At 45.4% G+C, this 60,948-nt stretch overlaps 5 protein-coding genes across 7 annotated transcripts; 2 read left to right on the top strand and 3 right to left on the bottom strand.

The window, feature by feature from the left end:
* The first annotated feature begins 607 nt into the window (after positions 1-607).
* On the top strand, positions 608-3,895 carry LOC139664215 (protocadherin-8-like). Its single transcript, XM_071542963.1, has 3 exons — positions 608-3,058; positions 3,199-3,424; positions 3,531-3,895. The coding sequence occupies exons 1-3, from the start codon at positions 608-610 to the stop codon at positions 3,893-3,895; spliced, it is 3,042 nt and encodes a 1,013-aa protein (XP_071399064.1).
* A 1,984-nt stretch (positions 3,896-5,879) lies between these two features.
* LOC139664243 (leukocyte cell-derived chemotaxin 1-like) lies at positions 5,880-14,413 on the top strand. Its single transcript, XM_071543015.1, has 7 exons — positions 5,880-6,037; positions 6,806-6,946; positions 7,994-8,134; positions 9,522-9,635; positions 11,612-11,765; positions 12,455-12,561; positions 13,369-14,413. The coding sequence occupies exons 1-7, from the start codon at positions 5,966-5,968 to the stop codon at positions 13,591-13,593; spliced, it is 954 nt and encodes a 317-aa protein (XP_071399116.1). The 5' UTR covers positions 5,880-5,965; the 3' UTR covers positions 13,594-14,413.
* A 1,032-nt stretch (positions 14,414-15,445) lies between these two features.
* On the bottom strand, positions 15,446-32,328 carry sugt1 (SGT1 homolog, MIS12 kinetochore complex assembly cochaperone). 2 transcript variants are annotated; one of them, XM_071542965.1, is made up of 13 exons: positions 32,221-32,328; positions 32,084-32,132; positions 31,179-31,269; positions 30,664-30,733; positions 30,111-30,181; positions 28,808-28,861; positions 27,286-27,314; positions 27,003-27,025; positions 26,474-26,570; positions 24,962-25,069; positions 18,544-18,634; positions 17,201-17,373; positions 15,446-16,275 (listed from the first exon to the last, which is right to left on the bottom strand). In XM_071542965.1, the coding sequence occupies exons 1-13, from the start codon at positions 32,232-32,234 to the stop codon at positions 16,174-16,176; spliced, it is 972 nt and encodes a 323-aa protein (XP_071399066.1). In that variant the 5' UTR covers positions 32,235-32,328; the 3' UTR covers positions 15,446-16,173. The 2 variants fall into 2 exon arrangements, with proteins under 2 accessions (XP_071399066.1, XP_071399067.1); XM_071542966.1 differs by having other exon boundaries at positions 32,084-32,129; positions 32,221-32,321.
* A 305-nt stretch (positions 32,329-32,633) lies between these two features.
* On the bottom strand, positions 32,634-40,596 carry LOC139664210 (ETS-related transcription factor Elf-1-like). 2 transcript variants are annotated; one of them, XM_071542959.1, is made up of 8 exons: positions 40,419-40,596; positions 37,370-37,804; positions 37,165-37,288; positions 36,079-36,189; positions 35,738-35,893; positions 35,534-35,608; positions 35,010-35,205; positions 32,634-34,759 (listed from the first exon to the last, which is right to left on the bottom strand). In XM_071542959.1, the coding sequence occupies exons 2-8, from the start codon at positions 37,430-37,432 to the stop codon at positions 34,123-34,125; spliced, it is 1,362 nt and encodes a 453-aa protein (XP_071399060.1). In that variant the 5' UTR covers positions 37,433-37,804; positions 40,419-40,596; the 3' UTR covers positions 32,634-34,122. The 2 variants fall into 2 exon arrangements, with proteins under 2 accessions (XP_071399060.1, XP_071399061.1); XM_071542960.1 differs by lacking the exons at positions 37,165-37,288; positions 37,370-37,804; positions 40,419-40,596 and adding an exon at positions 36,773-36,913.
* Positions 40,597-46,215: 5,619 nt separating this feature from the next.
* Positions 46,216-50,341, bottom strand: ednrba (endothelin receptor Ba). Its single transcript, XM_071542934.1, has 7 exons — positions 49,928-50,341; positions 48,736-48,848; positions 48,027-48,231; positions 47,318-47,467; positions 46,729-46,862; positions 46,503-46,611; positions 46,216-46,350 (listed from the first exon to the last, which is right to left on the bottom strand). Exons 1-7 carry the CDS (start codon positions 50,339-50,341, stop codon positions 46,216-46,218), a joined length of 1,260 nt encoding a protein of 419 aa, XP_071399035.1.
* Positions 50,342-60,948: the final 10,607 nt, after the last annotated feature.

The following is a 60,948-nucleotide window of genomic DNA, read 5'->3' as shown; positions in this document are numbered from 1 at the left end:
TCTCTTTACACTGAATCTAGACCTATGGGTATAGCATCCTGAACAGACACTCCTATTCAAATGCTTTGTCCTCTAGCTCAGGGACACTGCGCATCTCTGTGCTCCCCCCATGTGTCGGTGCGCAGACTCATTTAACAGCCCGAGGAACATAAACAAGCAACGGAAACTATAGCTGTATTAAATCAAGCCCCGCGTTTAGCCCACATATTGGGTGCCAAGTTTCTCCGCACAGTCCAGGAATCTCTAAACAGGGTTTAGAGGTCTTTCAGAAGTCCCCCTTTTTTTCCCCTTTCAAAGCCCGGATTGGTCACAGTGCGGCTCATTTGCATGCCTCGCCGTATAAACCCTCCTGCAGACACTGCAGCCCTCTTGCGCTGAGAGAGCAGCACACCTCCAATAGAGAGAGAGCGGAGCGCATCCAGAGTGCGCATCGAAAGACCTATGGAATATTTATTATAGGCTTTATAATATAAAAAAGAGCTGTGTAGAGTCGAAAAGAAAGGGGGAGGAATTTCGTTTTTTCAGGTGCGTTTTGTTTAAACTGCAACTTGGGTTCAGTGCGGACAGTTTGCTGAATTTCAGATTATTTTGGAGTGAAGGTGTCAGGATGGGAGAAATAGGGTGGAACGGGCTGCTGGTGCTACTGTGCATCTCCTTGGCAAGCCTGACCGCTCTCACACAGGCAAAGACGGTGAAATATCAGACATTTGAGGAAGACGCACCGGGGACAGTGATCGGAAACTTGGCCAAGGACATATCCTCCACTCCCTCCTCCTCCTCGGGGGGCTCCAGGACCAATTTCAGGATGATGAAACAGTTCAACTCCTCTTTTATCCGTCTGAGGGAGAGCGACGGGCAGCTGACCATAGGAGAGAGGATAGACAGGGAGAGGATCTGCAAACACACCCTGCACTGCCTCATCGCTTTCGACGTGGTCAGCTTCTCCAAAGAGCAGTTCAAACTCATCCACGTCGAGGTGGAGGTCAAGGACATCAACGACAACTCCCCCGAGTTCCCCCGGAAAGAGTCGAGTCTGGAGATCTCCGAGAACACGGCGGTGGGCACGAGGATCCCGTTGGACTTCGCCGTGGACGAGGACGTGGGGATGAACTACATCCAAAGCTACCAGATCTCCGTGAACAGTCACTTTTCCATCGACGTGCTCAGCAGGGCCGACGGGGTTAAATATGCGGAGCTGGTGCTCATGAAGGAGCTGGACCGGGAGACGCAGGCTACTTACGCGCTGGAGCTGGTTGCTATGGACGGTGGCAACCCGTCCCGCACAGGGACGACGCGCATCAACGTCAAGGTGAAAGACTACAACGACAACAGCCCGGTGTTCGACAGGAACAGTTTCTCCGTGGACCTGCCCGAGGACGCGCCGGTTGGCTTCCTCCTGCTGGACCTGAACGCAGAGGACCCGGACGAGGGGCTGAACGGTGAGGTGGTGTACGGGTTCGGTAACCAGGTGCCCCCCGAGATACGGCAACTCTTCAGAGTGGACCGGAAGACCGGACGGCTCACCCTCGAGAGCCCCATCGACTTCGAGAGCAAAAACACGTACGAGTTCGACGTCCAGGCTACCGACCTGGGTCCCAACCCGAGTCCGGCCATCTGTAAAATTGTAGTGCAGGTGCAGGACGTTAACGACAACGCACCGGAGATCTCCATCACCCCCATGACGTCCATCACGGCGGGGATAGCGTACATCACCGAGGCGGCGGCCAGAGAGAGTTTCGTTGCTCTGGTCAGCACCTCGGACAGAGACTCCGGTGCTAACGGACAGGTGCACTGCACCCTCTACGGACACGACCACTTCAGACTGCAGCAAGCGTACGAGGACAGCTTCATGATCGTGAGTACCAGCCCGTTAGACCGGGAAAAGATCCCCGAGTATAACCTAACAGTGGTGGCGGAGGATTTGGGCTCCCCTCCGTTCAGGACCATCACTCAGTACACCATCCGGCTGACGGACGAGAACGATAACGCTCCCGTGTTCAGTAAGCCGGTGTATGAAGTGGCCGTGGTGGAGAACAACGCACCGGGCGCATACATCACCACGGTCGTCGCGAGGGACATGGACATGGGGTCAAACGGGAAGGTCAGCTATAAACTGGCCGACACGTACTTCATGGGCTCCCCCATCTCCACCTTCGTGTCCCTGGACCCCGCCAGCGGCTCGCTGTACGCGCTCCGGAGCTTCAACTATGAGGTGATGAAACAGCTGGAGCTCCGCATCACGGCCAGCGACGGCGGCTCCCCGCCTCTGTCCGGTAGCGCTAATGTCTATGTGAGGATAGTGGATCAGAATGACAACGCACCGGTCATCACGCAGCCGGCCCTCAACAACGGCTCCGCTGAGGTGCTCCTGCCCCGGGACGCACCGACGGGCTACGTCATCACCCGAGTGGAGGCACGGGATGCGGATGAGGGCGTGAACTCGGAGCTGTCCTACGGGCTGGCCACCGGGGAGCCATCCGTGTTCTCCGTTAACAAAGCCACCGGGGAGATCTACCTCAACCAGGTGCTCAGCCACGAAGTGGACGAAACCCTGAGCGTGACCGTCACGGTGAGCGACAACGGGAGACCCGCGCTCACCTCCACCGCCACGCTCCACTTCCTTATCATCGCGGGCTCCCCGCCGAGCGACAGGACCGTGTACCAGTCAGGCAGCGGAGACGAGGTACACGCGCAGTGGGACCTGTCGGTGGTGATTATCGTTGTCCTCGCGGGGAGCTGCACGCTCCTGCTGCTCGCCATCATCCTCATCGCCACCACCTGCAACCGGCGCAAGCGGGACAAGAGCGGAGAGGACAGCGACTCGTACGGGGAGAAGGGCACGCTGGAGCGCAGCAGAAACCACGCGGACAACCCGCTGCTGCCTCTCCACGGGGCCGGGGGAGGGGGAGGCTTCGACGGCCACTCCTACAGCAGCCAGTCCGGGGGATTCACCTCGACTCACCCCGGGGGCAGCGACATGTGCTCGGCCTCAGAGGACGGCAGCGAGGTGCCGTGTGTGTATGAGTCAGAGAGCAAGCTGCGAGGGAATAAACATGAGGTGAGATGCTCATATGGGACTGTGTGTGCATGAGGGATGGGGGGGGGGGTTAGTAAACAACAAAGACAAATCTCCAGTGTCTTCTTTCCAGTATCCAACAGATACTAACCTCAGTTTTGCCTCTCTCTCCTCTCCTGCAGGGCTACTCCACTCTGCCTGGCTATGGGAACGGTAAGGAGGCTGTGAGGCCCATCACCATCTGGAAGGGGAACTCTTACACCACCATCTCTGCCAGGGACCCGGCCTTCAGCGGCAAAGACAGTGGCAAGGGGGACAGTGACTTCAACGACAGTGACAGCGATGTCAGTGGAGACACCGGCCTGAAGAAAGACGGGGTCGTGGTTCCTCCCATGGGCGGCCAAAGTGGTAAGGGATAAATTACTATGGAAAACTTGTTAGGGGATGGGATGGGATGTCAAGGCTGAGGGACCTGAGATCTAACAGCCCCCCTCTTTCTCCCCCCCTCTCTCAGGTCTGTGGGCGTGCACCAGTGAGTGTAAGGTCCTGGGACACTCGGACCGCTGCTGGAGCCCCTCGGCCATCCGAGCCAACGCCGGGCCCTCGCCGGGCGTCTCCCCCGCTCCGACCCTCTCCTCCTTCAGCAGCCTGTCCAAGACGGCCTCGCTGCCCCGGGACCCCCACCGCAGGGACAACTACTACCAGGCCCACATCCCCAAGACAGTGGGGCTGCAGAGCGTGTACGAGAAGGTGCTGCACAGAGAGTACGACTACGTCCTGGTCACCCCTCCCCGGCCCGTACGGGTCCAGGAGATCAGCGACATCACCATCCCCGTTTACACCCCCACCCCAACACGCTGTCCCACCAATGAAGTCTAAAGACACACACTTAAACACACACATACACTCACTCTCAAAGAACTGTGCACTGTGTTGAACTTTTTAATTTATGAATCATTGACAATGAGAATCATGTAAAGAAAAACAATGTTTGAGATTATCTGTTGCTGTGGAGAGTGTATATATAAGTTTATATCCTAATATTTGTGTATTTTGCATTTTTAAATGTTTCAGTGTAAAAGCTACATTTGGAGTCCATTCAGTCACTTTGAGGAATTTGTTGGACATGAAGTGTATCATATGCAAGGTTTTGTACATACAGAGAATTTATTTTTTATAAAAGTAATAATTAAAAAGTGAAGATATGTAAATATGAATTGTAATTATTGATCTTTAAGCATGCTTACTATTTAAAATGGCCCCCGAAACTGTTCAGTTTGAGGCCGGTGACCCACAATGTATCAAGTTGATAACAGTGTATGAAATTATTTGAATGCAATAATGTAATTGTATAGGTTTTTTATTATCACAATATTCTAAGAGAAAATAAAATTTGAAATATTGTTCTGAAATGTATTTTGTCTCTAACTTTTTGTGACCTTGGTTCTAAAATGCGATACATCCAGATACATTGTGAGCAGGATATTACTGAGTGTGCACAGGCTTAGTCAGGTCAGTCACTATAAAAGCCAACAGGCGTCGCTGTTATTGCAGCAGTGAGCCTCTGTCCTTGCAGCCGACAGAAGAAGGTCAATTTGGACTTTTCTCTTTTGTGAATAGGATTTTGTTGGTTAGATGCCAGAGCAGATGCCAAGGTTTTGTAGCAAATGTTCTGGAAATATTAAGAAGAAATCCCAACCCAACCATGTTTAGCCCATTCCTCTTATAATGTGTTTAATGAACTTGACAGCTGGAGTTTCTCAAGATTTCTTCGTGTACAAAAACAACTCAACAGTTATGCTAAGGCTGCATCTATGCATAGAGGACCATTGCGTAAAGCGCCCGACTATGCGTAAAGGTGAATATACCTTAAAATGCGTAAAATGTAGGACGATTGTTTGATTATTTGTCTCTTCTAAAAAACTTTAAAGCACATAAGACGGAGACTAATACATTACACATAATCTAAATGTGCAACTGCACGTATACAGTTCCAAATACACAGCCGCTTTTTGTCAAAGGACATGAAGTCCGTGTGAGCAAATTTTCCTGCAGAATGTTTTTTGTCTACCTGCCAAATGCGCACGGTGCGCCCTTACGTAATCCCCCATTATCATTCATGGATTCAGGACAATTTTAATAACGGTAAAGGAGACCTGGACTTAGATAGAGGAGATAGGGAATTCGTTTCGGGGTCTATCCAAGCTGTCGTTTGCCCACCGCACTGTAATGTAAGGACTGTCTCTGAGCTTGAGAAAACATGACACATTCCACCGGAGTCACCTTTGACCTCTAGCGCAGTTTGCAGAGAGGGAGGGGGGGGGAGGGCAAGGTGATTTGAGGAGACAGCCTGCCTTCCTCGCATCTCATGTGAGCATGGCAAATATTAGCCTACTCATATCAGTTATGAGAGGATCTTTTAAGAGAAAAACGATAATGCTTTTGTGAAAGTATAACTTCTTGCTTATAGCCTATTGGTGGTTGCTTACTTTGTGTGATGATCACCGACTGGAGGTCACAGCTTACCCACAGTTGTATTTAGCCCTAGCCTAACTGAAAATGAACATGCACAGAATAAACCTGTATCTGATTACTATTAACCCATTAGTCACAGAGGGAAAGGATTTAATATTTGTCCTGCCGAGAGTTCAAGCTTAGTTGGCATCATTAGAGTCCCGAGTTCTACAAGCCTTCCGCGCGCGCCCGCTGTCCCGGTAGAGGGCAGGGGGGCCAGCGGAGTGACTGTTCGAAAACAGGGCCGGCGAGGCGCGCGCACACCTCGCACCCGGTCACTTCCTAAGCTGGTAATAAAACACGACTTGTATGAAAGAGCAAGTCTGTTCCTCTGAGAGAGAGAGAGAGAGAGAGAGAGAGAGAGAGAGAGAGAGAGAGAGCGAGCGAGCTTGCTGAGTTAGTGGACTGGGTTTCCTCAGGTGTTTGGCTCCAGTCATGGCCGGGAGCTCAGAGAAAGTACCGATCGCCTCAGCGGGGCCCGAGGACCTGCAGCAGTTCATGCCACCGGTGAGTGTTTCCAGGTCTTTATATAACTTACCGTGGGCTATCCCGGGATACATGCCTATTGCCTATTACATGCTTGGTGTGAGTATATGCCAGGGGCCAAAGCCAAATAGGGGACAACAACCTACCCAATACATGCGGGATCTGTTCAATGCCCCCCTTAGCCTACTGCTGCTGGAGCCATGGGTGACCAAGCTGCTCTATAACTTATTACTGTTGGGTGGTAAGGTGTTACATTTTTCCTAATTAGTACGCAGGTGTAACGGAATAATAGGCTATCTCAATTTCAGTAATTGCAATTACCAGTCAAAGACTAAACGTAAGCCGTTACTTTCGTCATTGCCACTCTGTAAATATCAGACTGAAGTTGTATTATCAAAAAAACAATTGTTTTCCCCTCATAGCCCAAGTCGTAGCCGTGTTCTCACACTGAACGAGTTTAGATGAGGAAACTGGCAGAAAAGTTTATTTTCTCAGGTGGAAATACTACTGAGTCTACATTGATTGTGTCGAACAAAAGAGCAAAAAAAAAAAAAACATGGGGCATCTTTGATTTGGCCCTAATTATTCACAGGAGAGATTTGCAGGTGTAACGGAAAGTAGTGTAACGACCTTAAGTAACGAGTAGACATAACTGATTACTTTTTTGAGCCCAACACTGCTTGCCATAACCCTTCATTTACTTCTTCAGTGGAAATGCGTGTCGTATGTGTCGATGGGTAGCCTATGTGAATATTTTGTTTGTTTGTTTTGTTTTTGTTATTACCGTAGGCCTACTCCGCCGTGGCCGTGAAGCCCGCCGCAACCGGCCGCCTGCTGAAAGCCGGGATCGCGGTGCTCATCGCCGGGGCCCTCCTGCTGCTGCTGGGGGCCATCGGGGCTTTCTACTTCTGGAATAACAACGAAAAGCATGTAAGATTTGGTGTTTTACCTGCATGTGTGTATGTGTGTGTGTGGTTTTCCTATTGACTGAGTTGCGGGCTTTTACACTGCAAAAAATCTCAAATTTTCAAGTAATTTCAAGTAGGCTAAGTAATTTCATCTCATATTCAGTCTTCAAATCTCCTTTCCCTTAAAACAAGTGAAGTGGGAGAGACATAATTCCACTTGTTTCCAATGCAGTTTCACCTCTTTTCATATTGTTCCTGAAACAAGTGGCAATAGCTTGAAATGAGGCGCACTCCATTTAAAGATAATGTCACTTGATTCAAGGCAATTCTTGAAACAAGCTGATTTACATTGGAAACAAGTGAAATGATCAAACCTCAGTGGTAGATTTGTCACCTTTTTGTAGTAAAATGAATTAAGATTCAATATGAGACTAAATGACTTGTCAAGATTGATTTTTTTGCAGTGTAGGCTATGCAAATTGTAAAATGTAAAATTAAACACTCCAGTTCCACTACAGTTCCATGGTACAGTCTAAGGCAAAGCTTGGTGAATGGGGGCCTTGTGTGTGTGTGTGTGTGTGTGTGTGTGTGTGTGTAAGTGCTGGGGGATCCTCGCAGGGCGGGGAGTGGTGGGGGGCCCTCTCCGGTCCGGCTGATGCCCCGGGGGTGAGAGGTGCGAGAGATGGGAGGAAAAATGCTGCTTTCTGACTTATTTCTTTTTTTTCCCCCATTGAAGTTGCTGTATGTTATTAAGGCTGCAAAGGCATGATGAAAAAAGCTCTGCAGAAGGGTCATCATCACCGAGGACCCTGAGGATTGTATTTTTCTGAACAACTCTGAGTGAATGTGTGTGTCAGATAGAGAGAGAGAGAGAGAGAGAGAGAGAGAGAGAGAGAAGAGGTATGTGTGAGGGGAAAGTCATGGGATAACAGGATAACACAGAAAGAGGAGGGTGAGGGAGAGTGGCTGCTGAACAGAGAGAGGGGTGGGGGCTGGGAACTCGAGAACTCATACCTTACATGCCAGTCTGAAACCTTGTGTGTGTGTGTGTGTGTGTGTGTGTGTGCAGGTATACAATGTCCACTACAGCATGAGCATCAATGGCAAAGTGGAGGAGGGCTCTATGGAGATCGATGCCGCGAACAACGTGGAGAGGTTCCGCACCGGCAGCGGTACCGACGAGGCCGTGGAGGTCCACGACTTCCAGATTGTGAGTCGGACCTGAAATAATCAGTCCAGAAACTCCAGGAGGCTCGGGTCTGCTTTTGCCAATAAGGATTAACCTCACACCACCGCGGCCACAGCAGCAGCAGGAGTGGAAACTAGAAAAGCAGTCCCAGAGTTAGATTTATCAACACACTGATGCAGCGCTCTCAGAGCAACTCGGAGCGTCAGAGAGTTAGATGGGATTCGATGAAACTTTAAAGATCCCTGTTGGGGGGGAATTGGGTCATTGCAGCAGCAGAGAATTAAGATACAGATAAGAACAAGTAAACATGTCGTCCCGCAGGAATGATGCAGGCGCCCCGTGGGCCAGTCAGTGACAAGATGCATCGTCCCGTCGAGTTTCATCAAAGTCGGACTGGTGGTGTCGTTTTTGACCTTTAATTACAGCGCCTCCATCAGGCCAATCAGTACATTTATAACACCAGAACACGGTGCCCGAATGTATCATCCCGCCAAGTTTAATCAAAATTGGAGCAATGTGTCTGAGATATCACATTTGAGTTTAAAATTTGGATTTTTAATTACAGCGCCCCCATTAGACCAATCAGTGTAATTTGTAAGGATAGCTGGTAGCCAATTTCATGTCAGTTGGACTTGTGGTACAAAAGTCTGAAATTTTGACCTTTAAAGAGTACCTAAACCATAAATCCAAATCTTCGGTGAAGCCTGACACCTAATGGTGAAAACTACTGAACTGGCCATCTGCTATTGGCTGGTCTTTGGTGCCATGCGATGTCACCACCTGCTGTACTCGATAGAAGGTGAGATCACCTGGCTCAAAGACCAGCCAATAGCAGATGGCCCTACTTTTCACCATTAGGTGTCAGTCTTCACCACAGATTTGGGTGGGGTTTAGTTACTCTTTAATTATCAGGCCAATCAGTCATTTTTTAAAGATGCATCTTCCCTCCAAGTTTCGTCGATATCGGACAAAAACAGTCCAATCCATGGTCGCCCAACGCTCTGTTTCATCGCATAGGGGACAAAAAGACAGTGCTGAAGATAATACAACTAGCAATTCCAACAGTCAGACATATTGAGAATAATGCAACAGATAAACAATGATACAGCGTCTTCACTGACAGATTTACAGGATTGAAGTGCATGTGTCAGTGTGTATCACAAGCTATTCACATTATCAGGTGTACAGATGGAAGAACATACAGAAATGTGTCAGGATGTTAAAGTAAGCTGTAGGTTAATCAGTGTGCTGTGGGAGTCAGTCCAGTTGAAACGACCACATAGCAGAGGCGGAAAGAGAACTGAAACATTGTCATTCAGTGTACTGTTTAGTTACATTTGACTGAATTTCACCTCAGCCAAATTCCAGCTTGTTTGTCCCCTCTTTTCGTCCTCCCTGACCTCTCTAGGGGATCACAGGGATCCGGTTTTCAGGAGGAGAGAAGTGCTACATTAAGACCCAGGTCAAGGCTCGCCTGCCTGATGTGGAGGCTCTCAAGAAGGACTCTCTGACGCTGGACCTGGTGGGTTTGCCTGTCTGTTTTAATCGGTCTGAGAAAACATGATCATTTTAAGCTGTTGTCTGTCTTGAAAGGAAAACACCAAGTATTGGTAGATTGGCCCGTTGGTCATCTCACCTGTTAAGTGATGAGAAGATAGACACCAATATCATCCATGTGCCTGTGGTTGAGTGACAGTAGGGGACAAGCCTTATCCAAAGTAAGAAGACTGACCTTTTAATAATAAAAAGTTGTTGTTATTTTTATTATATTGGCTGTAGTTTTATAAATAAAAAAAAAATGAAATAATCATTTACTCAATATAGCTGATGTAGACAGGTTTGTTTTTGGAACTATGACAGTCTCCCATCGCCCACCACATTCACTTCCTATGGAAACATGGAAACAGGGACAGTAGACCCTGGTAGTTCAAAACAGTACTTTATTTTTCTATCATATTTCGTGTAAATTTGACCAATCTCCTACACAAAACTGCCAGACGCGGTCACATATCATATTAAGATTACTTAGAATTTAGCTCATTTTCTCACTTTTGAGATAATGCTAGTCGCCTACTATCACTCAACACAGTGCACGCTAAAGTGTTAGCATGGAGCACCAGACCCGATGATCCACCGGGGACACATGGATGATTTTGGTGTCCATGTTCTCATCACTTAACAGGTAAGATGACCAACAGGCCAATCTCCCTAAAACCTGGCGTGTTCCATTAAGATAAAGAGAGCACAGTAAGAGGTCTACTTGAATATATTCTATAATATTACTGAAATATCATGAAAACAACCCCCCCCCCCCACCACCACCACCACCACACACACTCACCGCTGCCTGTGATTGTTGAATTGAGGCCGTCTGATAATTAAAATAATTTAGTTCTGCATAAGCCTCACATCCACATAAATCCACATCACCCAGAATTGCCCTCATGAACGCGAGTGTGCTCAAACACACATGCAAGCGCACAATTAATTATCAGGCAGGGCTGCTCTTATTGCCTCTCTCTGCCTCATAAATGATCATTTATTTCACGTTTGTGCGCTTGCGTGTGTGTGTGTGTGTGTATTTGTGTTATTGCCTCCCTCTGCCTCATAAATGATCGTTTATTTCACGTTGGTGCGTTGCGTGTGTGTGTGTGTGCGAGCGAGTGTGTGCGTGTGTGGAGATAGGGAGATGTAGTTATAATAGCTGCTGCAGGCTGGTCATTTGCTATAATTTAGAGTGATGGCAAATATGGGTTAGATAAGCACACGCACACGCACACACACACGCACACACACACACACACACACACACTCCCATCCAGGGAGAATGGGTCAGATAAACTCTTATCAGTCGTGCAGTGGAGGAGGACCCCCGCTTTTATTTGTCCCTCCAGCGAATCATTTGAGCTGAAAAAAAAAAAAAAAAACAGCAGCAGAGCATTTCTGGAAGGTTAGGGGATAACATTCCCCAAACATCGTTGTGGCTAGTGTTCTGCAGGCCTTAGGAACAAGTGCCTCTGGGCAAAAGCATCCCAACAGACTTCCCCTGTTACCTGCGGGCTGTGGATACACAGAATGTATGTTTACAGAGTCTCTCCTCCTGGAAATCTCATTAGTTTATCTGCTGCTGTTTTTTCAAAAACTCGTGAATTTAGGCCATCCAACGTTTCCTTCACTCAGATCTTAATGAGTCCTGACGTTGTGTAGATAGCTAAATGTAAGGGCAGAGGAGAACAGAGGAGGATCTGTATACTAAAGCCTCGGGGGCTTCCCTTTTATTATGTGATTCCATTTTGTTATAAGGAGCATTAACAACACAGCATTAATGTGGATTAGACTGGGGCAGAACGGAAAAACATCAAGTGTGGGCTATTTAAAGGGGAAGGCTAGTTACAGGCTGCGTGAAACAAGTGTGATATTCCGCCTTTAGCAGCCGTACAGATCTTCAGATACTGTGGTGTGTAATCTGTTTTCTCCTCACTGTCTTTCCTTCTGAAGGAGGACGAGGTGATGCCGGCCAAGTTTGAGGAGGACTCCCTGATCTGGGTGGCGGCCGACACGCCCCTCTCTGACTCCGCCTTCCTCAGCAACAAGATCAAGGACTTGTGCGGCGACCTGCCAATCTTCTGGCTCCGTCCCACCTATCCTACAGGTAGGCAATCACACAGCTCAGGGCAAAGATTAGACAAGTGTCAATCTATACGCAGCATAAATATATGAGGCTCCCACACACCGTCTACTTGCAAATCTCAATTTATTGCACAAAGACCAGCCAATAGCAGATAGATGTCAGACTTCACCACAGATTTGGGTGGGGTTTAGTTACTCTTGAAAGTTTAAACCTCCATCGATACAAAACGGCCTTCATTGAGCAGATACATGTCATCTTGACATTTGCAAGTAGATGGTGTGTGGGAGCTTCATATATTTATGTTGCTCATTTTTCTCCCAGCACCCGTGACTGAAATTGTCAGGTGTGCAAACTTAACTTTATTATAATCTATGTATAAGTAACACAAAGCAAAACAAACACCTTATAGTAGTTCTGACAGAGGATATAGATCTGGTCTCAGGTGTTTTTTTCATTATGGCAGTTGTTAGAGCCCCAAAATAAAAATACAAGTCCTTTTGAAGTTTTCAGATGAGTGCTGTTTCCAAGTAAACACTTTTTCGGCTCGTCAAAAAAAAAAAAAAATGTTCAGAACAGAATTTTGCGGCGCTTCATCTGAGGACTTCAAAAAGAAAGTCACGGGAATGATTGCGCAATCAGAAGCCAGCGCGCCACGTGCGGGCGCCCCGCGTCCCGTCCGCTGCCAGATACTGAGACTATGATGTGTGCAGGCGGACAGAGGAAGAGGAGGGCCGTCCCCCGCCAGCGCCGCCAGGCACCCGGGGCCCAGGAGGAAGAGGACGTAGAGGCGGAATTCAACCCGGAGAACCCGTACCAGGTGAGTCACACACACACACACACGCTCACACGTTCCCCTCGTGTTCGGCCCGCCCGCGTCCGACTAGAGGATTCACAGCTGTCCGCTCGGATCGCGGCGCTACCTGAGGAGACTTTTCGCCGAGGAGAGTTTCTCACAGCTGTGCGGAGCGGCAGCAGATGCCGGGGTCACGGTGGAGGGGCCAGGACTGTCACTGCAAATCTGAGTGTGTGTGGGTGTGTGTGTTTTTTGTGTGTGTGTGTTTGTGTTTTTGTATGTGTGGCTGTCTGGTCTGACGAAGTCCTTTTAGAATAGCCCGTCTAAAGCTTTCCTTTCAGCCATTGAAGCTGTGTGAATAATTCCACTCAAGACCCCCCCCCCCGTCATGCCCCCCTTGCCCTGACTCCCATACACACACATCTCTAGTCCCCCCCCCCCCCCCCCCTTCCTCGTCCCTTATGTTGGGCCCCACTTCCCTAATCCCTCTCTCTTCTCTACCCCCTGAGAGAATGAAGCATCCCCCAACCCCCGCAACACACTCTTGACAGCCTCAGAGGGGGGAAAATAGCAAGCAGTACGAGCCGTACGCGTTGAAAAAGAAAATATTTGACAACAAAACCCACATCTGACAACATCCCCTCCTCCCCATCCCGCCTGTCGGAAATCCATTTTTAATTGGTTTGAAACGAGCTTTCTCCGCCACTAAAGCTCCACTAAAACATCACAGCGCAGAACGCGACGCAAAACGCCGTAAATAAAAAACAGAAACGCCTGTGCTCTGACCGCTGACGTCCTCTCTCTCTCTCTCTCTCTCTCTCTCTCTCTCAGAGGGGTCTTGAGGGCGAGGAGGGCACCATGACCTTTGACCCCATGCTGGACCACCAGGGCGTGTGCTGCACCGAGTGTCGCCGCGGCTACACCCAGTGCCAGAGGATCTGCGAGCCGCTGGGAGGGTACCACCCGTGGCCCTACCACTACCGCGGCTGCAGGGTGGCCTGCAGGGTCATCATGCCCTGCCGCTGGTGGGTGGGACGCATCCTGGGTATCCTGTAAACCCCCCCCACCCACCCACCTAGGAAATGGTAGAGCCCAGGGGAAAAGTTGAAGAAAGGGAGATGTTGGTTTCCTACCTGTTGGTCTGAGCGTATAGTGTAGAGTGGTGCGAGGGTGAGACAGTGATCAAAATGAGCAATATCAGTAACCGTGTTCAGCATTGCACATTATAAATGCATGATGCAGAATCTAGGCCACACACATGATATCACATGTAAAGGTATGCTACACTGGCTATACCTCATACTGTGCCTGCACACTGTATAGCTTGTCTAATTAAAAAAACATACCTATAGATTGAGATCTCACTGCACTACAGAACAACGTAGGCTACTATATCACAAGATGGAAAATATAAAGGTATGAACGTCTCAAACCAATCAAGTTTCCAATCAAGTGCATTAACATCTAGAATCCAAACATGCATCACACCAGCCATCTGTCTATATGGAAAGCAGTGGTCATATGTAAACTTGTATTTATAGAGCTGATAATCCTGGAAGTCCTTTTACTTTTCTGTCATTCTTTGCTTTCTGATGTAAATAAATGTATAAGGCGCAAAGTATTCCAACGGCAGAGTAGCAGTAAAGTTAGCTGGCTCAGATGGAGGCTGGTGTGTGTGTGTTTAACTTTTTTTCATGCTAGTGAGAAATTTTTTGGCTTCTCTGTTTTAACTCTTTTCCTCCCCCATTCTCCTCCTAAGTAGCTCACACATTAAAAAAATAAATAAATGTACTGCCTGCTTTGTCTTGGAAGCTCCTTTCAAATGAGTGTATTTTCATCTGCATTAAAGAAGCAATTTAAGTGCAATGTCAATGAATAAACCTTTTTTAAGTAAACTTTGAATCACCACCCCTCTTTTCCATTATTGACCATGTCTTTATGACTTATTTATAAATACATCTTGCACCAGATTATTGAGTTAATTTCCACTCAATTCTGGGACCCCACCCCACTCCTTCACACTCACAACCTCTTAAGACACTTTTCACTTTTGAGATCTGTCACATCTGGTAGCGGCTGCAAAGGGATGAGCAGCAAGAAGTTTCCAGAGTTCTTTAATGTGAAGAGTTGCAGCTCTAGAACTCTTTAATGAGACTAAAGACTCTGTAGCCGTCACGCTCCCAGATCTTACCCACGATGCAAAGCGCTTAGCTCCTTTTGATGTCATGGAGCTGCTTCAGGCGGGGGTAGGGGGGTAAGGGTGGGGGCGGTGTGTGTGTGTGTGTCAGGGAGAGTGGAGGAGTGTGTGTTTGTGTGTGTGTGTGCGAGAGAGAGAGAGGGAGAGAGAGAGTTAGTTATGTGGTGACTGGGAAGCTAAGAGTTCCATCCGGAGCCACAAATGGGCGTTTGATCGTCACGAGAGATGAAACGATGTGTGATGAATTTAACACTTAACTCGGTGTGAGAGGCTTGATGATGCGGTTAGGAGGCTGATCCATATTAATGCTCTCGTGCCTCGGCAGGACGCCCCCTCACAGCTACAGCGACGGCACACATGCGGTTGAAGAACAGGAGGGGAGCCCGCTTCCCCAGATCTCCCACTGTAAATCACTTCTCTACCTTCGCCTAGATCCTCCGCTCCTGGCCAAACAACTCCGGGCTCTCCGACTTGATACCAATCGAGCCATGATGGGTAAACCATATCCTCGAGCTGTCAAACTCATCTGAATGGACTGGACTGGTATCAGCAATGCCACATCCCATCCCCCCCCCCAGCACATAATCATAATATATTGGTATTTTTTTTGCATGTGATGGATCCCTTCCTAGAGTATTCCACCATCTTGACCTGTCCAAAGCGGTTTCTCGAAACAACAAAATCATAAAAACGCAGACAAGGTTTGTGAGCCAAACAACAAATCTTTTATTTACATTGAAGCTTGAATCACACTGAGGGAAACGGCCCGGTGCTAAGCCATCGGCTGACGTGTCACACAGACTCCGGACAGGTCAGTTCGCTGTGTATTGCTGTCGACTTATTATCGAGTGTACAGAAAGAAAAAGAAAAAAAAGAGAGCCCAGAAACACATTCGTAGTAATCATTTAAACATCTCATATGGTTCCTATTTTGAACAGCTTTACATTTTTATACAAGTGGTGAGAAAGGGACGTCCTAAGCGGCTCCCTAATAGAAAGGCTCTGGGCGGTGGGGAAAGCGAGGAGGGAGAGGGTGGAGAAAACAAGAAGAACGACCATCTAAAACCAGATCCGCAAGTTGAATTGGAGCACTTTAGGTCTGCTTAAGGTCTTAGGACTCTCAGCCGGACTTCAGCTCAGACCTTCGTTCCCTTTTGAACCGATCGCCCCCTTAACGATCGGGTGATATCAACCAATCCGTTCAACAGATGATTCAAATGACTTGACGCCCTCTGGTCATGTGGTTTGGTCTAGTGCTAAGAGGGTTGGGACTGTCGCGCCGAGTGACACCGGAGCAACAGAACAACTGTGGGGGAAAAGGGGGGGGCGACTTCCGTTGGAGGCGAGATGGAAAAGGATGGAGGGAGATAAGGTCAGAAAACAAAGAGAGAGAGAGAGAGAGAGAGGGAGAGCGAGAGGGAGAGAGAGAGATGGAGGCGTTCAGTACTTCTTCAACTCGACATCGTCGGGCGGGCTCACGTCCACTTTTCTCTTGCCCACGTCTTTCCAGTTGGTGCTCAGGACCGTACCACCTGACTCCGTCTGCACAGGGAGGAGAGACCCGGGGTGAGACGTCACCAGAGTGAAACAGTTCATTTCATTAGTGCAGTTACACAACATATCGTCTATGTAAAAAAACAACAAAAGAAACTTAAGAGTGAGATGTTGACTGCAGCATCATCAGTTCCATTCTGATGAAAACAGTCACTACTTGTACTAGAAGGATCTTTTGACTAGTAACCAATTTTAGATAACGTCAATTCATTATTTTTCATTTTCTTCTTTTTTTTTGTGGTAAATTTACACAACTGAAACTTTCAAAACACTGATTCCCAAATATGCCGTTTTATTCTAACAGTCTTCTGCTCTGACAACTTGATGACAACTTGCCATGAATGCAAAAACAATGTCAAAGTTTAAGGCTGTGTGTTGGAAATGTTTTTTTAGTGCTGGCATTCAAAGTAAATCCAAAAGTGTGCTATTATGGGATAATATTGTTAGTAATGCGATACGATAATTTCCCCCATTCATCAGGCTGATACACATACAGTTGCGATGATGCATCCTTACCCCTCAATCACACTTTGTCGCTCTCTGATTGAAGTTCATTAATCTCAAATGAGGAATCCATTACCGCTGCATCATTCCATGTTGCATGTGTTGGAGTTCTTCTACTTATGTGCTAATTATGCATGCGTAAATCAAAACTAATGTTGCTTTACCCTTGTTTCGGCAGCTCAGTGTGAGGTTTTTTCATGATGAAAACCTTTCATCCGTGAATCGAGAAAAGATCAGATGAAAATGTATGTTGTACTGCGATCGATAAACACGCCTGTCAGTTTCATCTCAGTTTATTTAAGCCGGTGGAGCCTTGCGTAAAGCTCTACACAGTTCACAGCAAAGTGAATGCACTGTGGATTAAGTGTGATGGCAGCCTTAGCCAGGAAGATGTGCAGTGCAAACTCACAAAGGACTTGTTCATGGCTCGCTTGACCTCGTCGGAGCCGTCGGTGTAGATCTGCTGGAAGAGCTTGTTGAGCGCCGCGTCTCCCTCCAGCTTCTCCTTCTTCTCCTCCTCGCTGATGTCGACCACCACCTTGTCCCAGTTGCGGGTGTAGTGGGACGATGACGGGTACTGGTCTGTTGCGGAAGGGAAGCGGGGTTTAACAAGGCTACGGTGGCGCTTGTCGTTTCAATTGAGCTACAAGTCACGAGAGGCCGTGCTTTAGAGTGATTTTAGAGCAGCTAAGAGGTGTGAAGGCCAAAACACACTGGCACCGCGGCACGTCATATGACGCGCGTCACACAAATATTCGATAAATCCTTTATTTTTAACTGATAATCAACTTCAATAATATATAAATGCTCATCTTCTGCAAAGAAATATAGAAACTGGATACTAAGTGGCACAAAAAGTACTGGTATGACTTGATTTGCAATTGGCACATTAAAATTTAAATTTATTTATGCGGTCACATGTGAGTGTTTATCAGGGATTTGACATTGGCTTCCAATGTGATTCAGCCAATCAGAACTAAGGACCAGAATCATCTGTTTTATACTGCAATTTTTATACTCCCATCATGCCAGGACGCATTGAGTGACAGGTCTGAACACAAACAAATTTGCTCATGTTGCTATTGGACCCGATATCCGGATACGGAAGTGCTCAGGATCATATCGTCATCTGTGTTCTGTTTTCTGGATGCAATACGGTCTCAACAGTCCCCATGTGGGAGAGCGGGAAAACTAACTTCAGATGCAGATGTAAATAAATACAGCACCAGGAGATGCAAAACCGCTATTTCAGGACCAAGTGTGGATATACAGCGATGTAATCTCATAAAAATCTGTACATCTTTGGAATCAGATGTCATGACAAGTGTTTCTGTAGCCCAAGTTACAAAAAGGCACGCGACGTGGCATCCTAGAGGTTGATCCGGTTGCCTGACGGTCTGACTGCCCACTTACCTTTTAAAACCAACACCCCCTCCAAAAAAAAAACAACGCACACTTACGTAAGTAATTAATCCCGACAGTAATGGGAACGTGTGGGCTCAAATCCTGACTCATACTTTGCTGTCACACTTCTCCCTTCCCTGCCTACCTTCGCCGTCAAACTAATGAAAGACTGAAGCGGGGCTCGACTGCCCACTCTCGTTTTAGTGCAGAACAGATGAACGCGGGAGCCTATATTGATCTTCACAGAGAGAGAGAAATGAGAGGAGGCTGATAGAGAGAGAGAGAGATGAGAAGGGAGACAAAGAGAAAGTTGAGGAAGGAGTATAAACGGTGAGGATGTGCACTGACTGGGAGTGAAGTGTTTGATGTTGGACTCCTGTCCTTCTCCCTCCAGCGTCTCCCACCTGATGGCTTCTGTCTTCTTCATCTTAATCTCCACCTGATAGAGGGGAGGGAGGAGGAGGGAGGAGGGGAGAGAAAGATGGGGAACAAGAGACATAACAACGTTTAACAAAATGCTATTCTTTGTTGCACAGGACAAAAATAACACTCCCATTAGAGTGACATCTGAAACGTACAGGACATCACATCATTATTGGGGCCAGAGAAAGCCGCTGTCTGTTCGGAGCCGTCATCGGCTCAGCCTGCAAGAGTGTGTGTGTGTGTGTGTGTGTGTGTGTGTGTGTGTGTGTGTGTGTGAGAGACATCAGGGATATGCGGGGGCACAGCTCAATCTCAAACCTCACTGACAGACATACTGCACTAACGAGATGTCTGTCAGCCAGAGGGCCAGTGCGAGAGACGGAGAGAGAGAGCGAGGGATAGAGAGAGAGAAAGAGAGAGAGAGAGGGTGAGAGAGGGAGGGAGGGAGGGAGATCCTAACTCCACACAGTGGCATCTGATCCAAATCATTACACCAGGAGAACATGGGAGAGGGAGAAAACAACGAGAGGGGAGAGAGGACATGGACACACGCTCTTAACGCTGAACCGCATTGACAGGGCACATGCCAGCGAGACACGCAAGCTGCAATGCCATGCCCCCCCCCCCCCCCGCTCCCCCCCACACACACAATAGCACGGTGTGTGTTTAATATGTGTGTGTGTGTGTGTGTGTGTGTGTGTGTGTGTGTGTGTGTGTGTGTGTGTGAGAGAGCTTGCGCGCGCGTGAGAGAGAGAGACAGCGCCAGTTATGTCGGTGCAATTAAAGAACATTTCTGCTCTGTTGGGCGATGAGATGATTCATTTATGAGGGTGTCAGGACAGAAGAGGGAACCAGAGATAGAGAGAGAGAGAGCGAGAGAGACGGAGACAGAGAGACGGACTGGCACAGGGCGAGGAACGGAGCGAAAAAGGGCAGATTGAGTGGGGGAAATAAGAACGGCGCGATCGCTGCTACCTTCTCCGCCGAGGTGATGAGCTAGTGCGAGCGGCAGCACAGTGATAGATCGCTTCGGTGTGTGTCAGCGGTTTCTGTCGGCGAGGCATCTGTGGCCGTGGCCGAAATTCACTTTTAGGCTCAGCTGCCAAGGGCCGGTAAACTAAAAAATACAAACGTCCCTGCCGAGAATACTTTTTACTGGCCAAACAATTAATATTCTTCATAGAAAATGTGTCACCGCACCTGTTTTCGACGCTATTTGGCGTACAGGAATCAGGCGCCGTTATAAAATGGATCGAGTTTGTAATTCAACACGAAGTGCAGCAGAATTCAAATTATGTTTCCGAGCGTACGCCACCTCCTCATCCCGCCCAAACACACACACACACACACAGACAGACATAGAGTCGAAGCTAGAATTTAGTTCCACATTTTGATATTAATCCTCAAGGGACGTTAGGCCAGTTATCCATCCAGCCAGCACAGAAATTGGCCGAAATGTGTGCGTAAGTTTGATGCTACCGCTTTGTGTAGAGCAGCCAACTGACAGCCTGTTTGATACAGAGCCATTGTTGTCCTTTGATTTGTTCATAGTCAGGAGAGTGTGTACGGTGGCCAGCAGGGACAAAATGTGAGAACAGGAAAGCACCAAAGACTATATAACGGAGGCATTCAAATGTTACTGTCTGTGAACAGCCAGTGTGGCAGGTGACCCTTACCGATTTATCCGCCAAATTGTACTGGCATTTGGCGCTTGGCGGGTGTTAATTTCAGACCGTGTGTCTTTGTTTTTGGTGCTGCGCCTTGTGAATGTGTTTATGTAGTGATAACTGGTGCAGACCTCGTGCCCATGCTCTGTGTGTGTGTGTGTGTGTGTGTGTGGGGGGGGGGGGGGGGGGGTGCGTGTGTGCCTATATGCATGCTCCCGGGCCATACAACATTAATCTGCTGCCACATCTGTGTCTCCCAGCTTTTAAGGGACGTGGCAGGCTGGGCACCCAGTGTGTGTGTGTCTCTGTGTGTGTTTCTGTGTGTGTGACAGGCGAGGCGACGGGTCGTAAAGGGATGTGACAGCAGAGCCACATACAGGGGCCACCACCCACAGGACCCCAGGGGCTGGACTATACAATACTGCACTACACACGCACACACACACGCACGCTATTTAGAGAGGGGGACTGGGGTCCCGTGTCGCTTGTCACACGTGTTTGTAGCCACCACCCCCCTCCACCCCGCCGCCACTCCTCGCCCAGCGTTCTTCTCCCTCTTTTTCCAGATCCCCGCAGATTTCAAAACAAACTCGGCTAAACAGACGCATAAATGAAATAAATATAAACATTCTCAGACGTTGACAGGCATGCAAATTAAAGAGGGGAGACGCCACTTTAGTTATTTGCCGAAAGGAGATGAGTTTGGAACCGAATGAACGAGCGAATGTGTATTCAAGATTGTGTGCGCGCGCGTGAGTGTGTGTTGGCGCGCGTGTGTACGTGTGTGCGTCTACCCGTCTGTTCTGATCAAACACACTGGTGTGTAATTGGCTCCCCGTTGTCGCGGTGACCCCTGGGGTTGGAATGTCTGTCGTGGCGGAGGACAGGAGGAGGTCGCACTGACGATAATGTGCTAGGGAGGACACACACACACACACTGCAAATACTATGTGTAAATGGCACAAGTGTGTCGAAAGATTATAGTGTTCAGCCACTGTGTGTGTGTGTGTGTGTGTGCTGGTGCGTGTGCACGGCCATGCCCGGCTTAGTCTCCCCCTGCTAAGTTGTCTTTAAAGACAGCGAGGAGATGAAGCGTAAACATTGTGGAGCGAGGAGTGCAGGGCAGCCTATTACAGAGACAGACAGACCGACATTGGTGGGGAATCAACAGCTCCGAGGGCACTGCGTGTTTTTTTTTTTTTTTTTTAAACGCTCATTAGGGATGCATGCCAATCTGGAGAAACTTGATTTGCTGATGCCGTTGTTCATTTGGATGTCCCCCCCCCCCACAGCGGCTCGTTGGCTTCAGCAAAATCAAACGGCTCCCAAAAAACAAATCAAGAAATCAGACAAGCGGCGAGAAAACCGCTCGGTTTGCCTGGGTCTTTCACGTACGCGTTCACCTGTAGAGTTTAACAGGAGACACAAGCTTTTACGGTGTCTTGAGCTCGGTGGTGTGTGTGTGTGTGTGTGTGTGTGTCTAAGGGCCATGTGTACCCATGGAGCCCAGTGGACCAGGGAACAGTCAGGGCTTTGTGGGAGAGGAGGAGGAGGGCTTGAGCTCTCCTCTCCAGCCCTCTCTCTCTTTCTTAAATGACTGAGCTCTTGTGGGAGTGTGTGTGTGTGTTTTCCTAGAGGTAGGTGTATGTGTGTGTGTGTGTGTATAAGAGAGAGACACAGAGGGGGGGGGGGGGGGAGCAAGAGAGCGATTGAGAAAGCAGAAAAGACAAAGCAGGTAACTGAGGAAGAAGAGGCAGCTAGAGAGAGAGAGATAACAGTAAACAACAGAGAGAAAGACATACAGGAGAAGCAGTGAGAGACATATAAGAGAGAGAGAGAGAGAGAGAGAGAAAGTCTGTGTCCATCTCAGGCCGTCTCCACCCCCGGTCTCTCCAAGACTGAGCCTTGTTTAAGCTGCAACCCACGTGCACCTCTGGTATGCAGTGTCCGCTGTTGCCATGGAAAAGTGAGCGAGTGTGTATGTGTGTGTAAATGACCACTGTTTGTTTGTGTGTGTGTAGAAAAGGGGGGGGGGGGCATTACTTTTTTTTCTTGCTGTGGAACGTGGAGGCTTTAGATGGAGAGGCTGGCAGGTTTCTGCTTCTAAACTGCTGATGTGAACAGAAACAGCCAGTTTCTCTGTGCAGGTCAACCTCTACTCTACCCAGCACATGTGGCCGGTGAACATGACTTCTACAATACAGACGGCAGGCTACATAATGCACCACATCCACTGTCCCAACTTCTTTTTTTTGCAACCCGGGTGCCATATGCGACTGCATCTGTGATCATGTACTGTACCTTTTACATGATCACAGATTTACCACCTTTCACAGCTTGTGTAAATGAAAGCACTTCAACCATTTAGTTTTCCTTAAAGTCAGCCATTTGCCTCTGTCCTCAGGAAATTATTTATTACCCGTTTACCACCGCTGTGTAACATGTAGTTAATGTGGTAGTGACTAGTTTACCAGCTAATGAATTGATCTGTCTTTGTAAGCTGTACTGGGATGTAGCTTAGGATGCTTGGGGAGACGTTCCTGGATCCAATAGCACCGGAAAGGTCATCCACCACCTTCACAGCAATAGCTGCCAGGGGTAAACAGGATCCCAAGGGAGAGAGAAGAGGAGGCTAGTGTCAGTAGCAGGGGCTAAGGAAGCTTAAAATACAACGATCGTGTTGCATCTGCTAGCACTTTCTTAGTTAACGCTGAGTTAAAGTGAAGGGAAACGGTGTGGGGAAAGTGTCTGGCTACATGAGACTAAGCTTGTTATCCAAATAGGGGTTAGCTAAGAACGTTGGTACCATCTGGAGCCAGCTTGTAGTAACAAGACAGCGAGTCATTCCATCTTCACATCCCAACAGCGGCAGGAACAGTCACATGGCCGCTGCCGACTGTGTCTGAGTTGGATTCTTTGAATATTGCATTACCCTGCTTGCATTTCACTTAGCTGCAGTCTTCTGTTATTAAGTATAACCTCATCCTAAAGCTGAATGCAACAACACTGATCGTGACTGGCTGTGAAAAGAAAGCAGATTTGTCTAATGAAATATTTATTTACTGAAGATTTAAGTGTAGAAAGTTTGAACTGAACATTCTAACACTGTTGGTGATTAGTAGCAGATCGGTACCCAAAAAATCAATATCCAGCTCTCCTTGTCAAGTTCCCTTAAAGATGAAAAAACAAACCACCAACCAAAAAAACAAAATAAATAAAAAAATAACAAAAAAATGTTCGCCTCTCTCCTGCCAAATTCCACCAGTCTCTGTCTCCCTCCACAGCCACAGTCCTAGGACCTGACAGTGGTCTAAACCCTGAGCCAGCACACACTCAGCCAACACACTCATTAGCCCACATCCTCTATAATACACACTAATTAGTCTATACTAAAAAGTTCCCTTCCTACTCATTAGACCCATAATCACCTTAAACAGTACTGAGGAACTCTCAGTGGGAACGGCCCTAATACATGTGTGTGTGTGTGTGTGTGTGTGTGTGCTGTGTGTGTAGGAGTGAGGATTTGTGCATGTGTGTGAATCTCCCGTTAGCTCCAGAGATGAACCGGGCGAGCGTCTCCACAGGAGCCGCACTGTATAGAGTCAGACTGGATTTTCCCATTTCTACTCCAGCTACAGTAAGCTTTAACAGCATTAAGGAATTACAGTTAGTGACAGCCTACTTTATACTGCTTTACACTATTGAAGAGATTAAGATCTTAATCTCAGTGTGGTAACCTGAACGCAGTCAGTGTCCTGCTAAAAATCTCCAAGGTTTTCTTTTTTCCCTTTCCTTACTGTAATCTGACATTTGACACATTCTTCTTTTAAAACAAAAAACAGAGTTAGCAAACTACTAATGTTCATCTATAAAAGACAATAAAAGCCCAAATGCAATGAGTAACTGATATGTCATCTGAAGCATCAACAGCACTGGTACCTGCATTTCTATACTGTGATGATTAACGTTACTGCCACATTTTATTTACAGTGACAAAAATGGTTCATGGCTTGCTTTACAGTCTGCTTCTTTAATGTGGAGACTAACTACTAGACCAGCAACGCTACATACAGGTTTCCCTCTGTGGCCCAGATGTAAAATTCTGACTTTTCCATAACTTGTTCCATAACTTATTTGGAGTGCTTCTGTGACCTAAAAATGTTATTCCTTCTTGGTTTGTTAATGTTTTTCGGCTCATAAAAGTTGTAAAGTGGTAAACAGTCTGCTTTCTGCTACAGTTGGACTTGCTGTGGAGAAAAAACATCTGAAAACCACTATCTAATATATGTGTGAAACAAGTTATACAATACATTCTGTAAAATGACCCATTTGTAATATTCCCTAGAGAATTCGTCAAATTCTCTAATGTTCCCCGTCCACACACCTCTATAAATTCCATGATATTCCAGAAATTCCCATGACCAGTGGGAAACCTGTATATAGTGTTCAAAATGTGTCCATATATTTGACATATAAACAATTGTATGCTACTAGTTAAATTATCTGCCTAGTTTGCAGTCATTATATCACCTTTTTTTTTTAAAGTCATTTTGCTCAATGGTCCCTGTGGCTCCATAGATCACATTAATCAGCTGTTTTTGTCTTGTGTTGATCCTCCAAAAAAAGGTGACTGACTGACTGATAGGTCGACTGATTGTCTGGGGTGTGTGTGGTACCTTGGTGGCGAGGACCTTGAAGGTGCTCTGTTGAGGGACGATGGAGTAGAGGAGGTGGAGGTTGAGGCAGTAGTCCTCCAGCGACGCCAGCTGCACTGTGGCGGACAGCTGGAGACAGAAGACAGACAGCGGACGTTAGACGATACCCCAGATAGACACATTCCTACATGGCTTCATTGACATCCTATGGGTTCCATACAGGTCAACACTAAGGAAGCACACACAAATATGGGAACAGTGCAGTGCTTCTAACACAGGACATAAAAGACGAAGAAGAATAGGGGGGGGGTGCTGAAGGTGTTGGCGTGTCCATGTGAATAATCATCTGGCTGGTGTGACGGCGAGGAGATTCCTGGCGCTGTCCCCTTCAGCCAGAGAGTGACCAGTGATGAGGGAGGGGTCAGACAGCTCCTAACAGCCTGTCACTCACTGGGATTGGGTGAGGGTGGGTGGGGTGGGGTGGGGCGGAGGGTGTACTGAGGGACGTGGCCTCGGCTGTGGCCCAATTCCTCACACTCCTTATAAACTCTTCACTTGTCAGACGCTGCCCTCGGACAGGAAAGCGCTAGATGCCAGACTTTAAGAGTAACCCACCTGGGTACTTTCCTATATGATATCATTGCGCTAATAGTGTATTCTCGGAGACGATTTCTAGTGACATTTATCACGCGTCGCCTACCAATCCACCAAAAGGGGATTTTTCAGATTTTGTGGAGAACTGAGCTCCTGAACTCCTGATTACCGGGGATTCAGAAAGTTAGGCAAAGTTTAAGGCAATTGCAAGAAAAAAAAAAAAGTACCAAACCTTTAATATTCATTTCCAATTGAATTCATGCGATGACTGTAAGTATACAACTGCTGCATACTCAGTCACCGGGGAAAATAATTGGAACCACTGCCTTTCATCTTTAATTTCTCTTATATATACAGACCTAGTAAAAGATATATGAACTTATCTGTACTTCACACCGCTGCTTTCAAAGGGAGCATAACAACCTGACTAAGTGTGATTTTGAGCGAGTGAACCAGTTCTTTTGAAATGGGGGTAAACTCAGTTTGTTATTCTATTAGGAAAGACAAAGCCGTTCCCTGGGGTGCCCTCCAGTTACCCCTCTGAGAGAGGGAAAGAGAAGTGGAAAGAGAGACGGAGAGAGGGAAAGGGTTTTCTCCCTGGAGGGCTCCGCAGCTGATCCTAGATCAGTTATGCTTTCTATCTACAGACAATTAGGAGGTTGGAGAATCAGGGGAGGGTAAATTGTTCTTAGATCTGTACTTTGGGGGCAATGTTAACAAGGCATCACTGGAGGCATAGTTGGGTCCGTGGGGAGTGTATGTGGGTGTATGTGTGTGTGTGTGTATATGAGACCCATCTAATGGTTCCCCCTGAGGAAACACCCAAGAGCTATCCCATCTCTCTTTCACACACACTTACAGAAAACACCCACTCCCTTATTTCCATCTCACACAAAGCCCAAGTTCTTCGATACTGTACTTTTAAGTGTGTGTTCATACCTCTCTCTCCATGAAGTTGACACACACCCCGTCCTTGGGTACGTTTTTTGCCATGATTGTGACAATGACTTGAGATTCTGTTTGGTACCAGTCATGTCTGCAGAAACACACACGCACACACACACACACACACACACACAGAACTGATTAAGCAGTTTGAATAATAGCTGACTAATGACAAAGACAGTCACATGAGAAGGCCTATTCCACCATGACTGCCCATCTGCTACAGTGGCGCATATATATATATTTATAGTGATACTTATGCATCCCAGAAACTTAAATACAAAGTAAATTAGTCGAATGCTCATAGCCTTTACGCTCATATGTATGTTCTATGTATGTACATTTCATTTGCTCAGTTATACTTTCATCAATTTCATAGAAATAGAATGAGGCTGCTTCTGAGCACCGAGGCTTAGTTAAAACATTCAGCTGGTATGATCACATGAATTTGAACCTGTTCACACACACAAACTAGGGATCTCAAGGTAATAAGGTGTCTATTAATGTTCATGTGTGCACTTACTTCACAGGTGGAGCCGCCGGTGTCTGCTGGGTCATTCAGCCCCCGAGACGCGGCGACAATTAGAGAGGAAGACGTGGTGATGGGCAGAGGGATGATGGGAGGAGGGAACACAAGCAGCGCACAGAGAAGACAAGTGAGAAAAACAAAGAGGGGGAAAAAAAACACACAAAGAAGCTTAGTAAGGGCTCCTTCTCCGGAGCGGTAGCATACATACACAAGGCTGACGCCAGCTACAGATGCTGAGAACAACAGTGCCCCCAGGTGGCCAGGCAGAGAAACTCACCCTGTTGTTGCTGCCGTTCTGATCCTCCTCTGGAGAGAGAAGAAGAAAGATTTGTGATGTGGGGGTTGGGGGGTGGGGAGGGTGACAAAACACCTCATTTAGACCGGGTTAAACCTGGCTCTTCTTTTTGAAATGAGATGATTAAATAGCTGTAAATACACAACTTTCACGCAAATGCGCAGTTGTTTAAAGATCAATAATAAACGCACACATACACACACACACACAGAAAGACAGACAGACACACACATACGCCTCTCTCCAAAGGCTCGCAGCCAGCTTGTTTACTGGTCCATCCACGCCCATTAAAAGCCCTGTGAGCCCAAGCAAGCCTGATCACCGTTTACCAGCATGCTATCATACATTATTCACTGACTTCATTAGAGAGAGAGAGAAGAGAGATAGAGAGAGAGAAGAGAGATAGAGAGAGAGAAGAAGAGAGAGAGAGAGAGAGAGAGAGAGAGAGAGAGAGAGACGGGATGATAGGAGGCGTGTTAATGTTGTCTTAATGAGGTCGCGTTTGAAATGGGGAGGCGGGGGGGCTGTTAGGAAAAGAAGGCTGTGTGTGTGTGTGTGTGTGTGCGCATTTTGACGCGAGTGGGGGCGTCAGACAGGAGCGGGGATAACCAGGTAACACACTGTCACCAGCAGCACATAAAAGAGAAGTGAAGATAACCAGCGTTGAACTGAAACAAGGACCACTCCTGGTGTGAGCATGAGCAAGCGCAAGTTGGGTACTTTCAAGTTTTGGGGGTTGCGATTTGCATCCTGGTGCACATATGACTGTGTGTGTGTAGTGTGTGTAGTGTGTGTGTGTGAGTGTGTACATGTCGTCTGCGAGCAGGCGCGCGAAGGGGGGCGGTCTCATCGGGGGCTTTCAAACATCAGTAATGTTAACTCTGATGAATCATAACGCTTCTGGGAGTATGTGTGCACGCGGGTGTGAAGCGTGTTTGTCAAAACTCATGCGCTTGTTTACTTGAGATGATCCAGAGGGCCCGGGCATCACCAGCAAACACACACACATTATCCAGACATGGCATGCATCTTTTATTGGACTAAGCAGCTCTGCTTAAACCCTCCAAGACCGCAAACACACAAACGCATGGATGCATGCTCATTTGTCTGATTGGGTTGATCAGTGACTGTGGCACTTAGCTCAGTGTTTGATAGCAGAAAAAAAAAAATGGTATATAGAAATTAAGGCTTGACAGATAATGGATTATCAAGTCCGATACTGATATACAATATTTTTGTACTCACAATGCCTATAGCCAATGTTTTGTGGCAATAAAAAAATTATAAAAGTATTGAATGTTTGCCCTAGAATTTCATTGCATTAGAATCAATCAAAAATTGCAGTATTGATCAAATTATAGAATATACATATACCACATCATATCACTGGTGGCCAACACTGACTGTCCAATATCACTTTAATATATATATATCATCAACCTGATATACTGGTCTAATGCTAATGCAAATACCGGCTTGATAGAAGTTTCAGTTAGCTACTTACTCCCCATCATCTCCTCACAGCGCTTGATCCAGATCTCAAAAGATTTGTCAGAACCTGTGGAAACCACAAAAAAGAACAGAGATGCAGATGTTATTACTCCTTCCTTACAGAGTAACAACACCTGACCAGGTATGGAAAACATCTGAAAAGCTGCTCATTTAGGGAATTCAGAGAGGTCAGGTTGAGCGCAGGTGAGGTGTCAGTGAAGCACTAAAGCAGCTAGAGAGGGCCAATGGAGCTGATTAGAACAGGTTTTTTAAACTAGTGGAAAGACATTGGTATCCAAAGCTACTAGGTAAGTGAAATATGTTGAATAAATTACTGTGGATTATTTTACAACTTTTACTTAAATTGCAAAAGCATGCGAACACCATTATTTTGATTTGTCAAAAAGAAAAAAAAAAAAGAAAAGAAAAAATCACTGTACAGGAACTCTGCCTCTTTTCTCATCTTTTTCCATCATACCGATCGGCTCTGACCAAAACCTTGTCGCTACAAAGCTACTCACATCTTGTTTGCCTGGGTGCACAGCTCTCCAATACAGTCCTATAGGGTCAAAGGACAGTCTAAAAATCTACCCTGAAAGCACCCACAGCATGCCTTTGATAACATATTGACTGCTCATTCTGTAATGAGACATGTCTGTAAAAAGATGCAACTGAAAACGATCCAAAGTCATGCCTTTTCATACAGTTCTGATTCTACCCTGGCCATTGCTTTAGCACTTCCTTGTTTACTCTTTGCTGGCCGGCTGCGGCTGCCTGTCTACATGTTCCGCTGCGTAAAGTAGTGCAAAATAAATAGTGAAAGTTATCAGTTCAAAGATAAACAAAAAATTTAATATATACATGTCTCATTACAGAGTGAGCGTCAATGTGCTGAAAAAGACATTCGGATGCTTTTGTGGTTGATTTTTAGAGTGTCCATTGACCCTGTAGGACTGTATTGTGTATGAGCCACCCACAAGAAAGCAAGATGTAAGCAGCTCTATGATGAAGCAATTGATAAGATTTTGTTTGGTGTATTATTATATAATTCATTATTACTGGTATATATGTTCATTATTATATATGTTTTCGATCGGTATGATGGAAAATGATAGGAAAATAGGGTCCAGGTCAACAATAGCCGGAGTTCTGCTTTTAGAAGACGGGGGGAGGGTAACGGATAAAATAATGAACATAGGTTTAGCTTTTTACTGAAAGGAGAGAGTGGAGTGGAAGGAGTTCTGCAGTGAACAGCGGTTGGTAGGGAGTGGGATGATGAAAAGTTTGTACCCGAGGCCAGGACAGGCTGTACTCACCGTCCAGTTGGTGTCCCTGAGTAAAGGCTGCGTGTGATGACTCATACTGGTTCAGGTGGTACTCTGCTATTCTGCAGGGGGAATTTGGGGGGGGGGGGGGGCATGCCACACACAGTTAGAGATCAGATCCGCTTGGAAAAGTAAAGGCGACCTCATCTGATGTAAAAAAATTTATGATAATGCGTCTCGTTAAATCAAGTATTTTCTTGTACAGGGACTGTCTAGCTGAATGGAGAAAAAGGATAAACTTTTCATTCAAAGAAACTCATATTGCAACCTGAAATTCCTGAAATGTGTATGTAAAGGTCTTAGGATGACTCAGACATTTAGTAGTAGGCATAATGTGCTTTACTTTCATGCAAGAAATCATTGTGTAAGAGTAGGTGTCAGTTTACTCACATTTTGGAATTAAACTATTCATGTTTACAAAATAAATGTATACTACATTTTTTTCTAAACAATACAGAATCACTCGGGAACACAGATAGCAACTTCCATTCAACACACACACACACACACACACACACACACGCACACTTCTCATGTCACACACCCTGTTCGCATGAAGGCAAGAGGAAGGCTGGGTTTTAGCTGCTGGGCTTTCTTGGCATCATTGACGGCACCTAAAAAGAGAGGGAGATAAGTCACAATGTTACAGCAGAGACTTGCACATATACATTCATCCACACTGTATCCCTTAAAGAAAGTGGAAGTATAAGGTCAACAGTCCTGTCAACAAGATCTCATCTAGTCGGTAGAGGCTAGTTCCAGATTTGTAATTCTGGCTTTCTCAAAGGAAAAGCTCTTTTATGTTGTGCAGTCTGGACCACACAGGCTAATTCATTGGTTATGATATTTGAGAGCATAACTACTTAACTATAATTATGTATTGTGGTCAGTTATCAAAACCAAACACAGTTGACAATAGCATTAAAAAAAACAACATTCTGTACTGTAAGGAGGAAATGTACCTGCAAGTAAATCCTATCTTGAGAATTGCTTTGTCATTCTTGGACAATTTAATTCAATGAACATGTCTGTGCAACATATGTATGTATGTAGACTTACAGCTGTAGTTATTGAGGAGTATGTGGGCATAGGCGCGCTGGCAAAACCACTCCGCGTTGTCAGAGTCTCCTTGCAAGGCCTCATTCAGCTCCTAGAAGAACAGACCTTACATGGGCAGCCTACAATACCATATCGCATTGCAAGTGCATTTTTGCATTTGGCAAAGTGTGTGTTAGGGTTGGGAAATTAGCACTGGCTAAATGCTGGTACTGTGGCAGGCATGATTGTCTCCTCTGCTACCAACTTTGGCAGGTAACTAGCCATCGTTTGGATATTCAGAAAGTCTATTTGGCAAATGAACAGTGAAAATGCTGATATTTGTGGGATTAACCAGCCCATGTGGTCAGTAAAGTGAACAGTTAGCTTTCTGCAATAGTAGTGTCCATAGTATAGGCTACTCTTTATTTTAAGCAGAGTCAATTAGTAGAGGGATAGCTAGTTGGAAAGTGCACTGTAACTGTTTGCAAGTCAACAGTAAATATGGATCTAATGAGGATGATGACAATGTCAGTGGCAAGTGCCCATGCTAAAAAAACTAACTGGCTACACTATCCAGCATTAAAACCTACAGGAGGAATAATATTGTATTGTTCACTTCAAGTGAAGTATGTTACAACAAAGTAACTCACTAGTTCATTCAGTAATGTTAACGTTACTGTTATGATACCCTGCTCGACTTGAAAAGTGATGCTAGCCAGCTAGTTTAGCTAACTTTGCTAGCTAGGCACAGTGTCAAAATCAGGGCTAACGTCAGTAACATTACCCACGTTGACGCCACACACAAATTACTTCCTGAAGCCGTTGATTAGATGATGTTTATTAATGTGATATCTCAAAATAGCCACCGGATATTTGGCTAACTCGTTAACGTTAGCAAACGTACGGTTAGATTAGCGAATGTTTACCTCGAGAGCTTTCTGTGGATCTTCGTCAATGAAGCTATCGGGGAAACTGCTAAAACGAAAGGAAAGAGAGCCACCGTTAACCCGTTGAATTGAATCAAATTCGTGAAAATATAGTTAATGTATGTTGTTGAACTTGCCGTTCGGTAGCCATGGGTTTATCGGGGATGTTCAGTGAGCCTGGGGTAGCAGGAAAGTTCTAGATGAGGAGACTGAGGGAAACGTGATAGTAGCCACAGCTACAGTCTGGGCCTGTCAACAACACACTGCACACTCCTCCCACTGCTGCGCCACCTAATGGCCTGGAGGAGTCATGCAGTGGTACCTGTCTAATTAACCCTTCAGGAGGAATACATGAGACACCACATTTCTTCTATCATTTCTTAAAATACATTTGTCCCAAACAGCTGCCTTTCCTGAAATATTTATTCTCCAAAGGTTATTAATCACTGTCAGCCTCAGTAGGAATGACAGCCATTGCACACTGATAAAGTGAATGTGAAACATGAATGAGTCCCATTTCACCCAGAAGTTGACAAAATTAAAAGTTTATTTCATGAATATAATAATTGACCGTTTTCCATTCCACAACCTCTGGACTGCATGACACCAAATACACCAAATAAAACGATAACAGAAACTCCAGCTCTCTCTGCTACAAGATTACATATCCATATCAATATAGCATACAGTATCAAGAGACCTGATAAAGCAAAGCAAGGGGACTCCTAATAAATGGTTTATTAAAAAATAAAGTGGAAAAAATAGTTTTGCATAGGGTTCCCTGGGGGGGCAAGGCACACTTCTAAGCATCAAAGATCACCTGAATAGAAAACACAGAACTTAACATCATTTCATTATAGGGCCAGCCATTTTACTCCTTGCATAAGAGTATTTGAGTGCAAGGGGGAGTATACAGTTTGTGCAGCAAAATAAAGTTTTACGAACCTGAGGGAGAAAATGGCAACAAGGCACAAAGTCAAGCATGTTCACAGACATATATAATACACAATACATAAACATATCAAGGCATTAGAGGTCCAGATAAGCATCGATAACCGTTATAACTGAGCAGAGTGTGTGCGTTTCAGAAAGGCTAAATACTAGCAGTCTCCAAGAAGAGGCACTGTAACTAAATGAAAGGCGGGGAGACTGTTTCAAACTTGATTGTCAACTAAGGATGAATCTGTGTCCACTCTAAATACATTAAATATAAACAGCAACAGTGCTCAATTACTATTCTATAAATGACAGTGATCCCTTGTTTTCACCAACTCACAATATGAACACAACTCATTAATCATAAAAATCAGAATATGGAATGTATTCCCTCAATAACCTTATGATTACTAGAAACAGTGGAAGCGGGGCCAGGGTGGACTGAGATCTTGAGGCACTTAGGGAGGGAACATACAGCAGGGGTAAACAATAGTGCAAAGCCATTTTCAAGGCAGAGGAATGAGTCAGAGCACGAGAGTAAAAAACACACACAGAGAAAGACGACGAGAAAGAAAGTGAGGGAAACGGCAAGAGAGCGAGAGAAAGGGCAGAGACAGAGAGAACAGTGTACTGATCGGAGAATTAGCTCCATTACAGTGGAGCTGAAGTGCAAGCAGAAAGTGTATTGAGTCTCTGCAGAGTGGCCGTAGATTCCAGTGCATTTCTGTCTTTGGTGTTAGGAGGGCAAACAACAGCAATAGATTCGGAGACTGAGGAAAGGTTGAGATAATGGTCGAAGGCTGTTATGTTGTAGTTCGAGGGCAAACTGCTGAATGCCATGAGAGCTTTTGGTTCCTGTCAATCTGAAGGTCAAAACTCAGACCTCAGAGAGGAAGCACAGATCTAGGATTATTAATAAGGTTCCCATAACCATCTCATTTAATGTAATGTAAAAGAGGAGAAAAACAATCCTAGATCAGTATTCCTACTCTCAAACACTTCAGACATATGAGTCCTGGTCTGCAGAAGTTGTCACGACAGCAAGGTGCAGCTCTGTTATTGGTCCTGAGTCTGGGGAGTGGGTGGGGGGTGGGGTGTCTGTTCTATTGGTCAGAGCTGGTGAGGGGCGCCAGCTGCAGAGTCACCACTTGTGAAGTGGTCTGTCCTGAGTGTGGCTTCTCGTCTGTGGTGGCGGGAGCATCAGGCCTCTCCGCCCCGCCCTTGCAGTCCACAGCCACCTCAGCGGCGGCCTGTCGCTCGCACAGACTCCCCAGCAGCTGAGCCGTTTTGAAGACCGAGGCGTGACCCGCCGGCTGCAGCGACTGGACCCTCTGGAGGTTCTGGAGGGTCCGTAGCATCTCGGCGGACACGATAGGCAAGTGCTGCTGCTGGATCAGGCTGGTCCCCGCGGGCCGAAGGACGGTGCCGCGCTGGGCTGAGGGCCGGGGAGCCGGCCTGGTCCGCTGGTTACCTAGGGCCCGGACAGAGCCGCCCGAGCGCTTCTTCTTTTCTGTCAGGTGGGAATCTGCTTCGTCCACCGATTGGTCACTGGAGGATAAAGTGCTGTCCTCAGGGTCGTCGCTCACACCTTCATCGTCACCACTATTGTCATCATCGTCATTTTCCTCTTTGATGCCATCTCCATCTGTGATGTAGATCATGTCTTTGGGCAGCGAGGTGAACTGGTAGACCAGCCGCTGGCCTTCAACCTTGTTCAATATGCCTCTCTGGTAGTAGTACCTACATGAACACAGAGGCGCAGCATTAACAAACATAAACCGAACATCTACACATGTGAGTCAGAATTTAACAGGAACAGAAACACTGAACCATCTGGTCCATTTTCCTGAAAACCCAGAGAATTACCCCTAGCCTTATGAAAAGAGGAAGAGAAAGTAGAGATACTATATTGAAATGTATCAAGCATGAAGCATGTTATGATAACACTAACATGTTTGTGTAGTCCTAGTCCCCCTTTTAAGTAGTGTACCTGAGTGCTCTGCCCATGGTCTCATAATTCATGTCTGGCTTGTTCTTGTGTTTGCCCCAGAGTCTGGCCACTGCCTTGGAGTTGACCAACTTGAAGATCCCTGCATGGGGATTGGTCCATTTGATGTAGCGGGGGCAGACCTGCCGGTCCTGCAGCAGCTCCATCAGGAACTGCCACAGATACAGTGTGTTCCCTCCTGAAACACAAAAAGAGGAAACATGACAGAAAGCGAAAAAACCCCCAAAGAGAAACAACACAGGTGAAACGAGTTTTGTAAAAAAATTATGCCGCAAGAGTGACAGCAGCTCCTGTTGTCACCCTAATTTCCTCCCGAGAATTAAAAAGTATGCATGTATGTATGCATGTATGTATGTATGTATGTATGTATGTATGTATGTATGTATGCATGTATGTATGTATGTATGTATGTATGTATGTATGTATGTATGTATGTATGTATCTATTTATCTATCTACCTAATTGTGGCATGTTGCTTTCTTGCAAACATACATGGGGGACTGTACCTTTGTTGTATTTGTCCTTCTTCACTATGATGTCTGGTGTGGGAGACTCTGCCCTCCGATGTCGAGGTTTTCTCCCTGAGTTTATGGAGAACAAGCATCTCATTTAAATATATTAATAGGTTCACAGTGAAGTGCACAACTGTTCATAATCATATATGCCATATATTGCTTGCAAAGATGCTGATAAACAAGAAAGTGACTGACCTCTCTTTTTGGTTTGATGGTGTGCCACAGGCTTCCTTGTATGCAACGTGTGCCACTGGGGCTGGTCAACAGCTCCCACAATCCCCTCTGCTGACACAGTCACCTGGGTAACAGGAGTAGTGATGACATCACCCAGTGACGGTAAAAACATCTGGGCTGGAGGGGGGCACAAACAGATTTAATTAGAGAGAACAGAACTGTGAACATCATGTTTAAAAATAACACCTCAAAGTCAAACATGTCCTATATAAAAAGCGTAAGAGGTGAGGTCTTAGCAGGGTGTTTTAAACGTATGAGTGAGTAGTGTAACTTGGGTGCTGTGGTGTGTGTTTGTGTCTTACAGTAGTGTTGTTGTTCCAGGGAGAGGGTGTCAGGGGAGTCCATGTTGAGAAGCGAGTCAGCAGCAACAAGTGTTTCCAAGGTCTCCTCCTCTCCACTTTCACATGCCTCCACTATAGACCAGAGAGAAGAGAGGAACAGAGAAAAACACAGATGAGCAGGTGGAGGAGGGTGGAGTTTAGCAGGAGGGAAAATGTGATGGGTATTGGGGGTGAAGCATGACTTTTATGACCCACACACTGACAACTGATACAGCAGACGAAGTTATGTACTGTTAGTTAGCTAGCTTCATTCACTGAAGATCCAGCAGCGACCTAATTTGCTCCTTCGCTCCAAAGCTACAGGTAGCTAACGTTAGCTAAAGCTGGTCAGCTAGAACAGTGGCTCCCCTAAAAAGTTGGCAACCACTGAGCTAGAAAACATCTGCTAGCTACTGAACAGCTGTTTATCTTGGGCTGAAAAACTTTATGCCAGCGACCTGTCAAAACAAATGGCAATACTTAAAGAGATACAGAAGGTACAGTTCGTGTCCTGAGACAGCTGTAGTTATTTTTATGATGTAAATGCTCCATATCTGACTGAGTGTTGCTTGCGACAGCAACCGTTAGCTAGCAGAGCCTCGCCGTGCACAACTTTAGCTGCTCTCTCCACCCAAAAAGCTGACGAAAAACGACTCGTCACAACAATATAACTTACTTTTAATCCCCTGCACTGGTGAGGAACAAGACATAGCACGTGCGCTGTAGACAAATTTACCTACATCTACATTCTAATATCATTCATTTGCTAACTTTTCCAGGCAAGCTAGGAATGTTTTGTTTCACTTCCTGAATTTTTGTAGGGGGTGGTCCATGTGCGACGGCTGCTACTGCGCATGTGCAACCCCCCCCCCCCCTCTGCACTGCTCTTCTTAGGAGTTTAATTTGTCAGACCTGAAAAAAACTTACCTCATAAAACAAAGGTAACACTGTTGAATAGCATTTAGCATAGACTGCCAGATGGCAGGTGAACTTCAATAGTCAAATGTGACAGGCAAAGAAAAGATGATGTGTGTGTGTGTGTGTGTGTGTGTGTGTGTGTATACTGACCTTTCAGCAGTTGATGGTGATCCTCTATCTGGGACTGCTCACATGCCAGACCGGAGTATGAGAACAGGTGTGTATCAGGGACCTGCTCCACAATCACTGCAGGGTAAATTGAGTGTCCCTCCAGCTACAAAACAGAGGGAGAGATGAATCAACACACACACACACACACACACTCACCCAGACACACATGCCAACATTTACTAACCTGTGACATGTTGTTAACACGGTCACTGGCAAAATCGAAGATGAGCTCTGTCTGCTGCAGCATGGTTGAATTTTCCCGAACACACACACGACAGTAACTCTATGACAACAGCATCTCAGCTTTCCCCCGAAGACTGTTAACGACTCCACCGTTCGGATCTGCTGTGTTTTTGTGGTCCAGACAGATCCAGCTGGAGTGAACCTCCTGATGAACAGTGGCCTACTGCCGGTCTGAATGTCCCCGGCGCGTCAGACGAGAGAGTCCTCCAGGACGTGTAGAGGCCAGCTCTCTTTCCATCCAGTGTGAGTCAACGTCAGAAAAAGCACCGTGAGTATAGTAATTGACCAGAGACACGGGCGTCACAGGAAACTCGCTCTGCGTCTCCTCTTGATGAGGAAGTGGGGGCTGCTAAACCGTCCTGTGGTCTGACCGAACCTGCCAGAGGAGAACAGAGAGAACGGGGTGGGGGTGTGGGGTGTGGGGTGTGGGGTGTGGGGGGGGGAGTTGGAGAGCTGTCAGAGACAAAAAACAAAGAGTAGCACAGAGAGAGAGAGAATAACACACCTGCTGTGAGTGGCAGGTGGTAAACAGCTAGGCTTTTTTTTTTTTTTAATAAAATCTCCAAAGAAAGAAAATGTGGTCAGAGTCTGATCTAAAACACGGAGAGAAAAAACATCACAGTTTTACATCTCCGCTCGCCCCTTTAATATATCTCATTCTTTTGCTCTTATCTCGCTTCTGAAAGAGGCCAAACCAGCAACAGGAAGGAAGCTTCTGCATCGCAATGTGCGCCTGTGCTTGTGAGAGTGTGTGTGTGTGTGTGTGTGTGTGTGTGTGTGTGTGTGTGTGTGTGTGTGTGTAGTACGTGCGGGAGGGTGAGGGGGAGGCAGCTGGCGTCTCTCTTGAAACATCAGCATGTCTTCGCTCGGCACTCACGGTTTCGGGGCCGTTTCAGCGCACGCGTTCTGTAAGTGGCAAATTCACAACTGCAAAACCAGACCGGGAGACTAATTTCTCTCCTCTACTCCTCCATTCTCTCCTCTTTTCCGCCTCCCTTGTTTTTTTTTTTTCATGTTTAACACACCCTGTGCTTTGTCCCTCCGCCCTCTCCCCGCGTCCCCTGCCCTTCACATCACTGTTCCTTCTCTCTAATCCCCGTCGTTCTCAGCCGTCTTTCCTCGTATATCCCTCCCTCGATCCCCTGCTCCTCTCTCCTCCATGTCAAAGTATTTCAAGTTAACCACCGATTGAATACAGTCTCCTCTCTCTCTCACAAGTGTCAAATTTCAGTTGAGGGCATACCTGTACCTATACCTTTAGTTGATGAAGATCACACCAATATATAAGTTTTGTGTACAATAGATCTCTTACTGTGAATAAACCTCACTAGGAAGTCATTCTAATCACTGAGCACTTTGATTTCAACCCCATTGATCTTCAGTTCAGTTAAACCAATCTTAGTACAGCTCACAGCTCCTATGTTTTTATGTGTATGTTTCAGCTGACAGAGAGAGCTATGTGAGTGTGTGTCTTTGTCTTTGTGTGCGCGCGCGATAGAGGCACAACATGTTTGGGTCCGTTATCACACAGGAAGCACAGCTCAGTTAGGAGGCACCGCTTCCTGAGTTCCACTGCCAAACCGCTGCCAACATCTCTGCCAGCAAATGGCCTTCTCATTTTCTCCAGCTTCCTCTGATGTTTTGCAGTCGTCGGTGCTCAACGATTTAGGCGGGACACGGGACGTGCTGTAAGTGAAACGGAGGCTACAGCCTATACTCCTCAAAGCGGCGTCATATGTTTCAAGTCGGGGAGGAGAACGGATCCTCTTTTTGAAATAAAAGGGTTACATGCAGCGTGTGAAGCCTGATACTTTTCCCTCAGTGTTATAACAACAGAGGGAATTTTTTAAAGCAAATCACAGATCTTTTAGTAGCAAGATGATCCGACACCAAACCAACACTAATTCTCAGCATTTTGGTACTATGGTTAATTTTCTTTTTTTTTTCTTTTTATCCAAGGTATTTTCTAGGCAAGTTTGCACAGGAACAATAACCTAATACTTATCACTTACTAAACTGAAAAATCAGGCCTTGCATGGATGGTAAGCTGCCATGCATATAGTGGCAGATGGAATGCAAAACATTACTTGGTATCCAACCGATGATGAAAGCAGCTTGCATTCTCTCTTTCATAAAAGTGAATAGTATTATGACAGTGAACCGATCTGCTGATTAATCAGAACGTGGGTCTAGTTGCGTTTGTTGACTGGTGATCGCTGTTGACTGCCATTGTGCCGTCTGCATATGTTCATTGTTAGAGTGCCCCGCAGTCTGCTGCTCTTATAGAGGAGGCTCTAACAGTATAGAGCCTTTGTTCATCAGTTCCCTGGTCACATAGGTTTGCCTCTGTGGCCTCAGCACTGGGATCTGAGTCTGTGAAGTGGCTGCCAGCCCCCTAAGGACACTGATAAGCCCCCATAACATTCATTCCCAAGTCTGTGTGTGTGTGTGTTTGAGAGAGAGAGAGAGAGACAGAGTGAGTGTGTGTGTGTGAACTAGGCCAGGCTGATAACAGTATGGCAGGAGAAGGAGCAGCTGATAAGCCCCTCTTGTTGCTTGGGGTAACCAGGCCTCGCTAAACGAACACAGTGAAATATGGTGTGTGGAGGGGAGGAGATTGGGAATCAAGGCTTGGTGGAGGTGGTCACAACACTCTCTGTTCTAACGCCCTTCTTGATGCGTGTATGTGTGTGTGTGTGTGTGTGTGTGTGTATACTTTTGCCCTGATTTAAAGTAGCTCATATGCAACTACTTTTTCAGTCGACGTCTCTTGGCAGGGTGTGTATGTAGGCCTGGTGCCTCGAACGGCCATGCTCAGAAACTCCCACACACACACACACACACTGAAAAATACTTTCACTTTCCCTTCAGCACATGCCTGCAACATACCATCACCTGAAGAACGAACAGCATTTTCTGTTGTCGTAATACGTATTTTCCATTATGTAGTGTAGAAAACCTATTATATAGAATAGAAGCAGTGGGCTTACCTTCTGTTTATAGTTTGTGTCTGAATCTGTCAGAGCAGCAGCTGGCTGGAACATCCAAAAGAGAACAGGAAGTTGTTCTCATCCCTTTTGGCAAACAAAGAAAAGCTGCATCTGGGTACAGACCTAGGATCAGTTTCCCTTTTTGAATTCCCAGTGACCATGAAAATGCCTGACAGACTTTAGATCAGTGCAGAGCCTGCCGATTTTTTTTTCCCTTCCCTTCAAACCTTGTCTGTCCTTGCTTCCCCCTTTTCCGGAAAGCTCCTCCCCCTCTGCGTTTTGATTGGTTACCTGTGTTGTGAGTCCAGGTAACCCGTAGTGACCATTGTCAGTGAGGAGCAAATGTAAACATGGGTTTATTTGCAATGTAAAGCAGCAGAGAGCGAGCAGCTGATCAGCACACAGCCGTATGGCTTGTATGTGGGTAGACTCCCAATAGATGTGCGTAATGAATATAAAAGATATTATGAAAAAGTGACTTCACATATTAAATTATTATATAAAATACAACTAAATGAAATAGGATGTTCAGTATTAATGTCTGCCTAATGCTTTGTATGCTGAGTGTGCACATATGAGGCAAACAAAGACAGACAAAAAGACTAATAGACAGACACACAGGCAGGTAGGCGGGCGCACACACACACACACACACACACACACACACACACACACCGCACGCACAGCTACAGAGACATGAAGTGAAACAGCTCTCTGTCCTTTATCCAGTCCCTGGTGCTCCCTAGTGGCCGAGCTATGCACCAACAACCCCGACAAGTTTGAAACCCTCCTTTCATCGCCCTCCTTTCTTCTTCCCTCTCTTAATGAAGAGCGAAGGGGATAGAAAAGGCTTTTATGGCCATCGATCTCAGAATGTGATTCAGTGATAGTGCGGAGTCTGTACCGTGGGGCTGTGTGATTCAGCAGCACCCTGTCACCGCATGCCAGCGAGGCCCCCTCTCCCCTAAGGGGCTGTACGAATGCTACAGCTACGCCTTCAGACTCTGTATATACTGTAACTACCCTAATGATTGCATAAATACCCTACTGACTTACTCTGTGTGAATGTTTTCTAGGATAAACTATGTTGTCATGTGTAACCTTTTTATCATGTAAAATTAGATGTAAAAAAAATGTCAAATGTCAAATTCTGTTCAAATGAAACAAGATGTCTACCAGATCATCTATATGCAAAATTGGTGACATTTTATTATTGTATTATTGTAGTTATAGAGTCACTTAAAGACTATTGGTTGCAAAATAATTCTGTTTTTGAGGATTGAACCTTTTGCGTCTTTAAAATATTGGCTGGTGATCTTACCAAGATGAATACGAAACCCTTCATGATCTACAGTCCATGTCGGTGGGTGGAGTTGGACTGATAAAGCAGAATAAATCAAGCATTACTGCACCTTTAGCAGCTTACAATGCTTTACGAGAGGACATAAGATGTTTGCATGACTTCGACTCCCCTACATTCCTTCATTTCTCTTTGTCATTTTTCTCAGCTTCAAGAATGTGCTGGTTTGGCTCAAACTGAGGTTAACTCCCATGCTGTTTTTATAAAGTAGCAGAGGGCAGGGTTTGATTATTACAACGTGTTTGTCTGTGTGTGTGTGTGCAGTGCATGTGTGTGCGTGTGTGTGTGTGAGAGAGAGAGAGAGATAGAGAGAGAAAGATAGAGAGAAAGAGATAAAGTTGTTTTTATTCAGTATCTGCAACCAGATACAGTTGCCATTTTTGTAATTAGAATACTGTAATGTCATTACATACAATCTGTTACTCTCTATAGCTTTATTTTCATATACAACATTATTTTCAGATACAAATGACAAACTGCAACCAACTGCACATTCAGCAGGTTGGTACATATGTACAGTTAGGTGCTTTTGCTCAGTGGCACTATGGTTGATATCTGTTTTTTCTGTATTGTGGCCCCATAAATTTGTCATCACATTGTCAGACACGCAATAAACAGTAAGTGCATTTACAATGTAGGATTATGACACTTATAGCAGGAAGGTTTAAACTTGTACCGATGGTGACCTGAGGGGAAAAGAGATGAAAAGAAAAGCTCCAGAATCCATGGTACATCGGACTGATGAATTCCTTCTGTTGCCCATGTCTGCTCAGCTTCTGCTGCTGTATCTGTGTGTGTGTGTGTGTGTGTGTGTGTGTGTGTGTGTGTGTGTGTGTTGTTTGTGCGTGTAAGTGAGTGATGAGTTTAGTTTCTGTGTCATTTGTCAACTATTCCTCGAAGTGTGAAACCAATGGTGTGACCAAAAACGGCACTTCATATTAGACAAAAATGCAGAACACACACACACACACACACACACACACACACACACACTCGCAATCAGACACAGATTCCAGCTCGCATACCTTTGTTTGGTGTTCTCATAGCCAGTGTGAGGGCCTTGGTTTGAGCTTGGTTCAACATTTTTCCCTTGAAGTATTTGCATGGCTGAGCCAGAAGTTGCGAGGCCGCTTTCACACACACACACACACACACACACACACACACACACACACACATACAGTTATACACACATTATGAAAGCATATTTTCAGATTTTCTTTGTTCTGTCCAACTGTTAGTATAAACTATACCAGACTGAAAGCTCTCCTCCTTGTGCTATCAATCCAGAATAAATATTCTAAAACATAGAAGGAAGCCAGCCAGTCTCATACATACTGTGCTTTCTCTATTTAATTATTAGATTTCTCTCAGATACAGTGTAATCAGATGAGATGAAAAGAAAGGAGCAGGGGCCAAATAAGGTGCTGGATAAGAATGACAGCTATCTGGAGTTATACTGATACAGTGTTGTGATATGGACCAGACCTGGGTCATGTAGTATTTGCAAATTCTTTTGAAGGTTTACTTTAGCATATAGGTGCCAAATGGGTGCTGTTTGCCATGTAGGACATTCCAGATAGTACCAAAAATTATTGGAAAGTAAATTTTGTGAACTTTCCTGTGACTGACAGCTTGCCTGGCTTGTCCTAACCCCACCCATTTGCTGCTCCAAGCCTGTCAATACAAACGCCGAGAATGATTTGTTGATGCAGCTTGACCCAGGTCAGATGAATAAATCCGGTAAATATGAGTGTACGGGGGTTGAAAAATGGAAGAATGTGTGGAGAAAGAGAGAGCAGAGCGAGGCTGTCCACACCGCAAACCCCGAGACGCGAAGCCCCCGAAACACTCAAACCTCCATTCCGGCAATTTCTGCTGGCCCCTCGCAGATAAAACTGTGGACAAACCTGCTGTGTGTGGTATGTGTGTTTGCATGTACACATGTTTGTGCGTTTGTGGGAGTATGAGACAGAGTGTGTGTGTGTGTGTGTGTGTAATGAGAAGCAGAGGGCTCTGATTCTCAGGAGGCTTAAGCACGTTCATAACCGAATACACACCACAAACACACCACAAACAGCTCTACTGATGTTGTTAAGCTGACCACTGATCTGATTAAGAGGCGCGATAGGATGCTGCTAACCTAACATGAGAATTCATAACTGGCATGAAATTGAGCCGGAGGGGGAAAACAAGGGAGGAGCAGAGGAGGAGAGGTGATCATGAGAGGAGGTAAGAGGTTGAAGGCTGATACCGATATTTTTTGGCCAAACTTGCCGATATCAATGTATTTGAATCCATTTTCATGCCAGAAATGACAAGGATTCATTGTTTGTCCCAGAATTTTAGCCTTGTCAGGGTAGAAAAGCCTCTGAAACAACATTTAGACCATCCTGTGACACTAAAACTCTCCTCTGAAACCCATAATGATGAAATTCTTTTAGGTGGGTTAGCAGCTCTTTAAGGCAGACTGACCCACCGCACCTATTCAATAGGTAGGAGAAACTCTGAGATGCATTACTGCCTTTAAATGTATACTGTATTTGCAAAAAACACTGAACAAATATGAATAAATAAAATGGCACTGCAGGATTTACAGGCTGTTTTTATGCAGCTGTGGTCCGGGAGGAACCTCCATCATATGAGCAGTGGACCACATATCCGTATATCCACATATCCACATTATATATTTAATAAAAGGTTAATATTGGCAAACTAATATATCGGTCTAACCCCTGTCAGAAGTAAAAAAAAAATGGGAGGTTTAGGGGAGGAATGCACCCAGTCTGATTTATGTTGAATAAGGCTGTTACTCGCTTACAACACCAGTGGGTTTGATTTCGTTTCAAACCACACTGAATTGTGTGGAGGCATATTGGCAAACAGAGGTGGAGGAGGTTGAGGGGTGGGGTGGAGAGAGGAATGAAGAGACAGAGAGAGGGGGGGAAAGGGGGATGGAGGATAGAGGGGATGAGGTAAAAAAAACAAACAAGGGAAAACAGAGACGAGTCCGAAAGAGGAGAGAGTGAGAGGAAGGAGTGCGGTGGAAGAGATAAGTGGAGGAGGGGCGGGGAGGGATCACAGGACAGAGAGCTTCTTTGACAGCTAATGTGACATGCGTGACACTGGTTTAGCCTGAAGGAACATTCCCAGGTCAAAGCAGCGGGTGTGCGTGTGTGTGTGTGTGTGTGTGTGTGTGTGTGTGTGTGTGTGTGTGTGTGGAGAAAAAGAGAGAGTGAGAGAGAGAGAGATCACAGTGATGTTCTGTGTTAGCATTCAGTATCACATGATGGCCGCCTTCGGTCACACTTCAATCAAACCCAAAAACGCACACACACACACACACACACACACACACACACACACACTTTGAGGCCAGAAAAACAGGCTAAGCTTAACGATCCACAGTCATAATCTTCTGTTTCTACACAAATAATGGGTAGAAAATCAATGCTTTTCTAATAAAAAAAAACAAAAGTATGGGAGTGGCTAGATTAATTTTTATCATTTTATTTATTTCAGTTATTTATTTAAATGCAAAAAGAAACCACTACCTCTTGTCATACCAACTGAGGCGACGTGTCCGATTAAGATAATACTGAGCAAACACCATCATGAAGCAAACAGAGCCTCAAGAACAGGCCCGATATTGTACACATAGTACATACAATAGCTGAATAGTCACACAGCCGAAATCACACACCATCAGTAGTTCAATAACTAGTGGGACATTAACACTTTTAAAAGGCACGAGCGCGGCGGGCGATAAAATATACAAAATGACACACATTCGTTTAAAAGGAGCGAAGTAAACAAATCTCAAAGATAAAAAAAATCACTGTTTAGCGTTTGCATTTTCCAATCTGCTGCAGTATACGGCAGTGACGCTGGAATATAGTCCATACAGTGCGACTAGCGAAACATTCTCACAAGGTTCTTCTATAACGTCAAAATAACATTCACGCGTATGCGGGTGGCGAGCCTGATCAGCTGTCATTCCTAATCCTCCCATCACCTCTTTACTCATAACCCTTGGTTTTTTTTTTGGCTGTTTTTGGCATTGAACTTCGCCCCCCGCTGGTTTCTCTGCGCCGATGTTGTCAACGCCGTTCGTTTCCGCCACTTTTACACATCTCACATTCATTTCCGTTTGAAGTCTACCGGTGAACGTCGCTCCCCGGACGGAGAGAGCGCAGAGCAGTCCGCACCGGCAAGTGTTTCGAGGCTTGGGCTCGGAATGAGTTCACTTCAGTCCGCCGCGGAGGGCGTTTCCAAAGGCGCGTCCGGTGACAGTCGAAGGCCGCTTCATGTGATGTTCTGGATAAGGCAGAGTAATCATCCGTACTTCTTTTATTTCGTTTCTGTTGCTGTTGTTGTTGTTGTCGTTGCCGTATCTCTTTTCCTCTCACTTCGAAGCCTCCTGCGAGCGGCTCCTCCTCACGCCGTCGTGGACTTGTTGGTCATGCGGGAGTTGCTCTGGTCGGAGGGCCGGTCGGTGACTTTCAGCTTCATGCAGGACTGCTTCTCGTCCATCAGCATCTCGGCGGGGAGGCACCAGCAGCACAGGCAGGACTGGAAAGAAGAAGAAGAGGGGGAGGGGAGATGGGGTGGGGTGGGGGGGGGTAGGTTGAGAGAAAAGAGTTGCACCGTAAGAGTTGAGGGTCATCACAAAATGCATGATTCCCTTTGGTTTTTTCAGTAGTTGAGAATGAGTCGCCCGTTACCCTGAAGCAGTTCTTGAAGCGCTTGCTGACCATGTAGAGAGCGATGGGGTTGATGCAGGAGTTGACGGACGCCATGTTGATGCCGATGTAGTCCAAGACCAGGAAGAAACTGGAAGGGTTACAGAGACGCGTTAGTGGTCCGTCTCCCCCTTTTTTTGGAGAGTGATTCCTTCTCTGTTACTGTTTCTATTCTATTCTTTTCTGGTATGGCGCACGCGTTCCCTACCTGAGCAGTTCGCAGCGGTTCGGGTCTTTCTCGTCGTAGATGGTGAGCTTCAGGATGCGACTGAGGTGGAGGGGCAGCCAGCATAAAGCGAAGACCAGCACCAGGCAGAACACTGTCTTAGCCACCTCCCTCCGCTACACACACACACACACACACACACACAAATACATGTGATAAATCATTGTGCAGTAACAGATTATATTGAGGGTTTGGTGCGAAAGAGGCATCAGTGACAAAGAACACATTTGTTATCTATAAACTATATTACGAAAGCAGGAATTCCAAAAGACTCAAGTGAAAAAACAACATTAAATTTGGTGTGAAAAAGGCCTAACTGTACTTAATAGCTTTTTATATAAATTTTCTGAATCTAAATCTCTGTAAAAGTATGAATCATTCTTATGCTGTTTTGAATAAAAAGGATGAAGAAGTCATTTAAAGTTTTGTTTTGCTATAAAATTAGCAGAAGGTCAGTTGTGCCCCTTTTTCTCTACACCCTCCATATGAAGCAATACAATAATCTATGACAACTAAGATAAACACTGCCTTTCAAAGATGGCTGCCACCGCCCCTCCACCCCACCACCCACCTGTTTGAGGTGGTCGCTGAGGGCGATCTGGACGCCGTTCTTCTTCCGCAGCATCTCGCAGGTCATCAGGGTGTAGAAGATGGCGGTGCAGGCCAGCGGCAGGCAGAAATATGCGCTGAACAGCCACCAGTCCTTAGCTGACTTATAAAACTACGGAGACAGAATAGGAGAGTAACAGCATCAGATTACTGCACAAACATTACAGTGTCTCAGTACTGGAGAGCTTCATACTGAGTTAAAGATGACAGCTAATGTGCATTTCTGCAGACTGAGTCAAGGGTGTGACTGTAGGTCGTCCATTCGAAATCACTTCATCATTAGACCTCGGTGGGATTATAAGTATTCCTTGTTGTTATTTCTAGGTTGATGGAAGACATACGCATGCACGCATACACACACGGCAATATATTCAGTCAGGCAAGGGAGCAATAACTCCAATGATATATGTATTGCAGTAGCACTGGGGAGGAATTTGACAATGCTACATTTTCCATAAACTCTGTATCACCATGACCCAGCCAGGAAGCTGTCACTGTGTGTGTGTGTGTGTGTGTGTGTGTGTGTGTGTGTGTGTATTTATGCGTGTAACACACAAGTGTGCATGTGCAGGTTTGCATTGTGTGCAGCTGTGTCCACATCACTCACACACACTATTTCACTATTTCCCAGCGAGTTGTTTGTCTCTGAAGGTCTGTGCGCTTCACCTCACCCTCATAAAGTCCGTTTTCTGCATGGGGTGCAGCAGACAGATCCTCAGGTGCTCTCCTTTGTAGTCCATGGTGATCATGTCGAAGGCCACAGCCTCTGGCACAGCGAGGATGATGGATAGTATCCAGATGAGGGCGATCTCGATAGCCATCCACTTGGGAACGCCGATCCCCTTGATGCGGCTCCACGACGCCACGGCGCGATACCTGGAACATTCAGTTGTCCATTGATCGCTTCTTAGTCAGTTAACCAACCAATCAAAATTAATTGGTAACTTCATCATTTCACTTTGTATCTTTTAAAATATTTAATCCAAAAAGGTTCTTTTTTTAAAAACGAACACCACACATTTTAGTGAAGAAGTCAGATAGAACCTTATAATTCCAAGCTCACGATTTAGCTGACACTCTTATCTGGAGTACATTACAATTAGTGCAATAGCAGAATAAGCTTCAGTTCCTGGATAACCAACATTACAAGAAACCAACACCAAGGAGGTCAAAGGTCAATATTCCTGTGACCCCTGCATGTTGATGTAGTGCTGATGTAGTGCAGCTAAGGTGTGAGGAAGAGGGTTTTTCTTTTACAAAATAAAGAAAATCCTAAGTTTTGGTTCCACAGACATAATGTGTGTGTGTTTGTGAGTGTGTCTGCGGGTCAGTATGGGTCTGTGTGTGTATATTGGATGGGGTGGGGCAGGGGGGGCGTACCTGTCGATGCTCAGAGCGCACAGACTCAGCACTGTGATTCCCACTGAGGCTTTCTGAACAAACGGCACCAGCTTGCACAAGGCCACTCCGAACGGCCAGTCCTCTGCCAGGAGCTGAGACAGAGAGAGAGAGGGAGGGGGAGAGAGAGAGGGAGACGGATGGGTTTAACCAGGAGCAGGAGTGCAGCAAATTGTCTTTGGCTCCACTTTGTTTTTCCCAGTCACAAGCATCCAGTGTTGACCAGGTATGCTTCAGCTTGAACTTCTGTGGACATCCAGAGCTTTTTCTTTTTTTTTTCTTCTAACCTGTCTTGGAAACACAATGAGGCATCTGTCTGACATCAAGGCACCGCAAAGCCAGAGACGAGCTCTTGGAGAACAACAGGACTCTGGCTAACCTGCATGAGGCTTTCATGCCTGCTTTGGATGGGCTACTGGAATGTGAGTCCGGCCCTATTGGAATCATATGTGGCTCTGTCTTCATATACCACTCTCTCTCTCCTCTGGTATGCACTCAGTTGTTTTAACATGCTTGGCCCCCCTTACCCAAATATACATAATACTCTTGGTCTTCTCTCTGTCTCTGTCTCCCGCTCTCATACACACACACACACACACACACACACACACGCACGCACGCACACACACACACTAGGCCAACAGATAAAAACCAGCCATGCCAGAGACATGAAGGGATATAGAGGGGCTCAGAATTCAGTTGAGTAATAACATGCAAAAACTACTTGGAAGCCCCCTGAAGAGAGAGAGAGAGAGAGAGAGAGAGAGAGAGAGAGAGAGAGAGAGAGAGAGTGTGTGTGTGTGTGTGTGTGTGTGTGTGTGGGGTGTGGGTGGGGGGTTGTCTGTGTATGATTTAAGATACAACTTCTCTTGAGGTTTGCTATTATGGACCTGGACTAAATATATGCAGCAGAATATTTTAAAAAAGAACTTTAGTAATCCTATAATAAACTTTAGAAGGATGCTATAGAAATAGAACAGCAGAAAAATCCCTCTAAATATTGTGGGATTATTATAGTGATACAAAAGGAAATAAAAACTACTATCAAGTAAGGTCACTATAAACTCACTATTGAGTACCACAGACGCACTGTAGATCCCTATAGGAATATTATAGTGACTTTTCCTCAAGGTATAACCATCGTATACACTTAGGCGTCAGCGCGTCGGCTCACCTTGTAAACATTGATGGGAATGCCGATGATGATGTGCAGCAGGTCTCCGAGCGCCAGGCTGGCGATCAGGATGTTGGGCCCGTTACGCATGCACTTATTCTTATAGATGATCCTCAGCAGAGTGGAGTTGCCGATGATGCCGACGACGAACACCAGGCAGGACACCACCGTGTTGATGTACTTGAAGGTGTCGCGGATTTCCGTGGGCCCGGTGCACATGGGCGGCAGCCGGCGGCGCGGCATGGTGATGTTTGGCCTCACGGGACCCGCGTCTCTCTCGACCAGGCCCTGTCTCTGGGTGGCGGGGGGGTCCTGGGCCACTTGTCTCCTCGGGTCACTGGCCTGCTGCCCGGTGGCCACAAGCAGCTGTCCCGCCAAGAGCAGTAACTCCAAACAGAGGAGGTGCGTCTTCATCCTGGACTTTATAGGTTATAAATAAGGTTGTTTTTTTTTATCCAAACGGGGAGTGCGACTGCTCCTCTTTGCGTGCGCCTGGAAACACAAATTGAAAAATAAACTTTGTGTATTATCCATTAGGAATTTTATAGGAATATTACAGTGATACCATAGGAGGTAAAACAAACTCACTGTTCAGACACATTCCCTATAAGGATATTATGGAATTATTATTGTGATTTTTGCTCTTCCATTCCACTATAAACTCACTATTAAGCATCATAGACATACCCAACATTAGTCTTTTTTTTCGTTCGTGTCCGACAATACAGTAAAATCAATGTTTCACACTGTTTTCCAGTCATAGCCTCTTACTTACCTAGTTCCAAACCGAGGTAGAAGTCCTTGGATCAAACTTCACCAGTAACTCTCAAGCTCCCGAACCAGAGGGATGTTGCTCTCGCGGTGACAGCCCAGTCATCTCCCAAAGCAGCTCTCCTCACTGCCATTGATGTCAAAGTAGAGCTCCGTCAGCCCCTCTGGAAGTTCACGTCTCACCCAACACTGGCTGATCGGTCTTAATGCGCAGAGTCTCTTGGGTTTTGCCGGGCTGATCCCTGCCCTTCTCCAACCCCTCCTCTCTTTTATGCGGAGGGAGGGAGGGAGGGGGGGGGGGGGGGTGGAGGTAGACAGAGGGAGGCAGGATGTTCCCAGCGCCCGAGTTATTCGGTGTTCATTAAAGTGAGGGGCAGGAGGAAATTAGGGTGGGTGGGGGGTAGTGGTCGTGGAGAGGAGAGGAGGGGGGTCAATATTTCTATAGGGAGTTATGTTGTGTCTTCAGTACTCAATAATAAGTTTAAAGTCGCCTTATTTTACTTTATGGTTTTTTTTTATCCCATAATGGCATCACTAGAATATTCCTATCATATTTCTACAGGGATTTATTTTGCTGCTCATCTCTTTGTTTTCTTTCTGTCTCATCTGTTTTTTTTTTTATCTTATTGTTATCGTCTCCCATTTTTTCTCTAATAAGGGTTTCTTGGGAGTTTTTCCTTGTTTTCACTGAGGGTCAAAGGTCTGTGGTGCTTAGGTTAGGCTAGGTTAGGCAATATAGGCTTGTTATGTCTCTATTCTGTCATGTGCTTTGTTTTGCTGTCATGTGCTTTGTTTTGCTTCCTTGTGTTTTATTTAGTTGCATACATATTGCATTATTTAGTTCTGTGATTGATTAGTTAGATTATAGCTAGGCTCAATCTCTGTAAAAACCTTTGAGGCATGCTTGTGATGAAGGGCTGTAGAAACAAATGAACTTGAACTTGAACATTTGATATAGAACTCGATTGGGCATCGGGCCATTTTCTTTTACGTTCCCAACACTCGTATCAGTTGGATGGATTGGCTTTTAGAGCTGGCAGTGTGCAGTCAAATTTCAGATAACTGCACCATGTTAGTCCAGCTGTTAATCATTTTAATGAGATATCACATGATGAGAAATGCAGTGAGATCCAGGTTGATACATTAGTCCTTGTCTGCATGTGCTTCAACCCAACTGACTGTCTGCCACACCTGGGTAAAATATTAGCAGGTAATTAGGCTACTATTATAGCATTTATTTAACCTGTGAAGTATTTGAGAATCACTTTAGAATATGTGACCAAAAACCATGAACCCAGGCTCAGATTTCCTGAACAGCAGCCCAATTTTCAAGACTGAGCAAAATGCACTTTTTGATTCAATAGTTCAAACTAAATATTTCACTGACCCCTAATATGAAACATACCATTTTAAAGCTCGAAATGCAACGATCAATAGGATCAATAGTCCTTGAAAAACAATCAAGAAAGAAAATCAAGAAGGCTAAATTTCCCCAAGGGGATCAATAAAGTGCTATCTTATCTTATGTCCCTAAATGTGCTGGTATTTCCATGCTGGGTCACATGTTGTTCTTGACAAATTACCTGACACGATCTGAGTTGTCCTGAAGCAGGTAAAATCCACACATCTGGCACTCAGAACATGTTAAAGGTGCAAACATTAACACACCATCAAATTAACTGTGTGCCTTGGTATAATAACCGTAAATAAATGAGACCATGGTGGAGGCGAATGGTAGCTTGTATCAGACGACAGTGGTATTGTTAGTGCTAGTGTTTCTCAAAAGACTACATTAAGACTACATTTCCCATAAACCCCACTGCTTCCTGTCACAAAGATGTTGTTGCTAGTTTTGTTTCAAAATTGGATAACCACCATTTAAAAAAAAAATGACACCCACTCTCCCATATTGACTGCTGGCATTAAAGCGAAGCACATTATGGGTTAGCATTGAAGTTAGGAGTCGCGTTAAGACATTTGCTTATAAAACAGTTTTTTGCGGACAGAATTATTTATGATATTGCCCGATGAATTTCAGGTTGCAACATTTTCTCAAAATGGATATATATAATTTTGGAATGAAACCCTTCAAATGCTATGAAGCACATTTAAAATAATAATTTGCAAACACTGTTCGCCACAGGTCTGCTGTCTGTCTGTCTGTCTGTCCGTCTGCTATCCGTCTGTCTGTCTGTCTGTCCGTCTGCTGTCTGTCTGTCTGTCTGTCTTGTGTCTGACCACACTTGCGTTGGCTCAGTGCTGTTCATCCCCGTGAGGCTCAGCTTTTCTGAGAAGAGTCCCGTTCAGAGGCCAGAGGAGCATGTGCACCAGATGTGTGTTTCTGCTGATGGATTACCATCTCAGCGGAGCCTTACGAACTTCCATTAGCCCGTGTCTGTACTGTCTGTCTGTGTGTGTGTGTGTGTGTGTGTGAGAGAGAGAGTATAGGAGAAAGAGATAGATATCTTTGCTGAGGTAGTGGCCTACATGGACTCTGTTCTCCCTGTGACCTCCTTGTCTGCTTTCCTACCGCATTTGAGAGGACGCTCCCCCCTTCCAGTATCAGTGCTGTGTGCATGTGTGTGTGTTTGCTATGCCCTTACACCTGCTGCTCCACACACACACACACACACACACACACACACACACACACACACACACACACACACACATTGCAAGTGGAGAAAATTGGATCTATTCAGTGTATCAAATTCCAGACTGCTTGTACACACATGACCTCTGGATGTGTGCCCTCATTAGATGAATAAGACAAATTACATACACTGAATGTACAAAAATATTAGGGACACTTCCTCTTTTCATGAAGTACTCTAATGAGGTGAATGCAGGTAAAAGCCATTATCCCTTATTGATTTACCTTATTAAATCTATACCAATCACAAAGGAGGAGATGTAGATAAAGAGAAGCAGACGAGTTGCAGAAGAATTTTTAAGCTTTGAGACAAATTGAGATGGGCTGCAACTCAATATCAGGAAGATGCTCCTAATATTTTGTATATTCATCAACTTCATCAAATCCCTGTATTTACTAAGTTCAATAAATGTACACTATTTTGTCTTGTAATATTGATGCAGGCACATCAAATAAAGAGAGACTCGCTCTACTAAATAGATGTCCTCGAGAGCTTTTACTTGATTTATAGATCTCATTTTCATCCAGAATGCCAGTTACGCTCTTCTGGCACCAAGTCCTCGATTTTATGTCCTCATTAACTTTTTGAGTCCCAATATAATTTCATAATCAATCAATCAATAATCATGCTCTTTTACTCTGAAAGAAGCCTTGCCATCAAAGGGAAGATGTGTAGCTGTCACTCAAGCTCCACTTTTACCGTCTCCCACATTAGTAACAGGCTATTTTGCCTCTTGTCTGACAGTGACTGATGCCCCAATAAACTGATTTACACTTTTAAGTAAAGAGAGACTCACTCATTCTTCTCAAGGTTCTCGCTGTGTTTTTTTTTATGGCATCATCTCGCCTGAGCTGGTTAGACCACCCCATCTCTCTGAGCTGGGTTTCCTTAAAGGCAAGAAAATTCTCTCCAGATAGGCCAGATCCTATGAGGACAAAGCGGAGTCTTGTCTGGAACAAGCAGGGGTTTCATCGCCCTGAGTGTCAACAAGAGGACACCTTACCTAACCCGGCAACACCCCCCCCCAGGGCTCGGCCCGTTAGAAGCGGGACATGCTGACTTTATTGCTGATTCATGCCCCCCGGTGTGTTTCCATGCATTTGTGTATATGCGTGTGTGTGTGTGTGTGCGTCCTTGTCCCAAAGGCCAGGCGATGCTGATTGACCTTTGCCCTTTTAGCCATATGAACAGAGTGGCGGGTTCATAGAGGCTAATTAGCTGCCACTTTATTAGATCTATAAAAGCAGCGTCTCTCTCTATCCATCTCTCTGCCTCTTTTTATTTTACATCTTTTTCTCCATTGCCTCTCTCTTTGTCTTTAGGTGTTTGCATTTTGCAATTCCACCGACGAAGTAACGTCTTATTGATCTGAAATATGATTGATAGAAATGATTAGCGTATTGTCGCTGTTAGGTGGAAACCATGTATCTCCAAAATGTCAACTTTACACTAACTGCGAAAAACGCCATGACAATTAATTTTTCACTTTATCCAATGAGTCTTGAAACGGTTTCATAAGCCCAAGAGGTCAGAGAATTTCTCAACCCATAGAGGAGCATGTAATTGCCAAATGGGAGTTATGAGGTTTTCACACAACAACAGTGATGCATATCTATATCTTGTATTGTTTAAATTCAATTAGATGATAAAAAAAAATGAAACCCTCTGGTCATGGAATTCCTAGAATATCATTGAATTCTGAGAGGCGTATTCCAGACAGGGAAAGTCAGGGAATGTGATACATTCTCTGGAGAAGTCAAGGAATTTTACAATCACTTTATATGAATATACCATAATGTATTTTACAACTTGTCTCACTCATTTATTGCATTAGATAGTAGGACACGCTCTGACTTGGTTATGGAAAGTCATGGAATTTCACATCAGCAGCATGGTGGGAACCGTGTGGAACAGTTTTTCCCCCTCAAGTCAAGAGGCCAGCTGTAACACCATGCCAGCATACTGCATCAGCACGGCTCGTACACAATGACAGGATTCAGTGCTTTTACAGTTGTGATTACAGCTTTGTGACACAGGAACCTGTTGTAAAATATTCCCTCCTCTCCCCCTATCCCTCTATCCCTTCTATCCCACCCTCCTTCCGTCATCTCCCTTTTATCTGTCACGCCCCTTCTCTCCCCTCCCCCCCTCCCTCTCCCATCTCTCCTTCTATCTCTCTTCTATTCTTCTCTCCTTCCCTCGAACTATCTCCGGGGTTTGATTTTCCCTCTGTTGCTAAAGACAAAGGAGAGGTTGTGCACCTCTGACACTCCTCACATCCACATTCAAGCCCTGCTGAAATGACTAAACCGCAGCCCCGGGCTACCCCAGCACCCAGGATGCAGCTCTGACTGTGTGTGTGTGTGTGTGTGTGTGTATGTGTTCATGTGTCTGCATGATTTGTGTGTGTCTGTTTAGTCCCCCTCAGGCCGTCTCTCTCTCTCCCTCCCTCTCTCTCTCTCTCTCTCTCTCTCTCTCTCTCTCTGTCTGGTCGCCCTCCTGTGATAATGGGCTATTAGCACTGAGCCCCACTTGACAACAGCACAATGCAGGCCTATGTGTGTGTGTGTGTGTGTGATGTATGTCCTTGTGAGTTAGACAGACAGATCTTTGACTATGCAAAGCTCTTGATTGCCCACTATTTTCAGAGGAGCAAGTATGCGCTGATGCTCGAACTCACACACGCTAACAGGGAGAAAACATGCTGATTTTTTCACAAGCTCTACATGGAGAGGAAAGAGAGAGAGAGAGAGAGAGAAAAAAAACGTCTCTCTGAAGTGCCTCTGAAGTGCTGTAGAATCTGTCTGATATGGTGCTTGGATATACATGTGTACTTTTTGCACTTAAAGATTAAGATGAATATTAAATGCCGAAAGTTTTTTTTTTTTTTTTTCCCCAAGATGGAATATTTTACATATTCCATGTGAAAAGGTTGCTGTTGGTTTGCAGCCACACAAACACTCTTACCCACCCACACACACACACACTCACACACACACACACACACACACACACACACCCAAACACACACATTAAGGATAAGGGTAAAGATAAGTGGAAGATGATAGAAAGCAGTAATTGGATAGGCCTACACTATCATGTTGCACATGCTTTGTGTCTGTATGTATGTGTTGTGTCTATGTGTGTGTGTGTACATATACAGTAGATATATATATGTATTTACAGAATGAGTAACATCCAACAGTGCATCCTTGTGACCATCTGAATAGAATCTTTCTATCTTCAAATTACAGTGATTTAAACAGTGGTTTCCCTTTCATCCCACAGCGGTGCTCTTTCTCTCGCCTGTTACTCCTCTTCCCTCTCTCCCCTCCTCCTCCTCCTCCTCCTCCTCCTCACTTCACTCCACACATGAACTCCTGCACTCCCTATCTTTCCGCGACCATCTTTTGCACTGTCTCACCGTAGAGAAATCACTCTCAGCCTCCCTTTCCCTTGTTGCATTCATTCCTCCTCCTCGACTCCCTCCTTCCGAGTGGAAAAACAAATCTTTGTTATCTCGGTTCCTCTCATTCCTCTTTCCCATTAAGCGGCCCTGTTTATTTAACATGCAGCCTAACACACACACACACACACACACACACACACACACCACCGACACTTAGACGTCGGGTTAAGTTGGGCTCACTGAGCTGAACTGAACTGACCGACTGAAGACGCATTTTCCGCCTTGCATGGATCGCTACCAAGGTGTCCAGACTTGAACCCGTTCTTGTCTTTGTGGAAAAAAAAAAAAAAGACACTAATGCATTGTAATCCAGTGGGAGAGAGCGGTGGATTTCTTTGGGGGGAGGATAGAAGAAGAAAGAGTGTTTCTACTTCAGTGTCAACATTTATTTTGGATCAGGAATGACTTGAAGCAACAACAGTGGAGGAGAAGAATTATGAAGGAATATGTCTCTCGCTAATTCAATCTCTCCCTCCATCTCTCTCTCTCTCCATCTCTCTCTCACTCTCACTCTTTCACTTGTCATTTAGAAAAAAAAACGCTGACAGAAATTGAACCGGTTCAAAAATGATTATTACGCTAATCATCCCTCTAGTAGTGCAACTTAACGCATGATAGTCTTCACATGGTATAAGAAATGATAGAGACGCTTTGTGCATATAATATGCCACAAGGGACTCTCTCTCTCTCTCTCTCTCTCTCTCTCACTCTCACTCACTCTCACACACACACACAAACACACACACCACCACATACTTTCAGTCGTTGAACTTTCACCTTCTTCTGCAGAAAATCAAAACAAGTTTTCCATCTTTTTTTCCAGTTTCTTGCAAGTTTTCCACACAAATGGGACCACTTTCCCTCATTCTCACTATTCAGTAATGACCGATCTCTCCCTGTTTCAGATGTTTGTGGTGTCGTCTCGCTCCACACAGAGAAACTCTGACGGGTTCAAATGGAAAACAAGCTCATGAATGCCTTATTTTCTTTCACTCCCAAATGAAACCATGAAGCCACCCAAAGCAGGGCATTTATAGCATGTAAATTGTACTGTATGTTAAAATGGTAATCCCCAAGAACTTAAGATACTACAAAAACGCCATGTGTAGGGGGCATTGAGAAATCCCCATTGTGTAGATTTTGCCATATCAACATTGAGTCAATATCACTCCAAAAGTGTCACTGTTCTGGTTTCAGCCTGGCTGAAGAGGAGTGGCATTGAGACTGAGATAGACCCACAGATTGTATTCAAATCAAACGCTCATAAACATGACTATTTTTCTTGGCAAGTTTTATAAACTGAATGTACAAAATATTAGTTACATCTTCCTGATATTGAGTCACAGCCCCTTTTGCACAGTCCACATCTCAATTGTCTCAAAGCTGAAAAATCCCTGTGTAACTCATCTGCTTCTCTTCATCTATATCTCCTCCTTTGTGATTGGTATAGATTTAATAAGGTAAATCAATAAGGGAAAATGACTTTTACCTGGATTCACCTCATCAGAGTACTTCCTGGAAAGAGGAAGTGTCCCTAATATTTTGTACATTCAGTGTATGTGCAATGACAGTGGAAGAGTTACAGCTGGAGCGTTTTGAGATCGAGGTGAAACACCACAGGGAATTGGACAGGCTGCTGACAAGCCCAAAATGTTTTTGATGAGATGGGAACGAATTGAGTGGGTCGAAGGATGGTGACAGGCCATATGAAGAGTTTACCTGTAGATATATCTTCGGCTGTGAACCAGAAACGTAAAATGCATCACTTGCGGTGTGCCAGAGAATTTTTCCCGGGAAAGACCTACCAGACACCGGCTGTTTAGAACAGCAAATGTAAAAGCTTTATGAAATGGCTAAAGGCTGAATCACTATTTTGTTATATATCGATCAGCAATAGAGCAAAACATGAAAATGACACTATAATCTCAGTATATAACAGGTAATTTAGTAGATTGTACAACCTAAATGAAGCTGACAGAGTGACCATTTTTACAGTGCATTCCTTCCCGACATGAGGTAGAACAGAGAGGGAGGAGAGGCATAACTCTGTAGACTTGATGTGTTAAGGCTGGAGTGACAGAGAGAGAAGGCAGAGATTGATGGAGAAGAGAAAGACAGAGACACTGTAAGTAGGTTAGGGCTGGAATGGGGGCTTAATACCAAGATTGGTGATGCATGCCTCCCATTACGGCTCCATGAGGACAACAATCTACTATCTGTGTGTGTGTGTGTGTGAGTGTGTGTGTGTGTATTTTACAGTAAATTCATCCCAGGATGAGACAGGTAAAAAAAAAAGTGAATGTATGTATTGTACGGCTGCAAGGCTGGAGAAAGTGTTCATCAATTAAGCCTGAATTAGGATTCACAGATATTATGTGTGTGTGTGTGTGTGTGTGTGTGTGTGTGTGTGCATGTGAAAGAGGGGGAAAAAAGAAAAAAGTGGTGACCGCTCCCATACAGTAACACGCCCCGAGGGTTTTCTCTCTGATAACTCAATAAAGCCTCTCATCCTCCGTTACCCCAAACGTATTTTATTCTCTCTGTACATTTCAACTGTTGAGTTGACTGTGAAACGGAACCTCAATTTCAGGGGCCCCGCCATATTTTATCTGTTGTCCCCCGCGGCCAATGGACACGGCTATTCTGGGATGGCAAGCTTAACATAGAAACATACACACATTCTGTAAGCCAGGGTTCCTACACAAGTCTGGAAAAGTATGGTCAGCCAATTAGATTAGAAATTATTGAAATTATTGAAAAATGCATTCTCTATACAAATCTGACTTTTATGAAAATTTATATTATTTTACATACTCTTTAAATTGTAATTTTGTAAAGCCATTATCATTTCACATATTGTGATATTTGTTATATGAACTATAATGTTCAGCTATAGATTTATACAGCAGACAGTAGCCGTCATCAGCATACAGCAAATTGAATACAGACGACGTCAAGAAATTAAGGTGTGGAAGGTATGGAAATTTCAAATAGAAAAAGTATAGGAACCATGTCAAACATATGCTTGTATACACACATATGGATGCACACACACACACACACGCACACACACACACACACACACACACAAATAGGGGATTCCCTGTTAAACTAATAACAGAAATAGGCCTTAATTTGGGTTGAGTGGCTCTTAACAAACTGTAACATATCACACGTAGCCTGCATGACACACACAGCTTTGTGTGTGTGTGTGTGTGTGTGTGTGTGTGTGTGTGTGTGTCTTCATCATGAAAGAGCAAGCACACAACCTCTCTGAAAATACACTGGCCCTCTATACGAGCTGGGGTCAAAGGTTTAAGCTTGCTGAAGACATAATTGTGAGAGACTTGCATTAGTGTTGCGACCTTATTGGAAAGTAGAGCCAATAAATCCAATTGCTGTCAACGTTTGTGCATGTGCTCCTCTGTGTCTGAATGAATGGAGTTTCTTTTTTCTTTTTTTTTTGCAGCTGCACAGTCCTAAGAGAGGAGGGTCTTTTGTTTGGCCGATCTTTACGGTTCATCATTTTAAGAAGGTATAAGAATCAATTCATGCCCCTCGCCGTTAATCAGCGCAATAATTGTTCTGATCTTTGCAGTTATTGTCACATGGCTGCTAATATCTCCTCAGAAACGTCTGTATGATTCACAGAGAGGGAGTGGAGTGGAATGACAACAGCTCTGCGCCAGGTTTTTTCCCCCGGATCACGTGTCGCCGTTCGCTTTGAGGTGCGAGTCTGTGCCGCGCTGCCACAGTCTGCATCATACAGCACCTGTGGGACTGAATGGATGTTCTGAGACCAAAATATGCTTAAGTGGGTCAGAGGGAAGAGAGAGAGAGAGAGAGAGAGAGAGAGAGAGGGAGAGAGAGAGAGAGAGAGAGAGAGAGAGAGATGTGGTGAGCCTCTCACCTCTGACTGTGCGCAGCAACAGTGGTATGATTGTTCCCTCAGCAGATTACTGTGTGATATGAAGCCTCATGCCATCACAAGACATGTGACTCTCATTTGGTTGAGATAGGAAATGCGTTACTCTGTGGCTATCTGTTGCTTTTTGCCCTCATTGTGGGTGTGTGCATCTGTGTGTGTGTGTGTGTGTGTGTGTGTACATTACAAAGTTGACCTGTGA

The sequence above is a fragment of the Centroberyx affinis genome, unplaced genomic scaffold (assembly GCF_046629955.1).
Source record: "Centroberyx affinis isolate AG114_WGS23_722 - 3 ecotype Tasmania unplaced genomic scaffold, CSIRO-AGI_Caff_v1 ptg004204l_1, whole genome shotgun sequence".
Taxonomy (NCBI): domain Eukaryota; kingdom Metazoa; phylum Chordata; class Actinopteri; order Beryciformes; family Berycidae; genus Centroberyx; species Centroberyx affinis.
The sequence above is the reverse complement of the archived record's forward strand: the minus strand, read 5'-3'. Positions and strand labels throughout refer to the sequence as shown.

Coding starts and splice junctions, on each gene's coding strand:
- sugt1 (XM_071542965.1), bottom strand. Junction 31,270..32,083: donor ATCCACAGAAAGCTCTCGAG/GTAAACATTCGC, acceptor CTGTTCTTCTAG/GAGCTGAATGAGGCCTTGCA. Junction 30,734..31,178: donor ACTCCTCAATAACTACAGCT/GTAAGTCTACAT, acceptor CTCTCTTTTTAG/GTGCCGTCAATGATGCCAAG.
- LOC139664243 (XM_071543015.1), top strand. CDS start 5,966: ATGGCCGGGAGCTCAGAGAAAGTACCGATCGCCTCAGCGGGGCCCGAG. Junction 8,135..9,521: donor AGGTCCACGACTTCCAGATT/GTGAGTCGGACC, acceptor TGACCTCTCTAG/GGGATCACAGGGATCCGGTT. Junction 11,766..12,454: donor CCGTCCCACCTATCCTACAG/GTAGGCAATCAC, acceptor TGATGTGTGCAG/GCGGACAGAGGAAGAGGAGG.
- LOC139664215 (XM_071542963.1), top strand. CDS start 608: ATGGGAGAAATAGGGTGGAACGGGCTGCTGGTGCTACTGTGCATCTCC. Junction 3,059..3,198: donor TGCGAGGGAATAAACATGAG/GTGAGATGCTCA, acceptor CCTCTCCTGCAG/GGCTACTCCACTCTGCCTGG. Junction 3,425..3,530: donor TCCCATGGGCGGCCAAAGTG/GTAAGGGATAAA, acceptor CCCCTCTCTCAG/GTCTGTGGGCGTGCACCAGT.
- ednrba (XM_071542934.1), bottom strand. CDS start 50,341: ATGAAGACGCACCTCCTCTGTTTGGAGTTACTGCTCTTGGCGGGACAG. Junction 48,849..49,927: donor TTCCCATCAATGTTTACAAG/GTGAGCCGACGC, acceptor TCTCTGTCTCAG/CTCCTGGCAGAGGACTGGCC. Junction 46,612..46,728: donor AACCGCTGCGAACTGCTCAG/GTAGGGAACGCG, acceptor TAACCCTTCCAG/TTTCTTCCTGGTCTTGGACT.
- LOC139664210 (XM_071542959.1), bottom strand. CDS start 37,432: ATGCTGCAGCAGACAGAGCTCATCTTCGATTTTGCCAGTGACCGTGTT. Junction 37,289..37,369: donor GTGTTAACAACATGTCACAG/GTTAGTAAATGT, acceptor TCTGTTTTGTAG/CTGGAGGGACACTCAATTTA. Junction 35,609..35,737: donor CCATCAAACCAAAAAGAGAG/GTCAGTCACTTT, acceptor CCATAAACTCAG/GGAGAAAACCTCGACATCGG.